Source organism: Triturus cristatus, chromosome 1_2 (genome assembly GCF_964204655.1).
Source record: "Triturus cristatus chromosome 1_2, aTriCri1.1, whole genome shotgun sequence".
In the NCBI taxonomy this organism is placed as follows: domain Eukaryota; kingdom Metazoa; phylum Chordata; class Amphibia; order Caudata; family Salamandridae; genus Triturus; species Triturus cristatus.
Window position 1 is genome coordinate 165,146,908 of NC_140580.1, and position 72,089 is coordinate 165,218,996.

The window sequence follows — 72,089 nt, forward strand, 5'->3', positions numbered from 1 at the left end:
GTGTACCATCAGCCTACGGGTGACAGTAATTTTACACGACTAACACCCAGGTGTAGCTACCAATAAGGCATCAAGTGAATTGGCAAAGGGGCCTAGAGGACAGAGAGGCCCATTGCATCGAACTAATGGCTGTCTTTTACTACCAAACAAGGTTATGGGGGTCCATTTTCCTTACTTGCTTTAGGCCCATGGCACCGTCCTGCGACACTGCTGAGCCCCCACACCACTGATCTGTAGCATCTCTTCAGCAAACAGAGGGGTATATTCTCAAGAACGTGTGATAACCATCGCAAAAGTTACTTAACGCAACCTAGAACATCGTAGTCAATCACGGGAATTTTACGCTGTGTTCACCAGGTATTCACAACACGACGGTACCATGCGATAGTAACTAGATAACACGTCAACTGATCGTGATAAATTTAACGCCATGCCGCAAAAATGCAACATGCGAACGCAAAAAAAGCTGCGATGAGGCCAATCGCGGTACAAAAATCAGCGAAAACCAACTACAGGCCTGCAATTCACACACGTCAGGCGGGAACAACCACCATAAAAGTAGAAAAAAACTGACAAACAAATGCCAGGCAACAGCCAAGCACAATGGATGTTGCCGGAGCAAGTACGAAGGAGAACCAGAACCCCACAAGCCCCCCAGAGGACCTGCCTGGGACTTCGGCTCAGGGAAGGGCAAGGAGAAGAAGAGTAGGAAGAAGCGCTTCAGTCCGCAGGAAAACAGGATCTTGATAATGGAGGTGGTCGAACACCATCAACTACTGTTCGTCACCTCCACTGTGTCATTGGCAACAAAAAATGGACTATGGCAGTCCATCGTGGGCAAGGTGAATGCAGTCGGAGTGCTGAAGAGGACAATGGAAGAGGTCAAGAGGCACTGGAATGGCGTCAAGCGAAAAACAAAGCTGAAACTCGTCAACAACCGGAAGGTAGAAATGCAGACTGGAGGTGGGAGTCCTGCGCCACAGGAGGAGCTGGACGACATGGAGGAAATGGTGTCCACAGTCATCAGTGGATAGACGGTGGCTGGAGTCGGGGGACCTGACACTTCTCAACAGGACTGGACACAACAGCACCAGGGTGAGTGACGACCAGGGACTGGGGGACAGGGGGAGATGTGCACAATGGCACACATGCACAAGTAAGCACAGCACATTAGCGGACAAACCATGCCCCAGACCCCAACTCCCACCAAGAGAACAATGTACCCAAGTATGCTACATGTCAGCCCTGTACAAGCACAGAAGTCAAAGGCACACCACATGAAATGGATAAGGGGCAGCAACACAGAGCAGGAGGGACCACCCCCCCAATGCAGCACACACACACATAAAATGCAGAGCACATCAACACTGACAACAAAGTGGCACAAACCCCAACACGTCCACATCAGAACACAGGACACAACTGGTGCAGACTGGATGTAGACACGGACCAATCACAAGTGGTATTGTAGGGAAATCTGAGTTTATATTGTACAAGTACAAACACACATCTGTGCTGTTGTCGAAATGTCCACTGTCCCGCAGCAAATGGGCAGCCCCTCCAAAACAGCCATGATGTACACAGTCATGTAGTCTGTATGCAAACATGTACAATGCGACAACACCCATGTAAACAAATTGTTAAACTGCATCTCCCCTTCACATTGCAGAGAGACAATCAACACCTCCTGCAGACCAGCCCAAACCTCTCTTCTCTGATTACGAAGAGGACCACCACAGCTTCGACTCCAACGCCCTCTAAGAGTTCATTAACAGTCTCCGCAGCCCACCTCCAGGAGCAGGGCAGCCCAGCTGCAATGGGGACACCCCACCTCCTGCACAGACCACACAGCAGGCAGCACCCATCACCACGACTGCCTCCCAGGACCCCCATGAAGAACACATGGCCTTCCAACGCCATGTATTGGGATGCCAGGAGCAGCTGGCTGAACAGGTGCTGGTGGGCTTCGACCGCATGGCAGACAAACTAGCTGCCATACGTGGGTGTCTAAGTCCCATCAGGGACCACTCACAGTCCCTAATGGACACCCACAGTCTGCTCCATGCCCTCCAACGAACCATGGCTGGCATCCCCAGAGTCCTGACTGTGCAACAAGAATGACTGTCTAGTCAGGGTAGCTCCAGCGAGCTCGCCCGGGAGTTGGGACTCATGCGGAGGCTCATGGAGAACATGGAGAGGGCCAATGTGGAAAGAGCGGCTGCCACGGCTACACACCAGTGAGAGGTAGCTGGGTTCCACAATGACCTCAAAACCATCCTCATGGCATTGCTGCCACAAGGCTTGGCACTGATGCATGCTGCTGCTACCACTTCATCCACATATCCGGCCCCTGAGGTGTCAGTGCCACACAGTGCGGCAGACATTCCACCTCCGGCCCCTGAGGTGTCACTGCCACACAGTGGTGGGGAAAGGCCAGTACCACCCTGTTAGAGTCGGGGATCTCTGGTTGGCGCAAGGTTGCCCTTGTGTCAAGCAGGAACCCTCTCCTCCACGTCAGGGTGCAGGATAACCCCTCGCGAATTACCCTTGCTCACCCTCTAGGTGCGTGGCGTGAGCAGCCAAGGCGATTCCTCAGGCGTTGTTGGTTAAGCACTTACAATCGTACACACAGTAAATACATCAATCCCCCCAGAAACGGACACCAGACTTGGATATATATAGAAATACGATTCTTTATGTAAAAATAAGGTATATATATCTCAGCAGACTTATTACAAGACCAATAACGTTTTCGCTATGCCACCAGGTTGTACAGCGGGCAAATGTTCGTTGTTCGTAGCTTCAAATGGATACTTCGTAGTTCTCTCGCAAATGTTACTTGTAGTTTCCAGTACTCACAGAGATCGGCTCCTGTGAACGGGGAAATAAGGCGTTGCGGGCCCCGAGCCCGATACTGGAACTTCTTTCGTGATGTGGAGAGTCTGCACAGGTCGGTGCGACTCTCAGCTTGGGAAGTGTTCTTGGGTCCTCAATCAGCAGGTGTGGGCACGTAGGCAGGCGCGGCCAGCGACCCTTTAGCACGGCGGTGCAGGAGGGTCTCCACAGAGGGGGCGGCGCGGCATGAGATGTCCGGGGATAGCGAAGCGGGGTCGCAGGGCACGGTCAGTGCAGCTGGATGACCCGGCGTAGATCACAGTCGTCGGACGGCTTCCGGCGGGAGGGGTGATAGCGCGGTCAGCGCGCTCCAGTAGCAGGCGGTGACAGGGATGCAGGCGGCCTGGCCCGGGGACAGAGAGCGGCTCGGGACGGAGCGGGGCTCTCACGGGTTTGAGGCAGGCGAGCTTCTGAGTGTCACGGCCCTAGGAGGGGCGATGAGGGGCGCAGTCTCTTTTCCAGCGGGATGCACACACGGCTCGAATTGGAGGATGAGCAAGAAGCACAGAGAACCCACTGGTCCTGGGGTTCAGTTCAGGGGGCAAGCTCAGATCAAGCCCTTGGAGAATGTTCAAGCACAAAGTAGCAAAGTCTTTTCAGTAAGTCTCTTCCTCTCCTTTCTCAGCAAGGCAAGCAGCAGGCCAGCTCCTCCGGCGTCTTCTTCTCCTTCTAGTCGGGCAGAGGTTCTTTGTGGTAAACAGGATTCTGATTTCTTAGGAGCCAGGCTCCTACTTTTATACCATGATTCTTTTGTTCTTTAGCGCCAGGGGGCCTAGGCCTGGCTCAGTCCAGTTCTGGAGCACTTTGTTATGGTGACTCTGCTCTTTCCTTTCAGCAGCAGGGCAGAGACATCAGCCGCCCCACAGGGGGCGGCGCCGGCTTTGTGGTGGCAGAGCACAGGGCTATTCAAGAGTCAAGGTGTACTCCTCCCACCCATCCAGGTGTCACCTCTCTACCCACCACCTGGCAGCCAACCTGTCTCTGGGGATCCCCCCACCCTGCTCCTTACTGTTGCCAGGCAGAACACACACACACAGCAGAGGCGGACTGAGATGGTCAGGTCAGTAAATACTAACTTTCTAAAAGTAGCATTTACAAACCCAGGATACTAAAATAAACTTGACTACAAGAAGTATTTTATCATCCTGAGTTCAGGCATACTAAACGTGACACTTCTACCATGCTCTCTGAGTCCACTGGGGTCACAGCGTTGGCGTGATCCCGGCAGCCCATTCTGGCCTATGGAGAGCAGGTAGCCTTCAATAGTGAAGAACGAAAATGGCTGTAATTCACTACTAAGACATGCCACACACATCAGGGCATGTCCTACCTTATGCCTACAATGCACCCTGCCCTTGGGCCTACCAGAGGGGTGGCTAATATGTAGGTAAGGGAAGGTTTAGGGACTGGCAAGTGGGGGCACTTGCGCAGTCAGCGCGACGGTCCCGGACCGCGCACAGGGTCTGCGGTGGCAGACCCTAGACACACTTTACAAGGCCGCTTCCGTGGGTGGCGCAACCAGCGCTGCAAGCCCACCAGCAGCATTGGCATTCACAAGCCCTGGCACCCCTGGTGCACTTTACTGGGGACTGACAGTGAATCCAATAAACCAATCATGAACATCAATTACAGGTACACTTTACTTAGGGAGCACTTGCACTGCGGCACGGATTAGCCGTGGCGCAGTGCCCTGAGCGGACAACACCAGCAAAACAGTCGAGGCACATCATCAAAAAGTGGAAGGGAAACTCACGCCAAGGTGCCAGGTCTAACACGTGTCCCCTCCAGCTGAAATGTGGGGAGAACTACCCTTGCCCAGGGGGTTCCTCGTCACTAAGGCGGAAATACCTGGACAGACCGTCAGCGTTGGCGTGATCTGTACCAGGACGGTGTTCCACCGTAAAGTCCATACCCTGTAGGGAGATGGACCACCTCAACAGCTTCGGGTTTTCACCCCTCATTTGCATCAACCATCTGAGGGGCCTGTGGTCCGTCTGAACCCGGAAGTGAGACCCAAACAAGTAGGGTCTTAGCTTCTTCAGCGCCCAGACCACAGCAAATGCTTCTCGCTCAATTGCACTCCACCTACTTTCCCGTGGAAGTAACCTCCTACTGATGAAGGCTACGGGTTGGTCCCAGCCCTCCTCAGTCATCTGTGAGAGAACAGCCCCTACACCATGCTCTGAAGCGTCTGTCTGTACTAGGAATTCCTTGGAGAAGTCAGGGGCCAAGAGCACGGGCGCCGTGCACATGGCAGTCTTCAGGGTGTCGAAAGCTTTCTGACAGGTGTCAGTCCAAATCACGTTCCTGGGCTGCTTCTTGGAAGTCAGCTCTGTCAAGGGGGCAACGATCGTTCCATAGCCCTTGACAAACCTCCTGTAGTACCCAGTGAGCCCCAGGAAGGCCCTCACTGCGGTCTGCGTCTTGGGGGGTTCCCAAGCCAGGATGGTCTCGATTTTGGGTTGCAAGGGTGCCACCTTGCCACTCCCCACTTGGTGTCCCAAGTACACCACGGAACCCTGCCCAATCTGGCACTTGCTTGCCTTGATCGTGAGGCCTGCTCGGCGCAGAGCCATCAACACTTCCCAGAGGTGGCGCAGGTGTTCGGGCCAGGTGGCACTGAACACTGCGATGTCATCCAGGTAGGCGGCACTGAACGCATCCAGCCCAACCAGTACCTGGTTGACCAACCTCTGAAAGGTGGCAGGGGCATTCTGCATCCCAAATGGCATGACTCGGAACTGGAAGTGCCCATCTGGTGTAGAGAATGCGGACCTCTCTTTGGCCCCATCGGTCAAGGCGATCTGCCAGTACCCAGACGTTAAATCAAACGTGCTGAGGAACCGGGCAGCCCCCAGCCGATCAATGAGCTCGTCAGCTCTGGGGATGGGGTGCGCGTCAGTCTTCGTTACTGAATTGAGTCCTCTGTAGTCCACACAGAACCGGAGTTCAGGTGTGGCTCCCGGCGCAGCAGCTTTGGGGACCAAGACCACGGGGCTGGACCAAGGACTGCTGGAGGATTCAACCACCCCTAGCGCAAGCATTTTGGAGACCTCCTCCTTAATGCAAGCTCTGACCCTGTCAGTTACCCTGTAAGCCTTGTGCTTCACAGGTAAGCTGTCTCCTGTGTCCACATCATGGACGCACCAATCTGTGACACCAGGAACCAGGGAGAACCTATCTGGAAACTGCCATAGCAAGTGGCGGCAATCTTCCTGTTGTTCGGGCGTCAGGGTGGGTGAGAGGTTAACTCCATCCACTGACCCATCTTTCTCGGAGGCTACTAAGAGGTCAGGAAGAGGCTCGGTCTCCTCTTCCATTCCATCATCAGTGGCCAGCAGCATGCCCACTTCGGTCCTCTCTAAGTGGGGCTTAAGGCGGTTAACATGTAGGACCCTCAAAGGGTTCCTGGGAGACTGCATGTCCACCAAGTAGGTGATAGGACTTTTGCGCTCCACAACCTCAAATGGACCTGTCCACTTATCCTGAAGTGCACAAGGCTCCACTGGGGCCAAGACCCACACCTTTTGTCCAGGTTGAAGCTCTACCAGAGTGGCATTCCGGTCGTACCACCGCTTCATCTCCTCCTGGCTGGCTTCCAGATTTGCCTCAGCAAGTTGCCTGAAACGCTGAGTCTGGTTTCGGAAGGCCAGCATGTAACTATATACATTCTGGGGAGGTTTCCTGGGAGATTGCTCCCAGCCTTCCTTTACCAAACTCAGAGGTCCTCTTACCGGGTGACCATACAGAAGCTCAAAGGGGCTGAACCCTAGAGACTTCTGCGGCACCTCTCGGTAAGCGAAGAGCAGGCATGGCAAGAGGACGTCCCACTTACGCCTCATTGGACCGTCCAGGCCCAAGATCATGCCTTTGAGGGTTCGGTTGAATCTCTCAACCAACCCATTTCCTTGGGGATGGTAAGGAGTGGTGAACTTGTAAGTTACCCCACACTCCTTCCACAGGGATTTCATATATGTGGATATGAAATTGGTCCCCCTGTCGCTCACCACCTCTAGAGGGAATCCCACTCGGGAGAAAATTCCCATCAGTGCCCGTCCCAACACGGGGGCCGTCACTGTCCTCAGAGGGATGGCTTCAGGGTACCGGGTGGCATGGTCCACCAAGACCAGGATGAACCTGTTGCCCAGGGCTGTCTTGGGGTCCAGGGGCCCCACAATATCGATACCCACTCGTTGGAATGGCGTACCGACCACAGGGAAAGGTTGCAGAGGAGCCTTGTGCTTCCCTCCGCTCTTACCACTTGCCTGGCAAGTCTGACAGGTTCTGCAGTAGGAATCTGAATTCTTATGCATTTGGGGCCAGTAAAAGTGGGTGACAAGCCTGTCATAGGTCTTGTCCATCCCCAAATGTCCTGCTAAAGGCACATCGTGAGCCAGCCCCAGTAGGAAGGTTCTGAACTTCTGGGGTACCACCAGCACACGGGCTGACCCAGGTTCAGCAGCCTTAGGCTCGGAATACAGGAGGTCACTCTCCCAGTACACGTAGTGTGTTTTGGCCTGAACACCGTTGGCCTGGTCTGCAGCCTGCTGCCGCATACCTACGAGAGAAGGGCATTCTTTCTGCTCCCTGCAGAATTCCTCCCTGGAGAGACCTCCTTCTTGCTGCCAATGGGTCAGCTCAGGCAGATCTCCCAGTTCGGCAATCTGTTCCCCGGTAGGCTCCAGAGCATCCCCCTCAGGGTCTACGTCCTCCTGGGCCGTGGGAACTTCGGGGGCCGGTTTCCCGCGCCTCCTGCGCCTTCTCCCTAAGGCCGGTTCCTGGACCTCTCCCTCAGGCTCCAGGACCCTCTCAACACCCCTACTGGCAGCCATGGACCGGGTGGTCACGCACGCCCAGTCGGGTAGACCCACCATCCTCAGATGCGTGGTCTTCTCCACCTTTTCCCAAGGGGAACTCTTCAGGTCGTTCCCTAGCAGACAGTCTACAGGCATGTCAGTTCTCACAGCGACTTGTAGAGTACCAGAGACCTCCCCCCACTCAAAGGGAACTTGAGCCATTGGACAACGACTCTCTACGTTGTCAGCATTGACAACCCTACAGTAGGCATTGGGTACAATTTGCTCTTGAGACACCAGGTGTTGCCTCACCGAGGTCACGCTGGCTCCTGTATCTCTAAGAGCCTCAACCTTCTTTCCATTGATGGTCACCACTTGCCCATATTTTTTAGTGTTAGAGGGCAGGTAGGTTACAGGGACCATCTCACTGTCTCCTAGCGAGACTAGGGTCATCTGCCCGGGACCCCCACCCTCCTGGACTGCTACCTCCTCCCCAAAGTTAACACTAGCTACTTGCCGGGGTGGAGCACCAGTGGGTGCGGTCTTACCAAACAGGTGACACTTAGGATCAGAGGCAATGTGACCCGGGTCACCACACCTATAACAATTGAAGGGCCCCTTTGGAACAGGTCTACCTGTCGGGGCCCCGTTCTGCTGCGGGGGTGGGGGAGGCTGAGAACCCTTCTGCTGGTTCCCTTGGGAATTACTTTGGGGGCCTTTTTGGAACCCCTTCTGTTTACCCTTGTCCCCCCCACTCTTCTGCTGGGGACCCTGCCCACCTTTGGCGGAGTCTCCCACTTGACCCTTGTGAACCCTGGTGCTGAGCCAGCGGTCCGCCTCCTCAGCAAGCTTCCTCGGGTTGGAGAGCTTGCTATCTATCAGGTGCTGGCGTAGCTCAGGAAAACATTGACTGGACAAGTGCTCCCATGCAATTAAATCAAGCAGCCCTTGATAATCATTCACTTTGCTACCCTTCACCCAACCATCCAGCGCTCTGCAGAAAAAGGTCACATACTCCACATACGTACTCTCAGGGATTTTCTTGGTCTCCCTGAACCTCTGTCTATATAGCTCAGGAGTTAACCCATACCGGGTCATTAAAGCTTCCTTCATATGGGGGTATGAGGTCTGGACTTCTAAGGGCAAATCTAACAGTGTGTCCCGCCCTTCCGCAAGGAACCTTCCCCACAACCCCGCTCCCCAGTCTTTCTCAGGGACCCGGTGTGAGGACATGGCCACCTCGTAGGCTCTAAACCACTGCCCTATGTCATCCTTTCTAAAATACTCCTTTACTACATCTTTGGGGATGTACACCTTGGACTCTACCTGCGCTGGTGGAGTGCTGCCACCAGAAGGAGCGGTGTCCAAACTTTTCGCCTTCAGCTCCAACTCCTTCAATCTGATATCATGATCCATTTGGCGTTGTTGTGCCTCCAGGGCCAACTTCTGCTTTTCCATTTCCATCTGTCCTGCCAACTTTGCCATCTCCATTGCATGCGCCCTGTCTGCTGCCCTGTCTGCCAGCTCCTCTGGCGACCGGACTCTGCTGGGCTCCTCAAGGTTGTCGGGTGGAACGATGTCCCCCGCATTCCGTGGGTCTCTTGACTCCTTCCAGGCTCTCAACGCCTTGGTGTACTGGGTCTTCCTCTTGAATCCAGCATGGGGGACTCGGAATTTTACACTGTAGCCTTTCAATTGCTCCATCGAGTAGCCTTCCAGTCTCTCCCAATCCACCTCATCTATTCCAGAAATCACAGAGAGCGCTCTTCCAGCAGAGAGTGAGCCAGGCATGGTTGCAGTAATGGCAGATGTCTCAACAAAGTTCAAAAAATGAAAACCTGTGGCTGCGTTACTTGGTCTGCTCTCACTATCTGGTGATTAATAATTCACTGTATGCAAATTACAAGTGCAAATCCGAAATCCCAGCCGCTGCCAACAATGTTAGAGTCGGGGATCTCTGGTTGGCGCAAGGTTGCCCTTGTGTCAAGCAGGAACCCTCTCCTCCACGTCAGGGCGCAGGATAACCCCTCGCGAATGACCCTTGCTCACCCTCTAGGTGCGTGGCGTGAGCAGCCAAGGCGATTCCTCAGGCGTTGTTGGTTAAGCACTTACAATCGTACACACAGTAAATACATCAATCCCCCCAGAAACGGACACCAGACTTGGATGTATATAGAAATACGATTCTTTATGTAAAAATAAGGTATATATATCTCAGCAGACTTATTACAAGACCAATAACGTTTTCGCTATGCCACCAGGTTGTACAGCGGGCAAATGTTCGTTGTTCGTAGCTTCAAATGGATACTTCGTAGTTCTCTCGCAAATGTTACTTGTAGTTTCCAGTACTCACAGAGATCGGCTCCTGTGAACGGGGAAATAAGGCGTTGCGGGCCCCGAGCCCGATACTGGAACTTCTTTCGTGATGTGGAGAGTCGGCACAGGTCGGTGCGACTCTCAGCTTGGGAAGTGTTCTTGGGTCCTCAATCAGCAGGTGTGGGCACGTAGGCAGGCGCGGCCAGCGACCCTTTAGCACGGCGGTGCAGGAGGGTCTCCACAGCGGGGGCGGCGCGGCCTGAGATGTCCGGGGATAGCGAAGCGGGGTCGCAGGGCACGGTCAGTGCAGCTGGATGACCCGGCGTAGATCACAGTCGTCGGACGGCTTCTGGCGGGAGGGGTGATAGCGCGGTCAGCGCGCTCCAGTAGCAGGCGGTGACAGGGATGCAGGCGGCCTGGCCCGGGGACAGAGAGCGGTTCGGGACGGAGCGGGGCTCTCACGGGTTTGAGGCAGGCGAGCTTCTGAGTGTCACGGCCCTAGGAGGGGCGATGAGGGGCGCAGTCTCTTTTCCAGCGGGATGCACACACGGCTCGAATTGGAGGATGAGCAAGAAGCACAGAGAACCCACTGGTCCTGGGGTTCAGTTCAGGGGGCAAGCTCAGATCAAGCCCTTGGAGAATGTTCAAGCACAAAGTAGCAAAGTCTTTTCAGTAAGTCTCTTCCTCTCCTTTCTCAGCAAGGCAAGCAGCAGGCCAGCTCCTCCGGCGTCTTCTTCTCCTTCTAGTCGGGCAGAGGTTCTTTGTGGTAAACAGGATTCTGATTTCTTAGGAGCCAGGCTCCTACTTTTATACCATGATTCTTTTGTTCTTTAGCGCCAGGGGGCCTAGGCCTGGCTCAGTCCAGTTCTGGAGCACTTTGTTATGGTGACTCTGCTCTTTCCTTTCAGCAGCAGGGCAGAGACATCAGCCGCCCCACAGGGGGCGGCGCCGGCTTTGTGGTGGCAGAGCACAGGGCTATTCAAGAGTCAAGGTGTACTCCTCCCACCCATCCAGGTGTCACCTCTCTACCCACCACCTGGCAGCCAACCTGTCTCTGGGGATCCCCCCACCCTGCTCCTTACTGTTGCCAGGCAGAACACACACACACAGCAGAGGCGGACTGAGATGGTCAGGTCAGTAAATACTAACTTTCTAAAAGTAGCATTTACAAACCCAGGATACTAAAATAAACTTGACTACAAGAAGTATTTTATCATCCTGAGTTCAGGCATACTAAACGTGACACTTCTACCATGCTCTCTGAGTCCACTGGGGTCACAGCGTTGGCGTGATCCCGGCAGCCCATTCTGGCCTATGGAGAGCAGGTAGCCTTCAATAGTGAAGAACGAAAATGGCTGTAATTCACTACTAAGACATGCCACACACATCAGGGCATGTCCTACCTTATGCCTACAATGCACCCTGCCCTTGGGCCTACCAGAGGGGTGGCTAATATGTAGGTAAGGGAAGGTTTAGGGACTGGCAAGTGGGGGCACTTGCGCAGTCAGCGCGACGGTCCCGGACCGCGCACAGGGTCTGCGGTGGCAGACCCTAGACACACTTTACAAGGCCGCTTCCGTGGGTGGCGCAACCAGCGCTGCAAGCCCACCAGCAGCATTGGCATTCACAAGCCCTGGCACCCCTGGTGCACTTTACTGGGGACTGACAGTGAATCCAATAAACCAATCATGAACATCAATTACAGGTACACTTTACTTAGGGAGCACTTGCACTGCGGCACGGATTAGCCGTGGCGCAGTGCCCTGAGCGGACAACACCAGCAAAACAGTCGAGGCACATCATCAAAAAGTGGAAGGGAAACTCACGCCAAGGTGCCAGGTCTAACACACCCACACGTGAGGCACATGAAACAGCAGAGGACGAAGTTGTGGATGAAACCGCCTTACTGGTAAGGAGAAAACTGTAGCATTCATCTCCGCCATATGGCTGGTTTCAGCTTACCTCAGCCCTCTGCATCATCACCTTCCACTGTCCCCCGATACACTCTGCGACACTCACCTTGGACCTCGCAATGGACTGCCATATTCTGTTTGTTCGCCAATGACACAGCTAACAGACTGCGAACTGAACTCTTCCACTTCCTTTGGACTTGTCATTCCCTGAATGACTCTGGCTGGCTCTCCCCGGGCCAACATTTGAAAGTGGGGTTTGCATGGCCCTGTACTGCTCCAGATGCAACACTCCACTGAATGTGCATTAAACATTCCGAATCACACAGATGTGTTGTCTCTATGGTCTTTCATGTGTGGTATTATGGATGAATGTAGGGTCAGTGCCTCATGTCGTTGGACTTGGGTCGCAGGGTGACACATTGCCAATTGACGTCCGGGTGGCGCCGACGCTACAACAGCGACACACGCATTTGTTACTTCTTTGTCCAGCCCAGTACGGAACCACGCCCAGAGCCCCGGGGTCATTGTTCAAACCATTACGCTGGACTGTCATACGCCAGGCCAGCCCACTATGCTTACGCTCCATGTGGGACAACAACGCCACATGTACCAGGACTCCCCTGTAGTGATCTTCTGCTCACAGGTCTAGTTGTCAGCATGCCACGGCCACTCCCTCATGGCTGGTTTACACCCACACCACACCCATCCAGTACACGCGCCACAGCACATGTGACCCTGCCAATAAATAGGGCCAGACGCGCGTGCACAATGCCATTTCCAACCTCTATCGGGATGTATCCATGTGGTGTGCATGTAGGCATGGGGGCCCAGGGGCATCACATTCTGCAGGCCCGGAGGTGACATGATGGCCTCCGCACCACGATACCCAATCATAGAAGGTCCTTGACTAGCGGGCACAGACTTAGTGGCACCGGATACACTGCAGCAGGCACACCGCCATGGGACGGAGGTAGGGGCACCTTAAGTGCTGAGCGGGTGTGCAGCCTGCGATGATGCCCCGTCCCGGCGGTCCAGACGGCTTAGGTTTTGTGTGCCCTGCTGGACCGCAGTGTGGGCCTGAGCCAGCAGGCAGCGTGGGCCTACCACCAAGTGGCATCGCCTCCTGGATCACCGAGTTAGTGGCACCTATGAGGCTGAGCAGGTGTACAGCCTGCAATGATGCCAGGTGCACTGGTATGTCCTCTGCCATGGAGCAATCAAGACCCAGCACCAAAATTGGCCTGGTGGCCTGGGGAGCGGGGCTGCATGATGTGGAGGGTGCCATGTTTGTGGGCCTCGGGTTTGTGGCTTGCAGCAGCATGTGGTGGGCCCTCATTTCTACACGCCGGTGGCGAAAGGTGAGTGTGAGGCCTGGGTGCGCAGGGGCAGGCATGCACCACTGGGTGGTGGGAGGGGCTGGGGTGCAGCTGCCTGGGTGCAGGGGTGGGCATGCATCGCTGGGCACCGGGAGGGGCGGGGATGCAGCTGCCTGGGTGTGGCGGGGCAGACAGGCGATGACGTCATGTGCAATTGTATGTACTTTGCCATTCAGGTATCTGGACTCTGTTTCAGATGACGGGTCTGTCTCAGATGTGGGACCTGGTGAACTGCACTACATACCGGCATGTGGTTGGAGACACACCGGTGGCAGCAGGTGGGCAGCGTGGCCTGGGTGTGCAGTGTCGGCACTCTCTCTCTCTGTCCCTCTCTTCTTTTCTCTATCTCTCTCTCCCCCTCTCTGTCCGTCTGTCTCTCTCTCCCACTCTCTGTCCGTCTATCTCTCGCTCCCCCTCTCTGTCTGTCTAGCTCTCTCAACCTGCCCTTATCTTCTTTTCTCTATCTCTCTCTCCCCCTCTCTGTCCGTCTGTCTCACTTTACCCCTTTCTATCCATCTATCTCTCTCTCCCTCTTTTTCGCTCTTTCTCCTTCACTCTCCCTCTATCCCTTGATGTGCGCAGGACACACCTTCTCATCATGATTTTTGTCTTGCAGGCTGTGACCTACGGAATGTCCTGAGGGGAGCTGCCATGTGTCTTCATTTCTGTTCTGTGTTTATTTTAATAAATTATCATTTGTTGCTTCGAAGGTGAATGTGTGATGCTCATTTTTGTGACGACACATGCATGTCACCAGATGTGATTGTGCGACATCATGCGAGTTATTTGGTAAATGATTCAGTGTAGTTGATGTGGCATGTCTTTGGCCGGGGGGGGTGCCGGAGAAGGGGGGTCCTGGGGGTGGTGGTGGTGGGTGTTGTTCCCTCTTGGGTGTCTGGCACACATGTTCAGTGGCTCCATGGCATCTGTTGTACTTCAGGTATGGCTCTGGGCTGGGCCCTCTTTTCTCGCGCAGGTTTTAGTCCGACTTTGCACCAGGTCGGAGCAGGTGTTAGTTTCCTGGTGCTAACGCGCCTTATCGCCTGTTTTGTGATCTTATTGCAGATCAGGCTGGTCGTTGAGGATGTTGCGAAGTGGTGTTGTTGCAGCTTTTTGCACGGGAACACCTACTCTGCATCTCATTAGCGATAGTTGCCAGTGTCATCTGTTGCAATGTTTTTTCGGCTGCTATCACCGGAAAACTGGTGATATGGGTTGTTAGCCCCAGCTTGTGAATGGGGTGGTAAATTTATCGTGATTTTGTCTGCGTTACAGTGCCGTTAACTCGGCGATAGCTCCTTGAGAATATGTCCCAAAGTATTCAAGGACTTTTCACTACTTTTTCGCTTTGAACAAACGCAAGTAAATAAAAAAAAAAAACCAAATATTTACAAAATTCATATGCACCGTCTATGACTGGAGGAATAACGAGCTGAATAACCCCTTGCGGGCCGTAGAACTCGTGGTCCTTGGATAGCTGCAAATATATTTATTCTGAGCCATCTTTCCAGCATGAAATAATAACTTACCCTGCTGCTCTTAGAGCAATGGCAATGGAAATGATACTTTGCTTGCACACAGAGACAGCTCTGCTTGGTTCACTAATCAGAGTTTACCTCTGATATGTGCTTAATGTAAGACCCTAGGGGCATTATAGCATTTGAACATTATGGATTTGGCTTTTAAAATCTCTTGGCTCATTCCATTCACTGGAAACCTGACGATACTTATAGGGCGTCCCACTAAATTATGGCACCTTTGAATTTACAGATAACTGAGAATGCAGAAAGACTTATTAAAAATGCAGACGGTGAGAACATCTTCAACTGATCTCAGCTGTAGTGGCAATTAGACGCTACTAAAATAAAAGTGAATTGCGTCTTTTAACCTACAAATTGCAGCGCATGGGTTGCACCCGCGCTCTCCAGTTAAAGACTTCCCAGCAATCTGAAGTGAAGAATATGCGATGTTACATCGCATGTGCTACAACGCATGCGATTACAACGCAGTGGTTACAATGACCATGTTGTTACAACTCAAACCATTGCATCGCAAGTCGTTTCTACTACTTGCTGTGGGAGGCGCGCAGTACTTAGGAATATTATAATTTACCACTCCAACTCCAGCTTGTGCAACAGTAGGGAAGATGTTGGGATTGTAAATTATACTATCACTTTGTTTAGCGCGCCCCCTACGGCAAGTCATAGAAATGACATGCAATGTAATGGCTTGCATTGTAACAACGCGGTCATTGTAACAACTGCGTTGTTATCACATGCGTTGTAGCGCATGCGATGTAAATGCTGTTTCCCTGAAGGGAACGGGTACAACTGGGATCTGCGAGCAGTAACATTCATGCTGCCAATGTACTTGTTTCCCTGAGCTTTTGGATGAAGAACAACGCTGCGCCAAACCGGTAAAATGTGAGAATGAACATTTTTAAGATGTCTTTCAGAATTGTAAAGGGCATTTGAAAATGTCAAGAGTATTGAATTGCTTGGCAGCATCTGATGGATGGCTCTGCTTACAATTGCTCTAGTATTTTGGCTTCACAATGTAGCGCTAATAAGCAATCAGTGCGCAGGCTGCACCAGTCACACTAGAAAAGAAATCATAGTCCAATAGTGAAGGAAACGTGCCATTTAATCAATCTCTGATATAGTGTCTCAATTTCACGGTTTAAGAAAACACTAATTATACGCATGTATCTTTTAGAGGCAAGTATATAAAAAACGAATATTTGAATTGAATATGTGCTTCCTTTTCTCTTCAATATTGGTTATGCAGTAACCTAACTGGCATGGAAGAAAAAACATTAAAAAGGTATAGGTTCCCAAGCCTAAATTCATGGGAGCAGGAAATGGACTGGTGCATGTCCGTGAAAAAACAGTGTATATTTCCAGGGGATGTCCGAAAAAGTGGTCTCAAATATGGAGTAAAGGGAATACATATCGTGGAAATATCTGTGCTCCCCCTCTTCTTCCTCCTTGATGAACCTGTACATAATGAACATTGTGAAGACTGAACTTACATTATTGTATATAACATGTGTAACCACCCATAACTTGTATATACAAAAGTCGATCACTCCAAGTACCTAAGACTGTGTATGTAAATCTTATTTTCTATTCTTAATAAAAAGATTTATAAAAAAAAAAAGTATAGGTTTTAGAATGCATTTACAAATGAACCGTTAACATGTTGTAATATCTGAAGAGCTTTGCACGTTTTAGCATTAATGTAAGGTGATATCAATAATGTCAGTCATTTTAAACATTCTGGAACCATTAACAGACAAATATGAAAATTAGACTCGGAATACAAGCAGAGATGTATGTATGTGGTATGACAACCACGTGCAGAGGACCACAGAGCAAGCAGGAGTTACTGGGCTCAACCGTGGTGGTTGAGGGTGTCCCGGGGCCGGCCTACTATGGGCTCTGAAAAACTGGGCCAAGTACGTCTCTAGCACATGATTTGCAGTGGTAGAGGGTGTCAAGCTGTCCAATTCTTCTCAGGGAGGCTGTAGATATAGGGTGAACATAGGATCACAACTTAAAATGCATCAAGTAACCCAGAATAAACGATTGTCCAGTCAAATACATGCTTTCATGTAAAAAGGAGTATTTATTTATGAATAAAAAAGTACAATTTGGCACACCACAAATAATATATAAAGTCATCATAAGGCAGGCATGCTAGCATCACCCAGGTCAATTTTCAAGTCCCACTTCCCAATTTAGGATTGTGGTTATTCTCCATTTACATGAGGCAACACCCACCTAGGTCCTGCTACTTAACTCACGTTTTAGAAGTTTCACAGAGACTTTGAAAAAGTCTAGGTGTCCCTGTGCCGCAGCACATCAGTCATAGCAAGCTCCCCCCAAGGCCCAGCGGTCCGGTATGTAGTCTTACCCACTCTCGCTGGAGTGGCAATTCACAGTGTCAGAGAGTGGGTCTGCAGTATGGCGGTGACCAAGCGTCGCAATGCTGTGGTCAAGGAAGCAGACGTCCATGGCGCTCCTCCTGTCATGCTGCCTTTTCTCATTCCGGTGGCAGGCCGTAGATAGATCCTACACTCGGTGGATGACTTGTGGTTCTTCCTCCAGAGGTGACAGCCTGCTTCTTCTTCACGGCTGCACACTGCTTCACAGTGATAGCCCTCTCACTTCACTACAGTCTCCTCATGGTATACTGGGGTGGCACACAGCACCACATGGTGCGGTGGCCCCTTTAGGTCACAGCACTACACAGGTCAATAGTCCTCTTCCCATTGCAGCGTTGCACCAGATTGATGGTCCTCAAGCTCCCCCCAAGGCCCAGCGGTCCGGTATGTAGTCTTACCCACTCTCGCTGGAGTGGCAATTCACAGTGTCAGAGAGTGGGTCTGCAGTATGGTGGTGACCAGGCGTCGCAATGCTGTGGTCAAGGAAGCAGACGTCCATGGCGCTCCTCCTGTCATGCTGCCTTTTCTCAATCCGGTGTCAGGCCGTAGATAGATCCTACACTCGGTGGATGACTTGTGGTTCTTCCTCCAGAGGTGACAGCCTGCTTCTTCTTCACGGCTGCACACTGCTTCACAGTGATAGCCCTCTCACTTCACTACAGTCTCCTCATGGTATACTGGGGTGGCACACAGCACCACATGGTGCGGTGGCCCCTTTAGGTCACAGCACTACACAGGTCAATAGTCCTCTTCCCATTGCAGCGTTGCACCAGATTGATGGTCCTCAATCTTTACCATGGCCCCCATCTGACATACAGGGATCGCAACACCACAATAGCATTACAGCCCTCTTCAGTTCATTGCACTGCACAGGGCGATGCCCCTCCTCTCGTCACAGCGCGGCACCAGGGCGATTAACATTACTCTTCAATGCAGCCCTCAGCTGGCATATGGAGGTCACCGACTTTGCATATGGGCGGGCGATCCTATTGGTGTGGCATTCCAATCTTTTCCGTGACCCACATCTAACATACTGTGTGTTGGACTTGGTCCTTTTTGAAGGCTTATCCCCAAACTTTTTGCTTCTTCCTCCTATTTTTTCCTGACCTTTTGCTGTTGGCTTTAGGACTCTGGGCACTTTACCACTGCTAATCAGTGCTATAGTACATCTGCTCTCCTTGTATATTGTGAACATGATTGGTTATCCATGATTAGCATATTTGATAAACTAGTAAGCCCCTAGTAAAGTGCACTGAGCGTGCCAGGGCCTGTAAATCAAATGCTACTAGTGGGCCTGCAGCACTGATTGTGCCACCCACATGAGTAGCCCTGAACAGGTATCTCAGACATACCACTGCAGTGTCTGTGTGCAGTTTGTTACCTGCCATGCCATCTTGGCAAGTGCACCCACTTTCCAGGCCTAACCTTCCCTTTTCTTACATGTATGATACCCCTATATTAGGCTCAAGCTACCCCCATGATCAGGGTGGAGTGTATGTGAAAGGTATAGCATATACTGGTGTGTGTGACATGTCGTGATAGGGAAATATTGCCAATCTGTCCCACAGGATAGAATGGGAAATACTTTGTAACATCTTCCAAGTATAACTTCCCATTGGGACAAGATAGAGAAATAAAGATTAGCCTCCCTGAATTCAGAATTGAATTACACATCTTTTAGTGAAGGTGGTTTTTAAATTGTGTGTTAGAAAATACCACTTTTAGAAAGTGGGCATTTCCTTGTTTAACCGCTCTGTGTGCCTCTGCCTGTTTGTTTATTGACTATCTGGTTTTGGAGTGACAGGGGCTGGGGATGTGTACACAGCTACTGGGGGTGTTGAGGTGTGCCTGTCCCGTCCTGGATGAATCAGAGCTGAGCTGAATCGGGATTGGCTGATTTAAGACAAGTGGAAGGAAATTTCCTTGCACCAGAATAGGGCCTGTCTGCCTTGCACAATGCTGTCTCCACCCCCTGTGGCCATAATGCACCAGTGAGGACAGAACCGGTTTGGAGTGGGCTCAGAGACAAGAGAACAAAGACAAAGTGGGGTATAGGACCTTAAACCCCAGAATTTTATATATATGTCTGTCTGCTCATGCCAAGCTACCTGGGGGGTGAGCAGGGGTTATCTAAAGTGTGCATCCCCCTTACCCGGACTAGAAGCAAGGGACCCTATTTGGACAAAGGTCTCTGCAACTAGAGACCCCCATTTCTGGTAGTCAGCGGTGAGGATTTGAACTTGTATTTGTACTTGACCACAGTGATTGGTGTACATCACTGGACTAGTGCAGACCATTACGCAACCACATACTATTTTTTCCCTATTTCCCTTTGGAATTTGGTGGTTGGAACTCTAGTTAGTTGTTGCACCTGTGGGGCATTGTCAAAATGGAAATCAACCTTTGGCACCTGTACCCCTACACGATGAGGGAACTAAAAGTATTTTTCAAGGAGAGGGGGCTACCTGTAAAGAGGAGATCCAAAAGGCAGGATCTTAAGGCAACCCTGTATAGCTATGAAGTATCACGGTGGGAAGCAACGCTGTCAGATGACTCTGAGGAGGAATATGAGGGGGATGATCACCAGCCCGAATATCCAGGTGGCAGTTGCCCTGAGGAGGGAACATTGTGGGGATGATTGGCTCATGAGGAAAGGAATCAGATCCGTGCTTGTGACAGGAGGCTGAGACAGCTGGACCAGGAGTGCGAAGAGATAGAGCGTGCCTCAGCTGAAAAGTGTGTTTTGAGTACAAATATTTTACACATTGCCTTTGGGATAAGTCTGTTTGCTCGTGCCAAGCTACCCAGGTGGTGAGCAGAGGTTATCTAAAGTGTGTATCCCCCTAGAAGCAAGGGCCCCTACCTCTGCCAACTAGAGACCCCTATTTCTAACACTTTGGTAGTCACAGTACAAGTGGGTAGCCAACCCAATCGACAAGTGCCTTCTCCTCACAGCTCCCACTGGTCTCGGGTCAGGTAGAGGCTAATGCTCCAGGATGAGTGTTCTTGATTCTCCTGGATGATGTCCCCTCACCAAGCAGGGAGATTGTCATACCCTGACTAGGCCTGGGCAATGAACTCTGCTCCGTTTATGGAGTTTTCAGTTTTCTGCACTCTGCGTTCCGCAGAACTCACAAAGTGCAGAAAACTCTGCTCTGCGAGGCGGAGTGGAGTACTTTCACAGCTCACGCTCGCCAACAGTAAGCACGAGTTGCCACTTGGGTAGAAATTCTACCCGAGCGGCAGGAAGAGCAGCATGAACTGCAGTTTGCACCGCACTCTGCCGCTTGTGGAACTCCATGGTGAGCTCAGCCCAGGCCTAATCCTGAGCCCCCCGTCATGGTCAGAACAGGCAGATGTCATGCTGAGCTTCTCCAATGTGATGAACAGCTTCAGTTTGCTAAAGTCGGGAGGCTCAAGCACCCAATTATATAATTCATGTCCCGAAATAAATGCAATATAGTGTTTGAGTCTTTGAAGTTCATGCTGTGAGGGTTGCCCACTTTGAAGTTCCCACTGCTCTGTCTTATCCTTTCTCCAGGAAGCATTATGTTACAGCAGGAGTGTCTCCAAACTTGATAGCCCCAAATACAAGCCATTTAAGTGACTAGAGGATCACAAATGGATGGCAGCCTCACTGATATATGTTTACCAAAATGTTATGAGGGCCTCCAGCCCTGCTCTTTATGATTCTCCTATCAGCCCCATGTCCTTCCTGAGATGTATCTGGGCCCCTTTGACCAATGACCTATTTCAGAATCAAAGAGGCCTTTTGAAGTATACTGAAGAGCTTTAACTTCCTTCCACTAGTGTCTATCCCACCGACTCTCAGTAATACAGCCATCCACAAATCTGTCTGGCAGGGATCACCCACCTCCACATGCTTCCCCATCAATTCCTGGATCTTCCAAAATGGAACTCAGAGGCATCCATGTATTGTGCCCTTCACATGCACACATATATCCCTGTGCGCTCATGGAACAAATGCATTCAGGCTTCCATGTACTACACCACTTCACAGGCACACATACATTCCAGGGCACTCAAACAGATACTCACTGTCTTCCATGTATAGCAGCACTCGCATGCACTCATCCATCCCAGTGCACTTACCCAGGCAAGCGATCTCTTCCATGTATGGCACCACTCTTAAGAACCCATACATCCCAGCACACATAGGAAGACATGCTCTGTCTTCCATGTATCACCACCCGCAGGTCCCCATACATCCAAGCACACACACGCAGACACTGGCACAGTGTGCAGCGCTACATTCTTCCTAATATAAGCCATGGGTAAGTTAAGCACACAACAGCACAGCATGAGTTCGGCCAGTAGGCCCTACTACTGTGGCACAGGTAAAAAGCCTATTCACTCTTCTGCCACCACATTGCTAATGCTATTTAACTCCTGGTGAAGACAGTAGCATCCCGCCACATGGGTATAGCACTTTAGGTACTCCCCCAGGTCTAAGCAAGACCACAGTCCATGAAACAGGCCTAGGTAATGCTCTCCCATGACCAAAAATACTACCAAGGATCCAGATATCTCTGCAGCTATAGCCACTCATGACAGCGGTACACTTCCATTACCATGTGAGTGACTTTTCAGTCCCAACATGTGGCATAGCACAAACTGAGCCAAGAGGCAGCAATGCCTTTGCAGAGTCAAAGGCAAACATACAGTCAACAAGAAATAAGAAAGGTAGCTGGATTCTGGGAGCAGAAGGGTACTGTTATTGCATTGTTATGTAGTGTTCTTTCAAAAGGTGTGTCTTCAACACTTTTCTAAATTGGAGCAGCATTGATGTAGTTTGATGGATCTGGGGATGTTGCTCCAAGATCCTGAGTGAATAGATATAAAAGGCTTGTTACCTTGTTTTATCTTTTCCACACTTCTAATGATATCCTGGATGTGGGTCTGCCCAAAGCAGAACCAAAGATGGTAAGCTTGTCTGCAAGATAAGCGGGTGCTGGACATGCTAACTTTGTAAATGATGGGCTGGTAAGGGGAGCCCATGGAATTCCATCAAGATTGGAGTGATGTGATCATAGTTCTTCAGGCTCCGGATGAGATGTGCTGTGGCCTTCACGGTGGTCAATATGGATTCTGGGGGACCATGAAACAGGACATTACTGCCATTCACATGGAGTCAATTTGTGTAAGAAATGGTTTATTAGAAGAGTGAGCTTGTATCAGGACACCTTTGTATTTGGCAATTTGTTTCTTGAGGGTGAAGTTGATGTCCAGGGTGAATCCAAGTAACCTGGCAACTGGTGAAAGTTGGGATTCGAGGCTATTAAGGTCTGTTTCATTGACCCAAGTTTGCACTATTTCTTGCCCTTGGTACCTGATAAAAAAGAGGAATTCTATCTGGGTGGGATTGAGCTTATGGTAAGCGCTTGACATGTCTGGGTGAACTGCAGGCAGTGTTTCAAAATCAAGTTCAAAGAAACAGAAATGATTAAAAAGCATTGGGGGAAAATGGCTATAAAATTGAAATCCAACATCCTCTTTTTATCCATAGCATAAATGTGAGTCCATGTTTTACTGAGTCAGGTATTTAATCAAAATCAAGGTTTAATAGTAAATCGTTTACATAAGAATTGTCACAGACGCATGATTAGGTTACTGTACTACACAATTAATCCTGCTGGTATGCAGTGCCAATTAAATACAGGGCACAAAATATCTTAGCACAAATAACTTTTGAGCCAGTCTTCTGTTTTGGCACCCAGGTCCCCAAGAGTGCAATATTGTTTTTTTGCCCAGTTGGCACCAATGAACATCCCAGAACAATGTCTTACACTGGCAAATAAAAACCAGCTGGAGGTTGGTGTTATGTGCCCAGGTAAGTGAGAAGTGATCACAATTGTAGGTCATTCCTCCTCTGCACTAGTGCTAAATGTGAAACTTCGTCTCACAATTTTACCACTAGCACTTGGGAGCAGTTGACCTCATATGGTCCTTTTTTTAAGCTTCTGCTTCATATTGATTAAGCTATTAGACATTAATCAGAATCTCCCTAAGACGCATTTGGTTTACCATATAACAGCATGACCAGGCTCCATAATTAAACACTGCAACAGTACTCCAAAAACCTACAGGTAGCTAAATCATAGTTAGAATTGTGGAATTAAAATTTGTTCCGAGGGTCCACTAGTCGATTTTTCACTGGAGCTAAACCGTTTTCAAAATTTGAAGGAGTCTGCTCTTTATAAATTGTTTTACACAAAATATATCCTGCTAATTGTTTTCATTTGTTTCTCACATGCTAGGGGCTGAATATGTACGCAAAGTTTGTGATTTACCCTGGAAGGGACTAAGAATATTGCCAAAATATGGCAAAATGTTGGATTTTGTTTTCTTAAATAGAAACAAAAGCCCTGTGCGAAAGTAAGGGCCCAATTTAGAGTTTGACGGACAGGATCATTTAGAGAAGGGCGGACCTTAAGTTTTCCTTTCTGGAGTACTGGATGGGCATGCTTGAAAACTTAGGCTGCGTCCCCCTGGGCACTACCTTTAAGTATGATGGTTTATTTCATTAAACCAGGTTCTTGGTGGTTCAATTTTGTGCAAAACAAATGGTGATCACAATTGTTTGAAGATTTCAAAATGTTCCAATGTTCTTTTATTCCATAATGCATATATTCAATTTCATATATGTCAGTTAAGCATATTACATGACTGTCCCATATGGTGTTTCAATGCATTTCGGGTTATGAACCCTTTATCAGTGTAATGAAAGGTCTCAGATCTCCCCTGGACCAAGGTATGTACCGTCACTTTCCCAGGGAGAGAATATCAGTTCCAAACTTATGGAATATAACATATACACAGCACTTCCTAAGGTGGGCAAACTTTCAACACTCCCCCAAAGGCAAGGCAAGTAAACAATATCACTTCTCTAGAGCGAAATATACTTTGCACATCACTTGCCAGGAGAAGAACAACTTCCTATAACACAATTACCTGCTAGAAGGGAATTCACCCATCCTTCTACAACAGAATACTTGGCCAAGAAGAGTCCACACCTCCTGCTACAAGGTAAAGACGAATTGGTATATCTGGGATGTATTTATTAGTAAATAGCACCACACGGTAAGCCAAATGCACCTATCATAGCAGACTCTACCATATCAATAGTATGATTGAAACACAATCAAGGCAAACATATATGTAGAAATATATATGTATGGATATAAGAATCAGAAAATAAGAAGGAAAGGAAAGAATCAGTAAAGAATCAAGAGACAGTTAGTATCAGAGACACCTCACCTACTGCTTCATCATTTCACCCCACTTTGCTCAAGGGGAGTCCATTGCTTGAACCGGATGAAAGCTCAGAGGTGACACCACTCTTCCATGACAACACGACTGCTCCACGGCGTGAACTTCCACCAGGCCAGTGTAGGCTCCCCTTTTTAATACAAATTCAAACCCAACGAAGCTTCTAGCAAGCCTCGCCCCCTCGTTCTCATGAGAGCCCGTACCAGCCTGCTCCAAGGCGACTGCATCGGTTGATCAGACCTTTGCTATGGCTCCGAGACAGACCATGTACATTCCTCTGATAAGAACCAGTTCTCTCTAGTCAGTAAAGAGTGAAAAACAGGAGAAGAGCAAAACATGCCCTCCCCACCTTTGCAGCTTCGTGCAGGCACAGAAAATAGCTTCAGTCATGAAAATGGAGTTAGTTAAGCCATGCACACAAAGGCCCAAAGCAAGATGGAATCAGAAAAGCAAGGATGACATGAAACCATGTCAAAGGCACACTGCCATAAAGCAAGGTAAAGTCAGAAATCAGAATGACATGAAGCCATGTCAAAGGCAATAGTTCAACACATAATTCACATGAACCAAATAACACTATAGACTTTATTCCTCAGTATACAACATTGAGCACATGTGTGCACCACCACCCACAAGACTGCACTTCAACATCCCGTACCTTCTATTCTTGGAAAGACTATTCTACTAAAAGACAGCAAGATTACAGGACAGAAGAGAAGCAGGCATATGCAAACCCATCCTACATTAAGGCTAGGGTAACATAACAGACTTAAAATCAGTTAAAATGGTGGTGGTTGAGGGTCATCATAGGGTGTCGGACCACAAAAGTGGCTCATTCACTACAATCAGGAAACGGGCTGCAGGATTAATCAAAGTAAATAGCACTGAGGGGACTACAGTCATAAATAATGTACAGATTATATTTTCATTCAGAAGTCTACAAAAATGAATGGTAAGCAATTTCATGCTATCATTAAATGTGAGTAAACTATAAAAAAAACTATGAAAAACAGTGAATAAATAACGTGTGCAAATGAGTTATAGTTGACAGTTAACACGGGCGAATGTGGTAGACTGTGATTTTCTGGTTTGCTAGCGGTGATGTTAAAGGGGTGATGTACCGAGCGAATAGCCCGAGTGTCCGTGAAAGACTACAAGGTCTTCTAGCGGCGATAAGTTCGTGAAATACTGCCGAGATTAGATATTCTAGCGGCGATTTTAAAACAAAGTAAAAGATAACGTGTTCATTAAAGTTGGTCTGATTAGTATCCATGATTGACAGTGCTCAAGTGCAACTCATGTTCTACCGGTAATGATGAACATAGCGCATCTGTTTAAAAAGCCGGTACACGATCAAAAGTGCTCGTGTATTTCGAGGTGTGTGTAAACACACGCATGCAAGGCTAAGTTGCCCGATAAACTTACGAGGTCAGTCAATGTAGTGCGGATTACCAGACTCCGTTGGCGTGTCAAAGTGTAAAACACCAAGTTTGTGAGGGTTGGTTAAGAGGCGCTGTGTTTGGTGGTAGACATAAGCGTAGGACTCGATCTATAATGACATGTGGCGGCCATCGAGGTGTAGGGTGAAGTTACATGTTAGACATAGGAGTGAGACTAGATCTTCATAATGTGTGGCGGCCTTTGGGAAGTAAATATTGTGTAAAGGAGCTGGGTAATAAAGAAAGTTAATATGGGATATAACCGATAGCCAAATGGGTGCAGTACATCTTTTTGTGGTGAAACTAAACATGGAGTAAGAAAACGAATAATGACACTGAAATCTAGAATGGTTTTACAAGCAACAAACAAGAGTTCAATCAGTTATAGGTAACATGAGAATTCCATCCATTCGTTCATACCGAACGGTTTCGAAGTTTCAAGTTGTCTTATCCATTTATTTTCTCTTTGGAGAAGATACTTATTGTTATCTCGACCTTCTTCTTTTTGGATAATTTCTAAGATTTTAAATTTCAGTTGACTGATGTTATGGTTGTTTTCAATGAAGTGGTTGGCCACTACGGATTTCAGATTCTTCGTTCATATGTTGGATAGATGTTCATTTATTCTTGTTTTAATTTTGCGTTCAGTTTTACCAACATATGCTTGTCCACATGGACATTTAAGGAGGTAAATGACATTCATTATGTCACATGTAGCTGTGACTTGCAATTTGATTGGCTGTCCTTTGCGTGGATGTATAACGGTTGGACCTGGAATGATGTTATTGCAGTTATTTCAATTGTAACACGGAACTGTACCTTTGTGAGTGATATGATTAAGTTTCTGTAGCGGTTTCAGTCTCTCTCGTAGGTTTTTATTTCTACTGTAGGCAAATAGTGGAAGTTCCTTGAACAGATTGTTAAAATCATGTTCTTGTGTTGGGATGGGCCAGTGTTGTATTATGGTGCGTCGGTAAGCTTTGCTCAAGGCAGAGAATTTCAAGACAATCACCATTCTGTCGCTTTGTTTGTGAACCCTTTTTGATAATAGTTCTTTATGACTCGTTTGATGACACCTTTCTTTAGCATGTTCAAGAGTAGGTGTGGGGTAACCTCTTGCCTGAAATCTGAGTGCCATCTCTTCAATGTGGTTTTTTGCTGTTTCTGGGTTGGATATAATTCTTTTAACTTGAAGCATTTGTGAATATGGTAGGTGCCTTTTTAGTGTGTCTTGGTGAAATCTCTGGGAATGTAGCATATTATTATGATCTGTAGGCTTTCTGTATATGTCTGTCTCAAATTTGTTTGCGTTTTTTGTAATCTTTACATCCAAAAATGTAATGTTGTGTTCTTGTATGTCAGATGTAAATTGATTTCTCTCATTGATGGTGTTGAGCTGCTCTATAGCTTCCAACAGAACAGGTTTTGGACCATTCCACACTACAAAGATGTCATCTATATATCTCAAGAAAAGTTTGTTAAATGTATTCCATGGAGGTTTCGTGAGTATGTTTTCTTCCTCAAATCTTTCCATGAAAAGGTTAGCGTACGCCGGTGCGGCGCAATTGCCCATAGAGGCACCGGACAGTTGATGAAAACCAATGGTCTTTCCATTTAAAAGAGCTGTTGAAGAGAGTGAAGTGTAATAATTCCATCAAAAGTATTTGCATGTCTGGTTCCAGGTTGGTTTGTAATAGGGTGTGTTCTATAGCTTCAATACCCAAATGGTGCGGTATGAAAGTATATAGAGATTTGATATCCATGGTACAAGAACACAGCATCACATTTTTGGATGTAAAGATTACAAAAACTGCAAACAAATTTGAGACAGACATATACAGAAAGCCTACAGATCGTAATAATATGCTACATTACCAGAGCTTTCACCAAGACACACTAAAAAGGCAACTACCATTTTCACAAATGCTTTGAGTTAAAAGAATTGTATTCAACCCAGAAACAGCAAAAAACCGCATTGAAGAGATGGCACTCAGATTTAAGGCATGAGGTTACCCCACACCTACTCATGCTAAAGAAAGGTGTCCTCAAACGAGTCATAAAGAACTATTATCAAAAAGGGTTCACAAATCAAATCTTAGAAATTATCCACAAAGAAAAAGGTCAAGATAACAATAAATATATTCTCCAAAGAGAAAATAAATGGATAAGACAACTTGAAACTTTGAAACCGTTCGGTATGAACCAACAGATGGAATTCTCATGTTACCGATAACTGATTGAACTCTTGTTTGTTGCTTGTATAATCATTCTAGATGTCAGTGTCATTATTCGTTTTCTTACTCCATGTTTAGTTTCACCACAAAAAGATGTACTGCACCCATTTGGCTATCGGTTATATCCCATATTAACTTTCTTTATTACCCAGTTCCTTTACACAATATTTACTTCCCAAAGGCCGCCACACATTATGAAGAGCTAGTCTCACTCCTATGTCTAACATGTAACTTCACCCTACACCAAGATGGCCTCCACATGTCGTTATAGATAGAGTCCTACGCTTGTGTCTACCACCAAACACACCGCCTCTTAACCAACCCTCACGAATTTGGCATTTTACACTTTTCGACACGTCAACGAAGTCTGCTAATCCGCGCTACGTTGACTGACCTCGTAAGTTTATCGGGCAACTTAGCCTTGCATGTGTGTGTTTACACACACCTCAAAATACACGAGCACTTTTGATCGCGTACCAGCTTTTTAAACGGATGCGCTATGTTCATCATTACCGGTAGAACATGAGTTGCACTCGAGCACTGTCAATCATGGATACTAATCAAACCCACTTTAATGAACACGTTATCTTTTACTATGTTTTAACATCGCCGCTTGAATATCTAATCTCGGCAGTCTTTCACGAACTTATCGCCGCTAGAAGACCTTGTAGTCTTTCACGGACACTCGGGCTATTCACTCGGTACATAACCCCTTTAACATCACCGCTAGCAAACCAGAAAATCAAAGTCTCACATGTACGCCCGTGTTAATATGATAGCATGAAATCGCTTACCATTCATTTTTGTAGACTTTTGAATGAAAATATATTCTGTACATTATTTATGGGTGTAGTCCCCTCAATGCTGTTTACTTTGATTAATCCTGCCGCCCGTTTCCTGGTGAAGGGTTCATAATCCGAAATGCATTGAAACACCATATGGGACAGTCATGTAATATGCTTAACGGACATATATGAAATTGAATATATGCATTATGGAATAAAAGAACATTGGAAAATTTTGAAATCTTCAAACAATTGTGATTACCATTTGTCTTGCACAAAATCGAACTACCAAGAGCCTGGTTTAATTAAATAAACCATTATACTTAAAGATAGTGCCCAGGGGGACGCATCCTAGGAATGGATACGCAGTTGTGATGAATCTTAAAACGTGCTAGTTCAGAGCTCGTTACCCCAGGAGCACACTGCAAACGCTAACACTTTTAACCTTGACTAAAACAGGTTGTGCGCTCAAGATCATTACATGCTTGAAATCTGCCTGAATCCTAATATTTAACAGAAAAGGACTTGAGGGGGTGCCGAGGAGGAGGAAGACATGTGGGAGGCTGGTGTTCTGCCCCCTCAGGAAATACACACATTGGGAAATCCTTGTTTGATATGGGTGCTCTCAGGATGGGATAAGATGAAGTGAAAACAGGAGTCACATGGTTGGCAACAAGCTCAACCTTAGCCCACTGTGATTTTTCCTCTGAGGAACCCGATCTCCCCGTGCCCCTAGATACATTGACAACATATTTGCCACTAGCCACAATAGTCACTAGACTATAAGAATGGACAGATGTTGGGATCTTTACTTCTCTATTATATATGGGTTCACAGAGTGGGGGGATATTGGAGTAACCTCACGGAAGATCCACAGGATCCGTACTCTCCCTTCAATGTCCTTTCCAATTCCCTAATCCAGAGGCAAGCTCCATCTTAGGGAAGCAGCGGTGACCAAGTATCAGAAAGGCTAGAGAGGTCAGTGTGAGAAATAGCATATAATACCCAGATAGGATTCTGTTTATACTACTCTAACTTTCCCATATGGATATGATTACCCTGCCTTTGTGCTCCAGGGATGATGCTGTAGTGATCTGGATGCCATCCTCTACCTGTATGTGGTTCTGCGATGGGGTCTGAATATGCATGTTGCAGAAAGGGTAATAGAACTGAGAAAAGAGACAGAAAAAAAAGAGAGCAAGAGAGAGAGAGGTAAAAAGAGAGAGAGAGAGAGACATTCATCACTGTTGTTGTGAGTCTTCATCTCCTTGTGTGTATGACTCAGATGTAGATGATCTCTAAAATGGCAAATAATGTCTATGGTTAGATGACAACAATATAAATGTAGACACAATTGCTTGTAAGTAGATGTTTGGTCACTACATATGTTATGTAACGGTAGCATAGAGATAACAATATTCTAACCCAACACCAGCCTTCTGGATGGAAGAACTTGAAGAATGAGCTGTGGCCTCCGATCATTGTTTGCTTGACTGTTCAAATCACATTCAATGTACTGACTTACCTGCAGATTGCTAAGCCACCAAGCACAAATGTGAATACACTTTACAAGTCCTATCCCATTCCAATGTCTAAACCAAACTGGAATATATAACTAGATCAAAGTAACAAAGCTCAAACATTGAGTTATTGCATTACTTAATAAGGTTTGATTAAACAAACATCAATACATCTTTACAGATGTCAATATGTTACTCTTGATCAGAAACATCCTTAATCGGAGCAGTGTTGAATCAAAGATGAGCTGGCCCAAAGTAATGGTCTAAAATCACATTGATTGGAGGCCTGAGGTGTTTTAGATCAAAATCATAAATAACAATAAGTACAAAATGAGTCTGCACAGTCCCTTTTACAAAGACGTTCCTGATTTTTCTTTATTGTATGTTTGTCCAGTCTCAGTTGAAAGACAGGAAACCTGAATTGATGCTCAGGAAGAGATGGTAGGCACCCTTGTGAACTTGCAACAAATATAGGAACTGGAATACAAACAGAGGCTTAGTCTTAGGTCTGGCTTAAACATCTAGTCACACCCAAGATGGCTACCATTCTCATCAGGACAGAACCTCCTGTGAGAATAGTGTCAGTTCCTGCAAGGCCTGCAGCGCAGAGTGCCAGCGTCAGGGGACAGAAGCAGGCACCCTTGAGTAGCTCCCTGAACAGTTGCCTCAGGGAACGGCTTCTGAATGGAAAAGTAAGTGGGCTGGTGGTGAGTGACAGGTCTAGGGGCAGAACTGAAGGTCAATCTAAGATAGGCAAAAAGCAGGGCCCTGGGATTTGAATGAGTCTGACATACTTGGAGACTGTGCCAAAAACATGGAAGGATTACCACTCTATTAAGTAACAATGCCCTGGGTACTCTACATCTCTCGGAGACCAAGTTGATAGAATAATTGAGTAGGCCATCCGAGGTCATCTAACCTGATTTTTTTATCATTTAAAAGGACTACACACCTAAACGCAAAGATTGAGATGAGCAAATTATTGCTAGAGAATATCTATCTCCCTCCAGGACCACATGCTGCCTTTATTGATTTTTATTGGTTTTTCAAGAGAACTAGCTGATCTGTGAAATAAAGTTATTGAACAAAGGGGCAACGATCTTCGGACTAAAGATCCCTTTCTAGGCCTCCCAATTAATTTTTTTGGGCACCTGGTATCAGTGAACGTGGTTTCCTGGGTAAAAGTACAACCAATATCCTGGGACAAATACTGGGCCTTGTATCTAGAGAAAGCCTGGAACCTAGAAATGAAAACATTAGTTTTGGTGGATATTTTGTTATCAAGTCCTGAAAACCCATTAGGAAAGCTAAATCTGAAGGCCCCCAAGAAATAACTAATATAATTCAGCAGGCCAAATAATTTTAAAGAATAGCTCAGCTCTGTACCAAGTAGAGATATCCATAAGGTAATACATTTTACTCCAACTTGGTCAGTTCCATCAAGTATAAACCAGCTCTAACATCACTCTGAGATGGAAAAAAAAGTTTGCTTGTCAATTTTGAGTTGTGGTAGCTGGAAGGAGATTGCTTACATTACACGTGTACCACATTCTAACTTTTAACCTAACTCTCTTACTGCCCCCAAGAACAAAGCAAAAACCAAAGGAAATGATGGACGGAGTGTTGAACATTGCAAGCACTCACCCCCAGTCAACTGATCTGGGTTTAATCCATCACCGTTCTTTAGCCCACTCTGCCACCCTAGTTCAGACATGGCCATATGCAAATCAGTCTGACCCTGTGCCTCATGGGAACAGTCCAGCCCGAACTGCCAAGCCATGTCTTCCCTGGACCGGAAACAAGCTTCCTAGGACCGGTTTCTGGCATTTCAGCCGTCTTCAGCCAGGCTTGCTTGAATCCAGTGGCAAAGTGAGCAAGGGACTCACGTCTGAGCATACCCTGCCAACTTATGGCGAACTTCATATCAAGAATATGGGTGGGGAATGCAAACAAGGGGGGAGTGACAAGTCCACTTCAAAACCCCTAATGAAAAAGTAGGACTTCAGATTTCCCAGTGCATAGACCAAAGAAACTAATATGATTGTGACAACACCTATTAACCCACTCAATTAAATCACATGCTTATACAAGGGCTACAGCCTTCCTATATTGAATGTGTTTGCTGGTAGATGGGAATAAGATGAACTGCTCTTGATTGGCAAGTAAGGGACCTTGGCAGTGAATAGTTCTCCAAACATTAGAGCATGGGAGGATTGCAAGCATCTCAGGAAAAGAGCGTGAGGCTGCCAAGGTCTATGTCAACATCTACATGTAAATCAAGCACAAACATCTGCCAAAAGTCAAAGGAGGTGCCAGTTTTAAAAGTACAGCATTATTCTTCAGATTCATTCCTGAATCCGAGATGTCTCATTCTGAATTACTGTTGTTGCTTGAAACCCATGACTGAAAAGTGTGAAACTGATGACCTCACTGAAATGGTCAAGGCACTAAAGTTAATGATTAAAAACATGAGCTTTCAGGTTTTGGTAAAGCCCACATCGAAGACCATGGGATCATTGATGTTACTTACTCATCCATTATCATCTGCATACAACAAGGATCTTATGGCCCTACCCATCACAAAACGTAGTTGAGAGGCTGAATCAGACCTCACATGATGATAAATAATTACAAACAACCAGCTTTCGGCCCAAAGAGGGATCTTAATCAATCAAAACCTCATTTATTTATACAAGCAAATAGTATACACAAAAGGTGCTTGTTGGACTTGGCCCTTTTTGCAGGGTCATCCCTGAACTTTTTGTCTTCCTCCTAGTCTTTTTTCTGACCTGGTGTTGGTGGTTTTAGGACTCTGGGCACTTTAGCACTGCTGTCCAGTGTAAAGTGTGTGTGCTCTCTGTGATAAACATGGTAAGATTGGTCTACACCTGTTTGGCCTATTTAATTTACCTATCAATCCCTTGTAAAGTGGTCTCTCAGATACCCAGGGCCAGTAAATTAAATGCTACTGGTGGGCTTGCAGCGCTATTTGCGCCACCCACCAAAGTAGCCTTTCAAACCTGTCTCAGGCTTCTGCCATTGCAGGGCCTGTGCGCGCAGTTACTGCCGCTGTGACGTGGCACATAAAGTGTGTGCCACGTTTGTGACTCCCCTTTTTCTACATATCAGTCACCCCTAAGGTAGGCCCTAGCTAGCCCTATGGGCAGGGTGTACTGTAGGTAAAAGGTAGGACATGTACCTTAATTGTGTGACATGTCCTGGTAGTGACACACAGCCATTTTGGTTTCTCACTACTGTGAGGCTGCCCTCTCATAGGAATGCATTGGGGATTTCCTGATAAGTGTTTCAGTGGTAATGTCTGATATGAGAGGAGCAGCGTGGTCAAATTTGGTATGTTTGGAGTAGTAATAATAAATGCTGCGTGATGGTGTGCGCAGATTTATTATCACTATTTTAGAAATACCACTTCTAGAAGTTGGCATTTCTGTGTGCCATGTGTCTTTGTGCCTGCCTGATGTGTATTGCATGCCTGGCTCTGGAATGAGGGTGGCTGATGAGTTGTGTGGCACCAGAGGGGCAGGGTGAGTCGGCACTAGGCTGAATAGGCAGATCTGCATTTGGAGTAGTGGGAGGAGTAGTCCCTGACTCTGAATAGGTCTGTGCCTGCCTTGTTAAATTCCAGCTCTGCCCCCCTGTGGTGTGTCTAGGCCTGAGCTTAACCTGACAAAGGAGGGTGTGTGCACTGTATAGAAAGTGCTTCCGAACCCCCCCAACCACTTGGGACTGGATGCCCAAGCACTGTGCCAGGGCAGAACAAAGACAAAGCATGATATAAATATTGGGGCTGTGACCCCATCTCTGTGACCTACTTGGAGCTACGTTGCTTCATGGCTGCTGGGCAAGGAGGAACTACTGTGGGACCCAGCTGCTGGCTCCTGAGGGTCCCTATGTGCTGGCCTGCCTGTGCCCGGCTCTGCCCCTCTAAACTTAGGACATAACCCCTCGTGAGCATTCTTTTGGCTTTTTCACTTTTTACTTTGAGAGCGCTGGAATGCCTCCTGGTCAAAGGAGCTAGCCCTCGCTGCAGTGGAGTGCGTGGGACGCTTCAGGATTCCTTTTTAGTGCATCCCAGTATGTGAGCCTCTGGCGGGGCTCGTAGTGCCATACTGCAGCAATGTGGAACAGAAGCCAGGAAGAGCTTGCCTGGTTGTAGGCGGGGACAGGAAGAGGAAGCTGATGGCCGGAAGTCAGGCCAGATCTGGGCCTGGGTGGAGGCGGGGGCTCCCGCGGCAGAGAAGGGAGCTCTGCCTGTAGGGAACGTGATCACGGCAGCAAGATTGAAGTTGGAGCCTCGCAGGCTCACAGAAGGAGGACTGGAGCCTCACGGGCTCCTCGCCGCAAAACCGCTGACTGCCTCCCACAACTCAGGATTCCCAAAAGAGAAGCCCCAGTGAGTGGGGCCTGGAGGAGAGCATTGTTGGTGCCTGGTAGTGGCACCAGAAGAACCCCGGTGAGGGGGGCTCACAAGGTACGGTGGTGCTGGTGCTTATTATTTACAGCTGCACCACCGGAGTGCGGGCAGCTGCAACGGTGGGGGCATTCATTTTTGGCTCCTAAGAGAAGCCCCAGTAAGGGGGCTGAGAAGGCACTGTGGTGCCGATTTTCCCTACGAGCAGAGCCCCGGTGAGAGGGGCTCCCAAGGCACTCTGTTGGTGCCTACTTGTTTCACAGCTGCACCGCCAGACTGCGGCAGCTGCAATGATGAGGGGGCATTGTTTTGTTGGGCCTGCACCCTGCTGCAGTGGCAGCTTAGCGCCCTGACTATTTTGGCCACAGTGCATGGCGGGGAAGTCCCAGATGGGCCCCCGAGGAAGGCCAGTAAGCCTGTGAGCACCTGAGGTGCTGGTAGGGCGCAAGGCCCTAATGTGATGCATAATGTGTTTATGCCCAGTTTTTATGCATAATGTGTTTATGCCTAATGTGATGATAGTGAGTACAGTATTTTACCAGTAGTTGCTGGTTGTTTTATGTTTACTACTTGTGCTTTCCAATGGTTCTGACAGTGGCCCGATTGGCCCTGTCATGTATATAAGTCCCCTGTAAAGTATTGCCTAGTGCCAGGTGGCACAGTGTACATTTGTGATTATGTTCTAATGTGTTTATGATAATACAAAGGTTATTTTTACATAACCTTGTGTGGAGTTTCCTTTCTGGTGTGCCTAGTGTGTTGCTGCTGTGTGTGTGTGTTGTGCAAATGCTTTACTCATTGACCACGGGATAAGCCTGACTGCTCGTGCCAAGCTACCAAGGGGGTGAGCAGAGGTTATCTTCGGCGTGTAACTCCATTGCCCTGACTAGAGTGGTGGTTTTTGCCTGGCTTAGGTGCAAGCCCTAGCCAACCAGAAATCCCATTTCTAAGATGGAAAGAAGAACTAATACTGTGCAGTGCACATGAGTTATGACAAAGGTGTTATTGAACAGTAAAATGACAAATCGAAACTATGAAACATTTAAATGTTTTAGGCATTTAAAGTAAGATAATAGTATATTTCATAATTTGTCCTCAATGCATATTAGTCTATATTTCCACCTTAAGCAAACATTTTTGCAAAGCTGTGCCTTCATTAGGATTGAATAAAAAGATGCTCCCTAAAAGTCCCAGTCATGTATGCAGTCGGAGATGCCCATAGGTGACACAAGGGTGTCAATCCACTGTCTCGCTCTGCCACTATTGCTTGGCATGTTAAAGATTTTAAGTCAATACAAACAATCTCATGGATCATTTGTTTAAATGTAAAAGCTGTAATACTAGCTTGCCAGCAGACAAGGCCTCCGCTAGCTGTATTGAGCATGTGTCAGGCAGGGGTGTTACAGCCCGGACTAACGCAGACACAATACATATGTGACATGCTGCACTAGCCTCGGGTAGTGCATGTCAGCTAATGGAGCTTCAAGGCTTGCCAATCACACAGTCATGTCCTATCAGAAACTGGAATAGAGAAAAAAGGTCTACTTCTATAAGTTTGACAATATTCTGATTACTGATGGGAGGAAGCTTCTGGATCTGCTGTAGACGGACACGGGAACCTAAATCATGGGCCTGCCCCAGGTACTTTTTAGGTCTCGCCTGACCCAGCGCTTGCGCTGGTCTGGCGAGACTTTAAGTAAGGGCTTCAAAAAATGCTACCGCTGGCTACAGCTTGCAGTGCATGTGCGCGGGTGCGCGCTTGAGCAGAGGCGCCCTATGGCGTGATTACTGCCCCCGCGATCACTTTCGCTTTGGCCCCGCAGCTAATGCTTGTTTTCTTTGTACTTCCAATTTGGCGTTTTTACATTCCTAGTAATCTCTGTGTCCTTCCCAGATTCCAAGAGGAAAGGCGGCCTGCCCCCTGCCACAGCGGGCCAGTAGGAACAAAACTTTAAATGAAATGCTTAATCTCCTCCATAGAAGGCAATTCTATCCGGGCAGGCTACAGAGCCAGTGAAAAAACTTACCATCGCCAGATGTATTATTCTATCACTCCAACAGAGGAATATCACTTAAATGGGGAATAACCTAGTAAACATTGACTTCAAAGCAAGAATGCAAGGCATTGGTTGCAGGTGAGTACTAGCCTTTCCCTGCCTGCAACGGGTTAAATGACCCCTTTTACTACAGACCTCGTGGGCCACCCCACCTGCCCTTCCCTGGTGCTAGTATCTCACCTTATCCCACCTCTGACCTTCTTTGCCTCCTTTGCGTTTGACGTCCCTCCCGCTGAACCGCCCCGGCGGTAGACAACCGCCGGGGACGGGTACAGCTTTCTACACGCCAGGTGCCCGTCCGGTTTTAGAGCTCACTCATTTATTCATTTTAGGAAAGAAAAATCAACATGTAGGAACACAGCAAAATGGGCCGCATATTAACTGCTTTTCGAAAAATTACCTACACCAAGGATCCTTTCAGAAGAGCAGACAGAAATAAGTAAATGAGTGTCGACATTATTTCGATCCGTGGAATGCGGTGCTGGAAAATCTCACCTCAACCTTTTGCCTTAAACAATAAAAATAAAGGGGCAGATTTACAAGCCCCGTGCGTGACATTTGCGCTGCAGTTGAGTCACTTTTTTGACGCAGCAGCGGCGCAAACAATGCGGCCTATTTACAACGTGATGCATCTAGGGAGATGCGTCACGTTGTAAAGCCCTGCGTCACATTATACCTGCGTCAGGTATAATGTACGCAGGGTGGGTGTTCCCACACAGGAAGGCGTAAGTAGTGACTTACTGTAGTGGGAATAGGCCTCAACACGCATTGCTGGAGTTGCTCTGTGCTTGCGACACGACTCCAGCAATGCGTGACTTTTCCGCCAACAGATGAATTTCTGACGCATCTGTCAATCCTTGCGCCATAGTGCGCCGTATTGTAAATATGGCACATCTATGTTGGCGCAAGGGTTTCTAAGGGTGGCGCAGGGAAAGTGACGCATCTGCACAGATGCGTCACTTTCTTGTAAATCTGCCCCAAAGTATCTACGCCACACAATGTGCTTTTATTAAGAGCACCGTCATTGAGATAGCTGCTTCCATACTTAAAAGCAACCCAAGCCACATCTGTTAAAAGAACTCGACTCTCACTTAATAAGGTTATGAAAATGTTTGTTTCATGTGGTAGAGCACGATTTTCTGTTCCATACTGAAATATATTTCACAGAAATGTAACTTACATCTTAGAGACCTGCACCTCCCAAAAAATTAGCAAAACAATGTTACAACTTACAGTAATGCACGTTAGGAATTATCAATTATTATTATTCCTCTTCTGTTTCCAAGCTGGATCTGAATCTGTATTGGACCTTTGGTAGAACGTTATTATCCTCAGCCCAATGCTGGAGCCTGTGTTAGATAACCCAGGTGACTAGTTTGACCACCTAGGCTAGCAAAGAGATCGGTTAGCAGGATAGTGGCTCATGCTTGTTGCATTTTTAAACAAGCATTGGCATAGCCAATAGGTCTCACCTTTTGGACCTTATAAGTGTTCAGCCATGCAACAGTTAATGTTGTTGCTCCAAGGATATTGTGCTGGATAACTAAATACTTATAAGGTCCCAAAAGCGAGACCTATTGGCTATGCCAATGCTTCTTTGTGTTTAGCAGCCTGAGTGTGTGTTTGTCTGTTTGCTGGGGAATGCATGTGTATGTCTGTGTTACCTTCTTTTCGTGAGTGTCTGCATCTCTGTGTGTATGTACGTTTGCCTGGTCGCGTGTTTAAGCTCTATGTGTGTGTGTGATCTGAAAGCCTGTGATGAGAGAATGCACACAGCTGATGATTATTCACATGATCTCACCTTCATCAGACTTTGGTCCAGGACATGCAGGGAATGACAGCCACAAGCTATCGACTGCACTTACAGACCAGGTCAGTTAATGGTTAACATCTGTACGGGCTCTGCCCACTCTTCTTGTATATCTGACATGGATTTGGGTAATTTCGATATCACTATAGGTTAGTATAGTTATAGAGAAACTTTTTTAATTAACTTTTGTGGTTTATATTTCATATACTTGTGCTGTCATGTTTTGCTGTGTGAAACTGAAGTTATAATTATTGTGCCACATTAAACAATTTTAGTCTCATCCACGCTCTTGTTATTGTTGCATGCAGAAAACATACTTTAAAAACTCATTATTGAACTAAGAGAAACAAATTACAAATAGTAAAATTTGCAATTTCCTGTCTCCCAGATATTTAATCATTTTCACGCGGAACATAGAGCAATCAGCAGGCTTAACTGTGCCTAAGAACTCATAAGAAAAACCACGAAGTCAACAGAAATTGCTTCTAGTCATTAATAACGCGGAGGAGCAGGCTTTCACCTTCCTAATTGGTCTCAGTTAAGGCTGGGGATTCTGACTGACAGCATAACGTTTCACACATCTTATGATTTATTGACTGGTACCAGCTCCTCGGTACTGAGGTTGCGCAGTAATTAACTTGACAAAGCAGAGCTCAAATGTGGTCTCCTGATGTTTAAATGAACAAGGTGATATTAAGAGACAAGGAAAACAAGTACTGGAATGCATCTGAAGAGTTCAAAACACCGACACACAAAACTGACAACCCCACAGCCTGAGTGTAGTATATCCTTCTTGTTGTTTATATGATTTCTCCTGTCTCTTTAAACACATGCATTCCTCCCAAAGAATCCCCATTGCATTCCATATTCCTATGTGTTCTGTCCCTCCACGACAGTTGCTGTTGGTGTCTCTCTCTTGCCAGCATCTCTGCCGTGGGCTCCCTTGCTGTATGACTTAGAAATAAATCCTCTGCTTGGAACATACCTACGGAGACTACAGTGTTTTCCTTTGTCACCCCACACTACACTGAGATGCAGAGAAGGACACACCTTAGATTGGTTTGATTTGGACTATACCCATCGGCCATACATTCGCAGCAGTTCCTTTAGTATTTGGGGTGTCTGAACATTTGTTCCCCTTTCAGTATAAAATAAATACATTTCTATTGTGTGGGTCCATAACAGAATAACAGAGCATTTTATAGCTTTAGTTATTCTTACATTTGACTTTACGAATGCCACCCCAATGTAATGTCAAAGCCTAGCGAAGGTAATAATCATATGGGTTTTATGAGAGAAGTGTTGTTTCGGTTTTGAGATTGGTTGAGCTGTCCCCACCATGTTTTAGGAGTGGATTGATCCATATTCCCAGCGTTTTTCATCGAGAAATGCGATCGATTTTATTTGCTTTAGTGTTTGTAGACAATATGTTAGGTCTTCACAGTAAAAATTCGGAATGTAGACATTTGTTTCCCTATGTAATTTGCACAGGGCCGGACTGGGAACCAAAACCGGCCCTGGCAAAGTGCTCGGCGGGCCCCCCGGGGGGTTGGGGGTGTCGCTGAGCTCTTTGCCAGGGCCGGTTTTCGGCCGATTTTGTTACAGGGCCGATGTTGCGGCCCTTTAACAAAAACGGCCCCGAGGGGCTCAAAATTGGCCCCCACCCGTGCGGCGCACCGGGGGATTGCCTGGTGCCCGCTACGGCCAGTCCAGCCCTGAATTTGCATTCTTGTTAATATTCAAAGATGTATTCTTAACGATAAGGGCAGGAGTAAATCCTTTCTCAGGTCAGGAAAGGGCAGAGCACACCCACAATTATTATAGTTCGAGGGAAGCGAATTCGTCTGTGGATGCAAAATGTTTTTGTCATGGGAAATAAAGATGAAAAAGTAGCAAGTGAAAATGCTTACCTCTTTCATTTCTGTATGCATAAATGTTTATGCATCTGATACATCCTTGAAGCTGTAAAAGGAGAATCCTGAAATTGTTTGTGAAATCCACAGTCAGAAATGTAGTTCAAATGTAGCACTGCATAAGAATTTGTAAAATTTTTCATGAACAGGGCAGATCAAAAGTATAACATTGCTTATATTTTGTAATGGCTAATGACACTGAATGCAAGAAACATAGTAAATAAAGTACATAATACTTTTTTTACGATACGCTTTTTCAGAGGGTGCGAAGACAAACATCAGAGAAGAATTTAAGAAGCAGTAGAATAAAATTAACTGCACCACAAAGATAATAGATATGTTTGCACCTGGCAACGTGAAAACTTCCTAGATGCCACCTGGGATACCTCCAGCCAGCTAACAATGACCGACAGAACTTGCATTCCGGAATTAGTGATTTTGCCTTAGCTATTAAAGGTATAAGCTTAAAAATCCAGAATGCAAAATGCTCATGTTCACAAAGTCACGCCTGGCTAATGACATTAGGCGAGGTCTGTGTACCAGTGATGAGTTCCAATTACACTTCACCAGTGGCCCTACTCTACATCACCCTGTGCCTCATAAATTGCACAGCTCTGCGTCCATGAATTCAACAATAACAACCACCCCCCCCCCCCCATGGCACAGCACTCACATCATACATAATGTGCTGTGCTACCCTGAAGTACATCAACCAGCGCCTGTATAGGGCATACAATCCACTGTTTCCATGACACACATCATTGAGTGCACTTCTTAAGATCAGTCAGTCAGTCAATTGGTCTTTATTTCGGTTTTAAAATCATTAAAGTCATCATACATCAATGAATAAGTCTAACAATTCATAACATAAAACCATTTGTTACAACCATATAATAAAACATGTAGCAAGATAAATCGCAGGGGTAAAAGAACTTAACATTAACCCTGGGCGTAGTGGGCTACGTGGGGCTACATGGAGCATCGCGTAGTGTGGCCGAATCTACGCACACTTGCGTGCTCCGCGTAGCCCCAATACGCGCCGCCCTCCTCCCGCCCGCCTCATTTTAAAATAAGTTAAAGTATTTTAAAAGTAAATAAAATGCCTTACCTGCGGTGCGGCATCCCGGGGCTCCCTCTTCCTGCTTGACGGCAACTTCTTCTCACAAATGCGCATGCGCGGATGCCCGCGCATGCGCATTTCTCGCGAGAAATGCCTATGCACGGGAGTCCGCGCATGGGCATTTGTGAGAAGAGGTTGCCGTCAAGCAGGAAGAGGGAGCCCCGGGACGCCGCACCACAGGAAAGGCATTTTATTTACTTTTAAATTCTTTAAATTATTTTAAAATGAGGGCGGGCGGGCGTCGAATGGCGGGCAGCTCTGCTTCGCCACGGCGTGTGCGTAGCGCTGCCTGCTACGCCTACTTCGTAAACCGCGAAGCAGGCAGCGCTACGTACACTCCGTGGGCGGAGCGGAGCACTACGCCCGGGCTTACTTAACATTAAAAATAATTAAGACAAGATAATATCAGTTTACATAAAACCACTATTATACCAAGTAAGGGAGCTTTCACAATTTAGAGAACAACACTAGCTCTATAGATAGGGAGGAAATTCATATACATGAACAAAAATAAAATTAAATGATTATGAACTCGGGGGTGCTAGAGCTACTAATAACAATTATCACAGCTATGGTGCCCTCGTCATTTTTGCTCGAATGACCCACATCCATCCCAGATATTTAGCAACGGTAATCGCTATGGACTCACATGTATCTGACTTTAAGATCCTTAGTGCCTCTACGCCCGAACTCGCGCCAAAAATTGAACAGATTGGTTTAAGCCATCTGTTCCTGGGGGGCTTGTAAGCAGGGCAAACAAACAGAACATGTGCAATTGTTTCCTTCTGTGATGGACATGCGATACATTTGTCTTCATTCAGAGGGTGCCATTTATATGTGAAGTTTTTGATTGGGAGGGAGCCCACTCTAAACTGGTGGTACAATTTCCTATTGTTAGGTACCGTAATAAAATCCCAGTAACATTCATACTTGTACTCTTGTTTATGCTCCAGAAATTCCCTCATCAGGGTATGCCTCGTTATAGATGAGAATCGCTTCATCATGATCATATTCCAATAAGCTACCTTGAACTCTTTCTTTGAGGGAAAACGGTTTCCTGCGTGATTCTCCCATATGCTACTCATCCTCATGTCACTCAGGGTGTCTTTTATCCTTCTTAACCAGGAGTTCTTGCAAGAGCTATCAGCCCCCCTGCTTTCCAGAAGTGCTTGGGCGTACAGGGACTGATCAGGAGTACCCCAAAGACTTCAACAATATGCCATAGGTCTAAAATGAGGTATATCCTCGATTTTGTTGCAGCCCAAATCTAGATAAAGAGGCAATAGTGGTGTTGAGTGTGGGAGTCCTAATAAGGCTCTCACAAATTTATTTTGGGCTGCAATCAGGGGTGCTAGGTCCTCAAAGCCCCACAGCTCCGCCCCATACAATACCGAGGTGCTGATTTTAGTTTTATATATCTTTATAACAGGGGCCACTGGCTTGGTATGGGAAAGTCTCTGTTCCTTCATAAGGACTCCTGTCAATTGGACATGTTTAAGTGACAGCATGTCAATCTGCGGTTTCCAATTTAATTTCTTTCCTAATGTAATTCCCAAGTACGTAAAAACGTCAGTCTGCTCTAGTTGGACTTTGTTCATAAAGACACTCCCTTTGATGACTTTACGATTGTGGAGGACCATAAACTTGGTCTTCTCCACGTTTACCACAAGGTCATGATCGTGGCAGAACACCTCAAACCTATTAAGGGCTAACTGCATCTCCTTCTGGGTCTTGGAGATTATCAGGGTGTCGTCCGCAAATATTAACAGGGGTATCTCCATGCCTGCTAGGGAGGGGGCATCTGTGGGGTAGTTAGAGTAATAGTGCACGACCTTGTTAATGAAAAGAGAAAACAAGGTAGGTGCGACAACACACCCCTGGTGAACTCCCTTGGAAATGGGGAACTTGTCCGTAAAGTCCCAATGTATACCCCAGCGAACCTGAGCAAAATTGGAATCATGTGAGGTAATTAAAATGGCCAGGGGGGCATAGCAAGTCTTGCGCCGGCAGCCACGTAACACCAGGGCGCCAGCCGGCGCATAAAGCCTTTGCCGGCCTCCCGCGGTGCGGACACCTTTCAGCATATCTGTTATTCACCATTGCTGCTAAATTGCCAATGATACGCGGAACTCCAAATTCTTTTTTATTGACTTTGGTGCGCTTCCTATTTTTTTAAAACTTACCCCACTTAGTCCCTGTTGTTAATTCGCCACCGCCGGAGTATTCCATCCGCAATAGACTCGCGGACTGCCCCGGACTGCAACTCCCAGGGGGGCATAGTGAGTCTTGTGCCGGTAGCCACGTAACACCAGGGTGCCAGCCGGCGTATAAAGCCTTTGCCGGCCTCCCACGGCGCAGGACACACGTGGGCTCGCCCGGGCAAAGCCTGGGCCTAGGGCGGGCACGTCCTAGCCCGCCATCGCCCAAAGGAGACCCGGCTGGGCCAGGGCTGTTGGTCACGCTGAAACTTGAGAACACAAGGTATTTTGGGAGAGAGACCATTATCAGTACAAGCTACTCAACAGTATTCTAAATATTACCATTGGTCTTCATATACTTTGAACGCATGGGGGAGCTTAGACCATCAATTGCATTTTATTGTATGTGCTCAATGTGTCCTTCTATTTTTTAAGAACACGATCACTACCCCTCCTCGGTTAGCGGGGGGGAAAAAGAGACCAGTCGGGGTTGGGGGTTGGGTGATATTACCTCTTCGTACCTGTACTGATTGTCTAGATTCAAAAAGGAAGTAACTATGGGGAAAAGAAAACTGTTAAGCGCTCAGGACGCTAAAAATCCCGTTGGTGATGTACAGCAAACCTTGTTGAGCTACCTTAAAGGAGCAATGGGGGTGTTAGATAAACAAATATCCTCAGTAGAAGAGTCGATAGAAGTAGGCACGACTTCCTCGAACAAGGAACCAGGACGGGTCACAGTGGTAACAGAGGTCACAGGGCAGATATTTAAGGATTGCTCCTTTCAGAATGGATGCGTTTTAAACATATCAGATGAAATAACGCCTAGCGACTCTGATTCCCTCTCACAACCTCCACAGAAAAAGAAAAAGAATCAGATTAGATCAGAAAATAGGAATAATGAGACCGAAGGTGGGACAGATAATATAAAAATACCCAAGAGTCAGGGTGCTGCCAGCTTAAAGCAAGCAAAGCAGGGGGAAAAAAGAATGTCAACAAGAAAGGGCTCTTAGAAATCCAAAGAAGATACCCCCAAAAAAATCGAACCAACCACAAATGAACTGAATAACTTAACAGCCTTGGTGGAAAAATTAGATCTGTATATACGAGCTTCATTAGATAAAATGGGAGAAAGAATATCCTCAATAGAAGCCACCTTGACTAATCATCTATTGAAAGAAAGCAGTGAACATATACCCACTGATCCCAGAAAGCGGAGTAACGATAACTGGGAAAGAAGTGAGAATATGGAGTCGGCAGAAGTCCATCCCCATGTTTCATATGGAAAAGAAGCCGTAACTTCTAGTACGGGCAATTTGCCGAAGAAAACTCAAACAGCTAAGTCAGTCTCACAAAAATTGAATATGATCAACCAATCTGCCAATATTCCAGAGAAAAGAGATATAAAGGGCAGTATCACTGATAAAGCATTAGAGAAAAGGCTGAATCACCCCACCAATATTCAAGAGACCGCGTCATTTTCAGAAATATCACATCCTAAATTATATAATGACTATTCTAGCAGTTACCAACATCTAGATCTTCCACCGGCGGCAACACCATACATAGTTATTCTAGCAAACGTGCCAAAGTTGGGGATCTCAGAAAACAAAACTTGGAAGACACTTAGAAATAAATCATTACACTGGTTAAGTTTGAAGGTCGGGCTCACTGAGCAACTCTTTATTGAGTTTAAGATGGCCAGGAGGGTTCAGTGGGTTGGCAAATGTAGAAAAACTTTACCAGGGGACTGCGTGGTTCTGACATTTAAAACACCTTTGTTGGTGGAGAATATACATCGGCGGGCTCGAAAAAATTCAGTCTTAACATGAGGGATTAGTATAGTTCCATTGGGTTTTTTCTATCCTCCACCATTCAGTACACAGAGGGGTGGCATTATCGGAAATCTGGCGGCAGGGCAAGAATGTTCCTATAATGTTTTGGTTGAGAACAGGTTTGCCGTGCTCCTGGTTTGGATGAGACAGACTGACTGTCCCAGCTACAGGTAACCCAAATAAAGTACGTAGCAGTATGTACCCCCACAGGAATACCCTTTATAGATCCTGTTCTGAAACCTAATTCACATGAATCACACCTAGAAAATTCCTATCAATCTGAACTCCAGACTAAGAGCATTGAAAATAACTTGGTCAGTGGCGGGTCCACAGTAGATTCTACTCCAGTTCTAGAACAAAGAACGAGTACGGCCGAGAGCCAAGCAATATCCCAATTCGGGTCCATCACAAGTGATTCCAAACAGAACGTTATCATTGAAGAATTAATCGTGGAAATCTTATTTTGGAACATAGCTGGTCTGCGGTCGAAACTGACCAATCATATATGGCATGACTTTGTGGGAAAGTTTAACGTCCTCTGTTTGCAAGAGACATGGGCTACCACCGAAATCCATATTGAGGGGTACAAGACATACTATACCCCTGCTATCCCGTCCACTTTTGGGAGGGCAAAGGGAGGTCTCATAGTATATATCTCCAATTTGTTGAAGATAAAGGAAATACATTTTGTAAAGTCAGAGCCTAATTTTCAAATAATAACTCTAACTATAAACAAGCAAAATATGTATGTACTGGTCAACTTTTAAAACAGCGTACAGAAGGGCCGTTTGGTGGATATTTTAAAACAGCTTAGAAATGTTCTGCTAGATATTCAAAATAACTGTACTCAAAATGTACTATTTGTGTGGGGGGAGATTTTAATTTATCCCCATGTGAAAAAAAATGATACTCAAATATGTGTTTTAATTGACGAGAACAACATTAATTTTCCACATTTTCCCCATACAACCAATGGTGATTGTCTAAATGAGATGCTATTTGTACTGGAAATGGGTTTTGCAAATGAATTCTCCTCTCTGCCAATCCCATTTACCCAGACCTTTAACGGTAGAGGAGCAAGTACAACAATAGATTTTATTTTAATATCTAATAGGTATGCCTCCCGTTTACTGAATTTTCGTACACATAAGAATGCTATTAGCGATCATTTTCCAATCAGTGTGTCATTGTTCTGTCCGTTCAAGACTAGTAGAAATAAGAGCAAGACTATGTATGGGTTTGAAAATTTGGAAATTGACAAAACAAACGGGTATTCCTTAAAATGGAACAAAGTTGAACCACAGGAGTTCACTACAATAGTGGTTAAAAAATCCTTAACCTCAATCATGAAATGTTTAGATCCCTTAACTCCACATCACGAAGTTTTAAGAAGCGATGAGGAGATAACAAATGAAATCAAGGATACTTTGAGAGTCCAACTAAAACATAGGAATGACAAGCGCAAGGGTTGGTTTAATAATAACTGTACAAAAGCATATGCTGTCCTAAAATTAGCACTACACAAAAAGGATAGAGATAGATTGGAAGTCAGACAACTTAGAAAGGCATACAATCAGGCTGTGAAATTAAGAAAAAGTGAATTAAAAAAAGAAATTTGGGAGGAGTTACATAAAAGTTGCACTAATAAAGATAGCACCACATTCTGGCGGGTGGTTAAATCCCCATTCTTATTAACAGCTGAAAAAATACAGTCAATAGAAATCGCGATAGACGAAAAGCAATGGGTGGGACATTTTTCCGAGATCTTTGGTCGAGATACCGAGTAGATTGACATGACAGAAGCCAAGGCTAGCATCAGTCCCAGTGCGAATATGATAGATTCTCATATAGCCCTAGATGTCAATTTAACAGAAGTCGAGCTTGCCCTTAAGGCCAGCAAAGGGGGAAAGGCACCGGGACCCGATGGGGTCCCAGTCGATCTTTTTAAATTTAACACAGATCTATGGACCCCGATACTAACGAGGGTGTTGGAAGCTTCCTGTGCAGTTGGACTTATTGAATCATGGTCGGAGTCTATTTTGGTCCCGATATTCAAGAAGAGAGACCGACAAAATCCGACCTGCTACCGTCCCATTTCACTGTTAGACTGCTTGGGTAAAGTGGCAGGCCGGATAGTCCTAAACCGCCTCCAACAGTGGGAAGAGGACAATAACGTATTGTCGGATCTCCAATTTGGATTTAGGGAAGGATTGGGTACTATTGAACAAAGCCTCAATCTAATCCTCCTAATGGGAAAATACGTAAATGCAAAAGGGGGAAAATTGTACATGGCTTTTGTCGATTTAACAGCAGATTTCGACTGCGTAAGCCACGTTAAACTATGGAGGACCCTGGAAGCAATGGGAGTGGAGACCCCCATAATCAACTTCCTAAGAGAACTCTATGGAAATGCGACTGCCAGGGTGCGGTTTGGTAAAAATGGGGGGTGCACGGAGTCGTTAAAAGTGGTACGTCCTGGCACCCTTCCTTTTTACTCTTTATACAAATGGTCTGGAATTAGCTATGTTGGAAGGGTGTCAGGACGTACCACTTTTACAAAAACGACCAATACCTGCCCTATTGTACGCGGACGATGCCGTGATTATGGCACGGACCCCAAGAGGGTTACAACGCGCCCTGAATATTTACCATAAATATATGGCAAATTTAGAATTGAAAATAAATATCAGGAAAACTTTTATAATGAGCTGTGGGACAGGTAGTACCAAACAGGAGGACATCTTTATTGAAAACAAAACCGTGGAGTTCACTAAAACGTATCCGTATTTAGGCATCCTAATTGAAAATAAAGGCTCATGGCGCCAAACCATAAAAGCCAGGAAATTATTATTTATGAGAACAACAACAGCTCTGGTCAATTTCACGCAGAGGCTTGGTAAGAGACCGCCGATGGAGATGCTCCAAATATACCAAGCCAAATGCGTTAGCACAGCGATATACGGGGCAGGAGTCTGGGGATATGGAGTAGTGGACGAACTTCAGAAAGTTGAGAATGCCTTTTTTAGGTATTCATTGGCAGTCCCACAAGGCACCTCTATGTTCTTGTGCCACATGGAACTGGGAGTACCTTACATTACAGATACCATAAAGGTTCAACCGGTTCTATTATGGCACCGAATTTGGTGTTGCCCCAAAACATCATTTAACCGGGAGGTGCTGAAAGATCTCTTAGGCCTAGAGAATGCTCTTAAGATCGGGTGGCTCAGGTATGTTAAAAACTTACTGTCTGAGATGGGGCTATTAAATTACTATAAAAATCCTGTTATGTTAGCTCAAATCTCCAGGAAAACGTTCAAAAAACAATGTATGAGCCACATGGAGGAACTCAGATTTGCGGTAGAGGCATCCAGGCGAACAGTCCAAAACAATTTAATGATGCGAACTAGCCTTAATATTCAACCTTATCTAATTTTCACCTTAAGTGGGCACGATAGATTTGTGGTAACACGTTTTAGGCTAAATGTTTTCCACCGTTTGGTTAGCTTCCCAAAAATGAATGACTGGCCTAAAGACTTACCTAATTGCCCCTGCGACCAGATATCACCCCAAACGTCGATGCATGTGGTTCTGTTCTGTAAATATTATAAAAAACTAAGAGAAAAATGGATCAAACCTATCTTACTGATCTGTGGCTTGAGGCAATGTCATCCAGCCTACCTTGCTTTGCAATGTTTAGATGCAGAAGGTTTTGCGAGAAATATTGCATATTTTTTTTAAACAAGCATTAGGCATAGAAAATATCTTTAAAAAACGAAAAAAGAAATGCTTTCACAAATGAAAAAACAAATGTGTATAATGGGTGAATGTGCTTTTATCTTTTATCTGTTTATTGATATCCTGGAGGATATCAATAAACAGATAAAAGATAAAAGCACATTCACCCATTATACACATTTGTTTTTTCATGGCTGGCTTATGGTGCTAAAAAATGAAATTACTGAATTTGTTAACTGATTTGTATTTTTATTATATAATGAGATTTCGGAATAATTGTTCTTAACTACTGTTTTTATACTGTACTTTTATGGTTTTATCTTTTATGAAAACCGAATAAAGATACATTTGATTTGATTTGAAAATGGCCAGTATTTCAGGTGGCATCCCCATATCCATAAAGGCTGCTTATAGTGTGCCCCCTCCTATGATGACCACCCACCAGTAAATAATCACAAACCTAAAACCCTGGTCTATAGTGCCAGTGTGTGGCCGAAACCCAGCCTGCAATGGTGACATAATATCTGTTTCATCCATCCACGTCTGGATTCTACGTAATACCAACCTGGCAATAACTTTTTGAATACAGTCAATGAGACTTATTGGCCTGTAATTGCCAGGTTTTGATCGATCCCCCTTTTTAGGTCTCGCCTACGCAGCGCGCATGAGCTGCTGAGGCAAAAAGACCTTTAGCAAGCGCTTTGGCTTTTCAGCCTGAAACGTGCACACGTTCCATTGCCTTCAATGTACAGGGTTATATATAATTATTACACTGTCTACATTGATAGATGTGTGTTTGTATGGATTCATGGATGACAGAAATTAGGTGTCTGTAGGCATGTTTGTCTTTGTGCATGGGTGCACGTTCTTATTGTGCATGTGAGCCAGCATGTTGTGGTCAAATATGTGCAGGTGTTATATAAGAGAAAAATGCTTTTTCCTTTTTAGGTTTTGCCTACAGACCGCATGGTGCCTGCCACACGGTGCAGGAATGTTTGCAAAACCCCATTCTACAATGGCAGTTTGTGCTGCGGGCCTATTCTGCCTGCCACACAAGCTTCTTTTGGGGAATGGATGTTTCCTACCACCCTATGGGTGGTCGCATCCAAATCAGGCAGTCTGAACCGCCGTCCTATGGTCGGGCGGTTCTCAATTCACAGCGGGACATCGGAATAAGCCCCTATATATTTAAGGAATATCTTTTTCCTAAGAACAACTGGTTAGCATCACAGATCCAGGCACCAATCAGCAAGCACTGGTAATACCAATAGGCCTGTCTTACAAACAAAAGTACCTTTATGTCATTTATGGGTTGAGAAACTCAATAAGTCATCACTCATCTTGCACTCATGCATCCATTTATCATTTACTGATGCATTCTTGTATTAACTCTCACACAACCACAATAAAAAATACATTCTTAAAATTGTATGCAAGATGGTTTAAAAGAAAACAAGTAGAAACCAGAAAAGATGTTGTTATCTAAACGGGGATACGCTTGTAATAATGAAACTAAATATATCACTGGGTGTCCATAGTTTACATAATTTATTTAAAGTTCCAGCACAACCACCATGCTTTGATTTACTGTGTTAGTCATCTTCGAATGGTAAAACAATGATACACTATGGACAAAAACATTCCATAATGATCATCTTGTTTATAGAGATCGCCATGTAGCATGTTGCGCACTGCAGATGAAATAAAGTGCAAGCAAGCAACCCATTAGTGCTGCTAGAGAGCTGTAGTATCCTTTTAAGAAAAGTTAAAATAAAAAGACGGGAAGCAAAGAAAATGAAGGGAAAGCTTTTAAAGATGAAAATTGAAAACTAAAGGAGTGGCTAAGTCTGAAGCACATTCATTTTCAGGTGGATGTGCATTACCATCATTCACAGGGCAACAGAGCCAATAACTGAAGTGCACTGAACCATTATCCCAGTCAGTACAATGTCATTATATATATATATATATATATATATATATATATATTCACTTAAAAAACCATAGGTTTCACACATGTTATAGTTAGCTGGGCATTTTCCTCGTGAAAAACCAATGAAATTCCCCCTTTATAGTTAGTGCAGGCAACTATAACTCACGCGACCGTAATCCGCTGCTGATGACGTCAGATATTACATCACTGATGACATATGTGTCTTTCTGAAAATAAATAAATAAATATATGTATAGCTAAAAAAAAAAAGGAAGAAGACATGGGTATATAAATGTGTAAATACAGTGATGTAATATCTGACGTCATCAGCAGCGGATTACGGTCGCGTGAGTTATAGTTGCCTGCACTAACTATAACGGGGGAATTTCATTGGTTTTTCACGAGGAAAATGCCCAGCTAACTATAACATGTGTGAAACCTATGGTTTTTTTAAGTGAATATATATATATATAATCTCATGGTCTTTGATGTGGAAGAGGCCACTGCTTTTATAGGCTCGTGCAAGCTATATCTTAAGTCTATGTGCGTCCTGTGTTGCCAAACATTGAATTTAACTTTGGGTAACTTAAAGTGTGGTACACGTATTGGAGATCTGCAAAGATTGCCTCTTTGTCGCTACTTTGGGTAAAGAAGGAAGCAGGTTACGAGCATAATAAACTGTATGTAGTAAGATAGGAACTGGGTTACCTAGAAAGGAACTGTGGCTCAACTTGAAGATGAGAAGCGGACCTGGTGGCTTCTTCTAGTGAGGAAGGAAGTGGGACTTTGCTCGATGGAGGCCTCATTTCCAGAACTAAGTTGGTTGAATATGTTTACTACATAATGTGGTGCAGCCTATTATGAAGAACTTACACAGTGCAATACCCAGGAACATGATATACTATACGAGAGATTCCTGGGGCAAGCATAAGAGACGTTTCCCGCTATTTGGTGAAAATTCAAGAATCTCAGCTGTTCATTGGAAAGATTTTAATATTTATGCATTTTGTACATTCCAACACTTGGAGGAACATTTGTTTAACGAGGCATATTGTTATAAGGATCTTTTTGTTCATTTTTAGTGCATTACTATATTTATTTTACAGTCTTGTGTCGGTTTGCGTTAGGTGGGTAAATGTGTGCTTTTTAAAATTCTTATCTTGCCATAAAGCATTTAATAAAGTCTTGTTTACCTTTCCTTAATCACTCAACTCCTGCTTTGATTGGCTATAAATCTGTGGTGGCGTGTATGCTTTGTTGGGCATGTTTCTGCGTCTTGTAAAATGCTGACACTTTTATGTATGTGTGATGTCTTTGCCATGACCCCTGGGTTCCAATTCATTGTAATATGTGTTGTTTGATTGAAGTTTTTCTGTCTGTCTAACTCTTTTCCAGTGGAAGCACATTTCTGTTCGTAAGCTTCATGATAATTCTCTGTCTTATACTTTTAATGCACATTCAGAGTTAAGAACCTTTACTCCAATTTCTGTGGTGGCTTTTGATAAGAGTATATGTGTAAATGATGCTCATGTTTGTAAGGGTGTATGTCATTTTTCCGACAACTTTGAGGTGTACCGCAGTCTTTGAAACGAATACAGTGGCCAGTACCAGTGGTGTGAGGCCTCAGCACTGGCAGCCAGCAGCATTCTCTTAAAATGTTTAGGCCCTGACACTTGTTTATTTTTACAAATTCAACACTGCCCACTATAGTAGGTAGTGCTGGAGGTGTGCTTAACAGTCAGAGGTGGCCCTTTTGCCCCGCACGAGACATTAGTTTAGGAAATTGGTGAGCGAGAGAAAATGATTTAAGTAGGCAAGAGCACGCACTTCATAAGTTATATGTAGGCACCAAAACACGTGTGAGGAAACCAGGATCTGCGTGTGATGCCAAGGTACAACCCTGAGGTGCATGGCTGTTTTTTATGGATGTTCTTTAAACAAGCATTTGCAATGCAATAGGTGTCGCATTTACGAGGCTTTGAGCTATTGACATTAAATTCTCGCAAATGCGAGAAATATTGCATTGCAAATGCTTGTTTGGGTTGTTTCCAAACACCCCATGCCGCGCTTGCACGGTAATAGACACTACACCCATTTCTTTAGGTGAGCCGCGTCTAAAGAAAGGGGCGCAGCCTGTTTAATCTGTGTGGTTTGCACTCGGTCATGATTCCACGCAAAATTATGCAGCTTTCCTTCCCGCGCGGACTGTTAGGTAGCAGTGCCCGGTCTAGTGCTGTCTGCTCCTGTTTCAAAGAGGGTGTTTGAGCATTGTACAACCACTTCCTCCGGGTGTGTATATACACATGCATAATTGGGTGAGAGAGACACAGCACAGACCAGTGGGGAGGAGGGGGGCTGGGGGTAGTGTGGGAGGGAAAAGGAGGGAAGGGAAGAGCGAGAGAGAAAGAGAGGGGGAGAGAGCCCTTTAGTGACACAGGTGTGCATCACAAACGTTCCTGGGCTTTCCGCCTTACAAAACTAAAACCTCATTATACAGACTTCATCACCTAACTTCCTACCACCTCTAAATGTCCTGCCCCCAGGTAACCTAAACCAACAAGCATTTTACTCATAAAATACTTCCCTTCTTGCAATTGTCCTCTTTAAAACTTCCCCTGCCGCTTATCAGTGTATCTACTAAAGGTAACTTCCTATGATGTAACCTTTAACTTCCTGCCTTGCTCCAGTGTGAGCTTGGTCACACCTTCCCTTTTATCCTGGTTTGCGATGACAACAACAGTGACATCATCTAAATTCCTTGCATAAGTTCTCAGACAGCCGCCAACTGCGCTGCACCTGTCTCAAAGGGACAACAATATAACCATTTCTTTTCCCTTGCACACATCTCCAACAAAGCCACCTGCCCCTACTGCAAAAATGCCTTGCTCACAAAGCCTCTGTGAAAAAGTGCCTTTTTTGACCTGGTTAGACCCCCACTTTTTTGGCTGGAAAATCAAGTGGTTTTGATTGAAAGTGCACAGGGTCCCTGCCATGCAGGCCACCTGTGCAAGAGCGCTTTCCCTGAAAACTATACCACGATTGACAACTTCAGCACCCCAGTAAATAGCTAGGAAATGGTACCATGGTACCTAGGGCATTGGGACTTAAGAGGGTCCCCTAGGGATCCCTCACCATGGCAATGCGAACTGCCACTGCAGCCTGCATGCCTTGGTGCAGAGAAAAGCGTCAGTCGTACATGGCACACTGCCTGTTTGCCATGTCAAGCAGCACTGCTAAGGTATAGGTAAGTCACCCCTCCAGCAGGCCTTACAAGCAATAAGGCAGGGTGCACCATACCTCAGGTGTGGGCATATCTGGGTTAGTAGATATGCCCCTACAATATTTAAGTCTATTCTTAATATCGTGAGTGCCAGTGAAGCCATAGAGAGTACATGGGCTGGAAACTTGACAACTTGAGTTTCCCAGCACCATGATGGCTTTACTAAACCCAGGAGTGTTTGGTACCAAACAACTCCTCTCAATAAACCCACACTCCTGCCAGTGTGGGATTTATTGAAACATGTACCCAGAGGTAATCTCAGAGGTGCCCCCTGAAAACCTACGAACCCTGGTGTGGTCTCTGACTGGCTTTAGATAGCCTGCCACCACCAGACATGTTTCTGGACCCCTTGGTCAAGAGCCCCTGCTATCTGAGGCCAGAAACAAAGCCCATCCTGGGCAGAGGTGTCACACCTCTTCCCCCAGGATGAGCACAGTGCTTGAGAGGTAAGCTTCAAAGGCCTTGCTGCCGAGAACGGTAGGAAAAACCTAAGTGTGAACAGGAGGTGTGCTCCCCTGCTCTGGCTCCACCCCTTAGGTGCTGGAGGCGAACTGAAGCACATTTTCCAGTGCCTACCATCTTGAAGATGGTGGGACTTATTCAGTCAGGACTAGGGCTATGCCCCCCCAACAGGAGGGTGTTATAATAGTAGGTGTAGACACCCCAAGTGAGAGACCCATTGGTCCTTACCTGTCACTCCCCTGTAATACCCCTAAATCTAGTATTTAGGTCGCACCCTAGACCCTGAAATCGGATTCCTGATGACCTAAGAAGAGCAGGACACTACAGCGTCAACAGCAGTGAAGACTACAGACACCAACTAACTTGGCCCCAGCCTTAACAGCCCTCGACGATCCTGTGCCAAATGACGACCCGTCCTACAGCCCAGCAGCCTCCAAAGCCTTGGGGGGACAGCTTGCCTTTGACAAAGACCAAGATCTCCCATGGACGGCGGACCTGTCTAGAAGGAACCAACTTAAAAAAACAAAGACCTTTGCCCTGAGAAACAGCGAAACCACTACTGGACTCACCTCTGCATCTGATGCCCACACCCCAAATCCAAGTGGCCCACTGGTCCTGTGAAGGTTCCCCAGCGCTTCTGAGCAAGAGTTCACCATGGGATGACCCCTGGCGGACTCCGCCTCAACGTCTGCATCCTCAACTCGAAGACTCCTCCTGACCGCAACCTGCCTGTAAGACTTTTCTGATGCCTAAGAACACCCCTGCACCCGAAGCCCATGGGCCTTGGAGAGCGCGAACAGTGGTGTCTCCCTTTCCCGTAGCATCTCTACTTGCTTGGGCAGCTGTGGGTTTTCTTTGTCTGCCTCCTGGCCTGCAGCCTTTATTCAAATCTGATCTCCCCTATTAGTTTGCATTGGTCATGTGAGGCTGTGTTGGCACTCTGCACCCGGCCGCCCCTGTGCCACTGAGGGTGCAAGTTTGGTGCTGCCTTGTGGCCCCTTGTGCTTACCTTAACCCCTGGACACTGGGTTACCAAACCTTGTTACTCACCTGTGAGCGGCATCTCTTTGATTACCCCCTTTCGCCATTGGATAACATTGGCACCAGATTCTGAAGTTGAACCATGCACCCAGCCGCCCTTGTGCCGCTGGAAGTGCAGATTTGCTACTTATCTGAACTTTTCCTGGTGCTGATTCTTCTTTCTGAAAACAAAAACTGTAAGTCATATATTTATCTGCAAAACCGCATTCTTGTTTTCCTCCCATAGGTTAACATTGCTGAACTGGAAAATTGCAGGGTCCACTTTTTAAAGTGAAAAGTATTTCTTATGAAAAACTTACTTACTTTTTTACATATTTCTTGGCCTTAAAATAAATCTTGAAAGAAGCGTATTTTTTTAATAAAATTGGGGTGGATTTCCTTTTTGAGTTGCGTCATTTATTAATCACTATGTGCGCAACAAATGTCTTACACTCCTCTGTGTTAGACGTAAGGCTGCTCGAGCACACTACCACAAATGGAGCACTTTGGGTTTACATTGAGGCCTGTACTCTTCTGGGGAAATCTCGGGACTCTTTGCATGATATAACCACTTAGTGGTATATCATATGAAGAGCCAGCTTCTTACAGCATTGACTTAAAAGAAAATTGAGATAGGAGGAGGAGACAAAAATTGGCAAATCCTTCTACTAATGGGCTGCCACTGTGTCACCTATACCTAAAATGATGGGTGGCCGCCCAAAATTGTTGTTTAAATACCCTTGGACCACAACCTCTACCAGCTGGTGCACAGTCTTTAAATTGTACCATTCCGCCAATAATCCAGAGGGACACACCTACCCTCAGTCGGCTATCCCCCAATCCCCTATTGGGTGAGAGAGAGACAGTACAGACCACGGGGGGTCTGTATATGCATGCATGTATGTATATATATATATATATATATATATATATATATATATATTCACTGAAAAAACCATAGGTTTCACACATGTTGTAGTTAGCTGGACATTTTACTGATAAAAAACCAATGAAATTCCCCCTTTATAGTTAGTGCAGGCAACTATAACTCACGCGACCGCAATCCTCTGCTGATGCTAATGCTGTATTTAGACACTTATTTACCCATGTCTTCTTCCATAAATTTTTAGCTATACATATATTACAAATATTTTTTTTTCATAAAGACACATATGTCATCAGCAGAGGATTGCGGTCGCGTGAGTTATAGTTGCCTGCACTAACTATAACGGGGGAATTTCATTGGTTTTTTTATCAGTAAAATGTCCAGCTAACTATAACATGTGTGAAACCTATGGTTTTTTCAGTGAATTTGCAAGGTTTTTTAAATGCTAATTCCTAACTATAACGTGTGTGAAACCTATGGTTTTTTCAGTGAATTTGTACGGTTTTTTAAATGCTAAGTTACTTTACGCCATTCGTGGCGTGCGCGCCCACTTAACGCAGTTCGTTCCGTGCGCGCACGGTGCGCTTCGCGCACCGCGCTCCCACTTTACGCAGTTAGTGCCGTGCCCACGTTACGCTAGATGGGCCATGTACGCACGATGCGCTTCGCGCACCGTGCGCACATGGAGGACATATGATGCGCTTCGTTGTGAAAGGTAATATTTTAATTTTTCACATATGCTATAAGCCACGCACAAATGGTGACCTGTGGGCACCGTTTGCACATGGGGTGGGGAGAGTGTGGACGGTAAGCGTAATCGCCGAAATTATCGAAAAAATTAAAATTCCGTTTTTGGCCTTCGGGGATCTTTGGGGACTCCCTCAACATGGCTAGGTGCTTAGGAGCTGTCTAAACATGTTTTTGCCCTTTGTTTTTTTACCCCCTCTCAGAGTGCGAGAGAGAAAATGGCGGCCGCCACTTCCTGGTTTCGACCGATTCGAATGTTTACTAAGATCTAACAGCCAATCAGATTTGCGCTCGCGCACGTCACCGTACGCGTACGGTAAGCTTACCGTAAGCGCACGGTAAGCGCCCCGTAAGCTGGCTCAGATATATATATTGATTTAAAGGCTATTTTCTCAGGAACTACTGAACAGATTTACACCAGACCTACAAAAGGCACTTCCTTGACCTGAGGACTACCTCTCTGCCGTTCGGGCTGTAGCTGTGTCTAAAGGTCCTATGGAAAAATGCATGGGAAAAACGCGTTTTGGACCCCCCTTTTATCTCAGCCCCCGCTTGACGAATCCCCCCGAGACTTTCAGGGTAGGAGCGGAGCGTAGCGCCCCACCTATTTTGAAAATTTCGCGAGGATTCGTCGACCGGCGCCAAAGTTATTCCAAATAGAATGTTGCGGTTTTCCTATGGAAACAGGGTCCTAACTATAACTACCTACTGGCGACCGCCAGTAGGTAATATATATATGTATATATATATGTATATATATATATATATATACATATATACGTTACGCCCACGTTACGCTTAATGGGCCATGTACGCACTATGCGCTTCGCGCACCGTCCGCACAAGGAGGACACATGATACGCTTTGTTGTTAAGGGTTTTGGCATAATCTGTTCGATAATCAGTAGATTATATATATATATATTCTACGCCATTCGAGGCGTGCGCGCCCACTTAACGCAGTGCGTTCCGTGCACGGTTTTTATCAACTTTAATAAGCCCTGTACATTTGGTGGCCTTCGGCCACCAAAAGCACAGGGGGTGGGGTCAATGTGGATAGTGTTTTTTTTATTTCGATTTTATAATTTCATGTTGCCAAAATATAGTTTTTTTACTGATGTAATAAACCCTGTACATTTGGTGACCTACGGCCACCAAAAGCACAGGGGGTGGGGTAAGTGTGGATAGTGTTTTTTTTATTTCTATTTTTTACCGTACGCTTACGGTAAGCGTACGGTAAGCGTACTCGGCGAAATTGCCGAAAAAAAAATAAAACCGTTTTTGCTCTTGGGGGATGTTTGGGGACTCCCTCAACATGACTATGTGGGAGGGAGTTGTCAAAACAGCCCCGTAACATGTTTTTGGGCATCATGTTTGATAAATAACACTCAGTGCGAGAGACAAAATGGCGGACGCCGCTTCCTGGTTTCGGCCGATTCGAATGTTTACTAAGATCTAAGAGCCAATCAGAATCGCGCTCGCGCACGCCACCGTACGCGTACGGTAAGCGTACGGTAAGCGTACCGTAAGCGGGCTCAGATATATATATTGATTTAAAGGCTATTTTCTCAGAATCTACTGAACAGATTTACACCAAACCTCCAAAAGGCACTTCCTTGACATAGGGACTACCTCTCTGCCAAATTTCTAGTAATTCCGTTCAGCCGTTCGGGCTGTAGCTCGTTCTAAAGGTCCTATGGAAAAATGCATGGGAAAAACGCGTTTTGGGACCCCCCTTTTATCTCAGCCCCCGCTTGACGAATCCCCCCGAGACTTTCAGGGTAGGAGCGGAGCGTAGCGCCCCACCTATTTTGAGAAATTCGCGAGGATTCATCGACCGGCGCCAAAGTTATTCAAAATAGAATGTTGCGGATTTCCTATGGAAAAGGGGTCCTAACTATAACTACCTACTGGCGACCGCCAGTAGGTAATATTTATATATATTATTATCTACTGGCGGTTGCCAGTAGATAGTTATAGTTAGGACCGTTTTTCCATAGGAAATCTCAAAATTCTATTTTGAATAACTTTGGCGCCGGTCGACGAATCTTCGCGAAATTTTCAAAACTAATGGGGCGCTCCGCTCAGCTCCTACCCTGAAAGTCTCGGGGGGATTCGTCAAGCGGGGACCTATAGTCGAAGGTACAGCCCGAACGGCTGAACAGAATTACTTGAAATTTGGCAAAGAGGTAGTCCTCAGGTCAGGGAAGTGCCTTTTGCATATATGGAGTCAATCTGTTCAGTAGTTCCTGAGAAAATTGAGTTAAAAGCACATAAATATCTATAGCCGCGCACCGTGTGCGCACCGTGCGCGCACCCTAACGTGCGCGAGCGTAATTCTGATTGGTGGTTAAATGTCAGCCAACGTTCGAATCGGTCGAAATCAGGAAGTGTCGGCCGCCATTTTGTTTGTTTTGAGTGCGAGAGTGAAAAAGGAAGGTGGCGAACGTGAAAAGGGGCAGGGTAGAGAGTTCCTGACCCCCTAGCCTTTGTCAGGGGGTCCCTGAAGGACCCCGAAGGCAGAAAAAAACATTAAAAATTTTTTCAAAAAATCGCGGGGTGCGCGCATGGTGCAAAACCCTAAAAAAAAAAAAACTTTTTAATACGTAGTTTATTGTAAAATAAATATATAAAAAATATAATAATTCATACATAACTTAGCATTTAAAAAAACGTACAAATTCACTGAAAAAACTATAGGTTTCACACACGTTATAGTTAGGAATTAGCATTTAAAAAACATTGCAAATTCACTTAAAAACCCATAGGTTTCACACATGTTATAGTTAGGTGGACATTTCACTCGTAAAAAACCAATGAAATTCCCCCGTTATAGTTAGTTCAGATAACTATAACTCGCGCGACCGCCACTCTATCACAAGGATGATGTCATCAGTGATGTCATGAGTGATGCCACTGACCAAGTCATGAGTGATGTAATATGTGACGTCATGAGCAGTGGATTGCGGGCATGCGAGTTATAGTTATCTGAACTAACCATAACGGGGGAATTTCATTGTTTTTTTACGAGTGAAATGTCCACCTAACTATAACATGTGTGAAACCTATGGGTTTTTTAAGTGAATATATATATATATATATATATATATATATATATATATATAGATATATATAGATATATTACCTACTGACGGTTGCCAGTAGGTAGGTATGGTTAGGACCTAGTTACTATAGGGAAATGGCAACATTCTATTCCCAATAACTTTGGCGCCGATTGACGAATCTTCGTGAAATTTTCAAAACTAATTCTTTGTTGAGATCAGCTCCTATGTTTAAAGTTTGTGGGTGATTCGTCAAGGGGGGCCGAAAAAAAAGGGGGGTCCCGAAACGTGTTTTCTCCATGTTAATTTCCTTAGGAAACTTTAGACAAGGCTACAGGTCAAACGGGTGAACGGAATTACCCCACATTTGGCAGGGAGAAGGGTCTTGGTCTAGAAAGCACGCTTTTGTGTAAATTTGTTCAGTAGTTTTTGAGAAATATCAAAATTTACAGATATCGATATTTGGGAATTCTGCCATCTGATTGGCTGAGGCGTTACAAGCACGAGCTTGTTGCTGATCGGCTGCGAGCAGTGCGAGCGGTTGCAACTAGGAAGTGTTGGCCGCCATTTTGTGATTCCGTTGAAGCGAGTAAGGTGAAAAAAGGGGGACAAAAGGGGGAAAGGAGTGGGAAATAGGAGGGTAGGAACACTGTAACCTCTGTGGGGTGTTTAGGGTGTGCTATAGTATTTACACCTACCGATGTGTTAGTGGTGGGCTACGGAAATTAAGTGAGGTATTGGGTAGAGTCTGATGCGGGTAAGGTGAGCTGGTGCGGTACTCGGGGATTAAAGCGTGAGCCCAAATTGTGTGTCTTATGCTGTGAAGTCATGTGCCGTGGCCGCTGCACTACAGTTGTGGAAGTAGTGTCCGAATGTGTTTATAACTACTAGGACGAAATACTGACCAGTACTGGTATGAAAGTCCTGGGGTACGGAATATATTTGAGGTATTGTCTAGAGTCTCATGTTGCTAAGCTGAGCTGCGGCCGGAGTTAACACGAGAACATGGGCTTCTATTGGAATTCTCTACGGCATATTATCAAGCCCATTATCGCCGTTTTAGCTTCAGTTTCCTGCCGCTAAAGCAGCGATAATTTTAACGCCGTTCCTTGATAATATGGCCCTCAGTATGTAATGTTAGAATGTAGGGCTGTCATGAGGGGAACCTTGCGGAGTTTGTACACAGTGCTGGATTAGACGGTTGCTTTGCTGTCTGCTCCTGTTGGTGGGTGTTTCAGGTGTCTTGTTTTCTTGTAATAAATCTACTTATTGGATTCACTGCTGTCTGCCTCTTCACTACATAAATTTGGCGACGAGTGGGAGAAGGCCAAAAGAAGGCACCACTCAGCAATATTTCAAAATTGCTTGCATTGTGCTGAAGACCCGTTTTGTTTGTGTAGCTGTTTCTACTAATGCCTGGGTCGTCGGCTCATTGAACCATGTCATCCGACTTCTGGTAGGATTTATATTTTTAGATTTTGCGCTTCCTCTGCTTCTTCACTACATTCTGGTCGCTGTACTACACGTGTGTAAGTAGTGTTAGTATGCGTTTATACTAACAAATGCATCATGGTAGTAGGGAGGACGACCTCTCAGGCGCAGCTCATACAATGTCCCGGGGTGAGCATTCGCTGGACATTTGTGTTTGCTATTAGAGGGTGGTGCATGGCTTCCACCCTGTGATAGCAGATACTTGTTCGGCTACAGGAAAACCTTGTATCGCTGTAATAGAGGGGATGTGGATGGTAAAAATGGAGAGAAAAGAACAACAACAAAAAAGCGGGTTCTCACCCGTTCTTTTAAACGAGGCCCCTGGTGGGTGGGTAATGTTCCGTGGCCAATCCAATTATTATATTGCGTGGTCTCTATAGGACTGGGGATCTTAATGTCACATGGAAATTAGGCGCGGAAGGGCACAGAGACGTTTTGCAGCCTAGGGGAGCAGCACCTTCCCGGGTATTGTTTACTAATTGTTCGGGGGGTTAGAGGCCAACTGAAGTCCAGGGATCGCCACACTCCGGGTCTTTATTTAAATATGCAGGGTGGGCCCCTGCAGTCCCTGAAGCCTCGGTGGTCCTAGGCAGTGCCTTATTTGTTCTGTAATCACAGGGGCAGTACTTATGGTGTTATAAAGTGATACACTCATAGAACTCTTGCGGTTGAACAATTACCCAGGCTTCATTTGTCTAATAGTCAGTTAGAATATGTTTGGTAGGTGCACTCTAATATTAAATAATGTTGTCCTTAAAATCTCTTATAAACCAATGATTTTCACAATAAACAATAGACAAGTGTCGTCAGAAAAAGAAGACCTATACACTCAGTTATTTATTTGAAAAAATAAGCAACCTTTATTAAAACAGAAATAAATAGAAATGTAACTTTAATAGAACAGTATAATAAACAAAAACGTGGGTTGGACTCCAGTGGAAGCAGCGTAGGAATCTTGCAAGACAAAAATGAAACATAAGTATGTGTGCTATGTGGAAGAGGTAAAGAAAGGTAGTCTGAATGAAAGGACCATAGTGAGAATGGAAGGGAGGGGGAGTGGGTGGAAGGGAGAAGGGGAGGGAGAGTCAAAAGAAGAGAGGGAGGAGGAGACAGAGCGTTGGCCTATTGCACCCAGCCCTTAGTGTTTACCCTCCGTCACCCGTTTGTCTAGGACGCTGGGGTCTGCGAGAAAGAGTGTGGTTCAGCAAGTCCTTAAAATTAAATACATATTAAATACATGAGGCCAGAGATTATGGGCCATATTATGAAGGAAGGGCGATAACATTGTCGTTGCTTTAGCGGCAGGAAACTGCCACTAAAGCGGCGATAAGGGGTTGATAATATGCCCTTGTGAATTCCCTTAGAAGCCCAGGTTCTGGTGTGAACCTGGGCTTCTATGGGAATTTACAAGGGCATATTATCAACCCCTTATTGTCGCTTTAGCGGCAGTTTCCTGTCGCTAAAGTGGTGATAATGCTATCGCCGTTGTTTGATGATATAGTCCTACATTATTAGCTGCGGGAAAATCGTTTGCATGCACCTGTGCACCCAGGGTGCTGCACCCCAACCCCTTCCCCCGCACTGTGCTCAATTGTAGGTCTTGAACACCTAGGCTTCACTGCTCACCTGCCACCACTGGTGTGTCCCACGACGTGTTGGTGCAAGCTCCTAGTCCAGGGTATGTTTGTCCGATAGACCAGGTCTCCGGTCGGGGACAGTGTCTTGATACCACGATGGAAGGTGTCAGAATGCCAGGGCATCATTGCGGGGTCAGGTCCCGCTCCGCCCTTCTTGTGGCAATGAATGGAATGTCTGAAAAGGGAGAAATAATTTTAATGGTGGAAACGTCTGGAGGTAAATGAAGGTTTATTTCAAGCTGGATAGAAAATAGGAGTTGAGAGCATCCTTCGTTTTTGAAGTACGATCTACCAACTGTTAGTGGTAATCGTGGTTCAAAGAGGAGTTGGAGTGCACGAGAATACACAAGGTTAAATAATAATATGTTATGCCAACGTTCACATACAAAGGAACAGAGCGTATGCTAGAAGCATAATGTGCACGTGTAATGCAGTGGCGGGAGCCTGTGTGCATGTAAACTTAGTAAGGAGCTCACTACAGTGTCCTAAAAGCCAACACCACGTGTCTGTAGGGCAGCGCTGCCCGGTGGCTCAGGCCTACAGTACGGTCCAGCAGGTCCTTAAAATTAGACCGATGTGACTGAATGAGGTCAGAGATCACATCATTATGCACGGCAACATCGCTTTTTTGCACGTGCGCACTCAGGGTGATGCACCCCACCCCTCCCGCAGAACCGCCCTCAACAGGTGTCTGTAGGGCAGCGCTGCCAGTAGGTTCAGGCCTACCTTATGGTATAGCTGGTCTTTCAAATGAGACAGAGATGTGACTAAATGAGGTCAAAGATCACATCATAACACATGGCAATATCGCTTATTCACACGTGCGCAGTCTGGCTGATGCATCCCATCCCTCCCGCAGCACCGCACTGAAGAGGTGTCTGTAGGGCAGCGCTGCCCGCTGGCTCAGGCCAACAGTACAGTCCAGCAGGTCTTTAAAATGAGACAGAGAATGAGGTCAAAGATCACATCATAACACATGGCAAAATCGTTTTTTTCGGACCTGCACAGCTAGGCTGAAGCACCCCCCCCTCTCGCCGCAGCGAGCTCAATTGGTGGCCCTGTGCACCCAGGCCGCTCTGCTTACCCGCTGTCATTGTTGTGTGAGCAAACACTATAGGCAGCGGTGCTCACAATTCAGATGGAGTGTTGATTGCAGGAGAGTGTACACCTCATGGATGCCTTTCGTAGACGACGGGCAGTAGGGCTCACAATTTAGAGCCTGTGTTGATTGGCTGGATGGAGTACACCTCATGGATCCATTTATTTGTTTTATTGTGCATTGTGATATGCGATGTGGATGTGGCAAATCATTTGAGGTAGTGTGGAAGAACAGGGACGTGTGGCGTCGTGGTTATCCTATTTATACGTACGCAGGGGGCTGGGCTTGCGTACGCCAGGCCAGCGTAGGGGTGTGAATAATTATTCCGGGGACTTGGGTGTTGTTCAGTTCCTGCCTTGCCAGGAAGTGTACTTATGTGTGTTTCTTTTGTAGTTTTGACCTCGCAGAGTGTGCAATTTAGATTAGTGTAGCATGTGTCGGGAGGGCGGAATCTATTGTTAATGAGATGGTATGTGATCTAGGATGTGCAGTCTGCCCATGGCTGATGATGCTCCTTAGAGTCAGCAATACCCAGGCCGAAAGGCAGCTCAATAATGTGCAGACACACACAGGGGCATCGTGTAACACATATTTGTTTTTTGATGGAATGTTTGAGATGCATGGCAATCACAAGTGGAAGGCTAATGTACAGAGCATGAATATTGATCAAGATGATCGTTGCATGTTGTGTGTAGTATAAGATATGTGTATACAGGAAAACACTTTTCAAAAAAGCTTTCTGAGCAGAAGAGGTGTCTCTCATCAAACGCTGTGGAGAGAATGAGTAAAATGGGTGGGGTCACTCAACTGTTACAATGGGAAATGTTATGAACCAATCAAATGCTTTTTTTTTAAGGTCACATGGCAATCGCGCGTAGAGCGTTGACAAAATATATTTATTATAATATAAGTTTATTACAGTTAGAAATATATAAATGTTTAAAATAATTTTGATTTTCGCGTGCTCTCATATACTGTTTAAAGTTATTTAGAGATACTTTTGAGACAAACAAAAAGGGAATGGCGTACCCGGCGCGATACTATACGTCTGTGACGAAACACAGGGCCTGGCAGCATGTACTCGTTGAATACGCAACACGCAGCAGGAGCGGCCCCATGCGTACATGACGTAACGCGTGGCTTGGTACTGATTACCCATCGGACACCAAAGTAGTTCCTGGGGTGACTTCATGCGTATATGATGTTTCGCGGGAAGCGGTGCCACGAACACGTCGGATACGAAATGCGCATCATTTGCGAGTTTAGCAACATGGCTGATAGGATTTGTGTGGTGATGGAGCTTGGTACGCAACCAGTATGGGAGTGCAGTTTTCTCCCCCCCCAAAAAATATATGCATATTTTTTGGGGAAGATATAAAACATTACATGATTTTTAAAGTTAAAAACAAGAAGTATAATTGAGTTCCAAAATATTTAAAAATATAATAGAAAAAATATAGCTTTTATAAATATTAAAATATGAAATTAATATTTAAAAAACCTTTGAAATTCACTGAAAAAAACATAGGTTTTACAGACGTTATAGTTAGGAATTAGCATTTAAAAAACCTTTGAAATTCACTAAAAAAAACATAGGTTTCAGGGACGTTATAGTTAGTTGAACATTTGACTCATATAAAACCAGAGAAATTCGCCTGTTATAGTTAGTTGAGCTAACTATAGCTCGCGCGCCCGCAATGCACTGCTGATGATGTCAAATATTACATCACTCATGACATGGTCAGTGACATCACTGATGACATCACTGATGACATCATCCACGTGACAATCTGATGCACATACTGATGCTCTAATATAAACTTTGATACACCCATTCTAAAATGCTGACTACTATTTTTGAAACCATGCACACAACAATGCCAGATACTACATACCACCCACTATTACCTAGGTCTACACTCACATCCACTCACTTATACATGCAGTTACTCATCAATACAGTACTATAATATTCACTCATACACCTATACATACAGTCACAGTCTGCCACTCATCCATAGAGTTACTCACACACCTAGTCAGTCATGCAAAGAATCAATCACATACCCATTTACTCATGTATACAGTTATACACACCAACTGTGTTATTTATACACACACCACATCACTTATTTATGCAGATACTAACACATACTTACCGTCTCATACAATCACTGATACAAGCACACCCTTTATACACCCACTCCTTCAAATAACTTACTCTCATGTGTAGTCATTTATATACTCCAACACTCACATATACTGCCTTAAAACATATGTAGTTACTCACACATATACCAGTGAGACATTCATTCACTCACCAACACACCCATACACACACTAACCCACCCATACAGCCCTTCCCAGACGTACTTTTGAATCCATACAACCATGAATCATCCACTCAGACATGTATGAACAGAGTCACCCCCCCACCCACACAGACACTCAGGCACTCATACAGATACTCAGACAACAAATCAATAACCCACATAGACACTCATGTAGTTACTCACCAACCCATGCAGCCCCTTATACACCAACTTAGACACTAATACAGACTTTCACACAGTTTAGTCACTAACCCATACATTCAGTAAAACATGTTCAATCACTCAGTTATACAGTCAGGCACGCACCTACTAAATAATCCATTCAGGGACTTATAAATTCACTCTTTCTTCAATACACCTTGGTATAGATATATATGAAAAATATGTAAACTTTACAGAAACACACATTCACTTGATGATGTCATCAGTGATGTCATTTGAGATGTCATCAGTGATGTCACTGACCATGTCATGAGTGATGCAATACGTGACGTTATCACCAGTGCATTGCGGGCGCGTGAGTTATAGTTAGCTCAACTAACTATAACGGGCGAATTTCTCTGGTTTTATATGAGTCAAATGCCCAACTAACTATAGCGTCCCTGAAACCTATGTTTTTTTCAGTGAATATATATATATATAGATGTATGTATTTAAACTTTTTTTATATATATATGTATATATATATATATATATGTATATATATATATATATATATTGATATATGTATTATATAACTATTGTTTCATTACAAGATCTTGGCTGACAGCTAAGCCTGGCACACCTTCTGAAAAGATTCTAGCTGGAATTATTACAGTGAAAATCCCAACTAACAAAGTCTAATAAGGATTACCACAGTGAAAATCTTCTATACCCATAATTCATTTGGGTGGGTCACCAAAACCGTTGCCTCCTATAGTAATCTCTGAGATTCCATGTAACAAAATACTAGACCCTGGCAAAATGTGAATTCCTGAAATTTTACCATTACGCCATGTTCCAGATTTACACACAGCTAATGGTATAATTATAGTGTGAGACTCCAGGAACAAAGCGAACAATCAGAACAGAAGCATTTTGTTTTGTACATTTTTGTTTTTCGAACTTTTTATTTGAGAGAAATGTGAGGACATACTTTGCACAAAAAGATTGTGTTAATTGGTGGAAAGCAAAACATGCAAATTTCACACATCCCTATAAAATACATGGTTATAGGCTTTCATACAGTGTAATAACAATACAATCTTAAAGTCTATCCCCATTCAATGCTTTTCACAATAAGTAAAGCTGATCTATTTGCTTTGTCATAGTATTTTATTATACACTGATCACTCCAAAGAAACTTTTCCCAGTGTATAAATAGGGCTTGTAGCTTTTACATTGGCTTGACACTGTAACCTACGTAGTCCTTTTGTAGTGTTCATAAACCGGCAACCAGCATTCATACATTTATAAGCTACAAATATGTATAGAGTTACAGTTGGCAAAACAACATACAACCGCTCTCAAAAGGGCCTAACAAAAGTCATCACACTGAAAATATTCTACCCCAAGGGCTTGTCAGAGTGGGTGATGGATACCAAAACACCTGCCTACCATGGAAATTTGTGAGATTACATGTAAGCAAATACAAGTCCACATTTTTTAGTGTAGTGTGATAGCAATCCACTGTTAGAGGCCTATGGGATTTAACAAATGTTGTTCACGATAAATAGACCAGACCTACTGCCCTTGTCATAACGTTTCCTAATAGATAGGCCAGACCTATGGCTTCCCTACGCACCAATCAGGCTTATAGATGTTATCATGGGCTAGTCACCATAACCAACTCAGGCCAACTCTACAGAGTATAAGCTTTTTCACAAGTCAACCATCAGGTCATAAAATTACAAATGCCCACATCAAACAGATGGCAAAATACTATCTCTCCTAAGAGGACTTACCAAGCATTCTCACATTGCAAATCCTCTATCTGGCAGTTTAAAAGAGGGGGTAAAGAACACTAAATCCCTTGCCTTCTAGTAATATGTGAGATTCCATGTGATAAAATACCTATCTGTCGGCTTCAATACAGAGTAATAACAAATCCATCTTTAAATGCTACGATGAATACATTAGGTCTACTTCCATTTTGTACATATCATTATAAACAGATCAGGCTTCTAGCCATGATCATTGGCTTGCCACCATAATGAACTTAGTCCTGCTATTTTGAGTATAATCTTTGCCACAAGTCAAAAAATGCAATATGATTGCCCTTTAGTTGAAGCACACAACTATAGTCCATTCAGATCCTCTATTCAGGAAAAGCAACATGTGCGTAGAGCTCAAGCCTTTCTTCCAGTAGTACTCTGAAAGCTCTTTTTGTTGATAACATAAGATCACCATCATCTGTGCTGGTAGCACAAACCTAAAACTGGCTTAGTGAATCCCTGGACATCTAATACTGCTCTCAAACACACAATTGCACTGTGAAGCCTAACATTAATATTGGAAAGGGAAGGGGATCTGTGCCACTGTGTAGGCAAATTCTTCTTTTGAAATGGTTAACCCACACTTTTTGCCTGATGCCTGATGTGATTTTGAACTGCAAGTGCACTGGGTCCCTGCTAATCAGGTTCCCAGTGCCAGATCTCTTTCCCAAACACTGTATCACAATAGGAACATCTTCAGTTACCCCTGTAAGTCCCTGGTAAATGGTACCCAGGGCATGGGTACTGAAGAGGGTCCTCCGGGGCTGCAGCACTGGTTGTACTACCCCAGGGACCCCTCACCAAAACTATGCATACTGCCATTGCATGCTGCGTGTCTTGATGCGGAGAAAGAGTTGATATGGCACACAGCCCTGTGTGCCATGCCCCCCATACACTGCATAAGATATAGGTAAGTCATCCCTACTTCAAGCCTCTAGCCCTAAGACAGGGTGCACTATATCCTATGTGTGGGCATATCGGCAAGAGCAGATATGCCCCTACAATGTTCAGTCCATTCTGAGATGTTGTAAGTGCACAGAGAAGCCACAAAGAGTACATGGGTTGGATACTTGTCAGAACGTGTTTCCTATTTCCAGAATGGCTTCTCTGATTCTAAGAAGCTTGGTACCAAATGTCTTGTACTAATAAAACCTCACTGATGCCAGTGATGGATCTATTTATAAATTCACACAGGAGACCCTTTTAGAGGGTCCCCTGAAAACCTACCAATCGCTGGTGTGGTCTCTGACTTGTTTTTGCAGGTCTGCCACCACCAGACATGTTTCTGACCTCAAGGAGTGAGAAAAAGCTCTCTCAGAGAACAGAGACAACGTCTGCTTTGGGCAGAGGTTTGTCACACCTCCTCCAGGACAGGATGGCCTTTTTGGACATTAAGTTTCAAAGGCGATGCCTTTAAAATTCAACCCAGGAACCTTCAGATAGTGGGGGTGTCCAAGCCCCCATTCCTGCTCCACTTTTGGTGGGAGGAAAAGCAGGAAAATTAGTTAGATTAGGTGGAGGTTACCCACTTAGCCTACACCACCGCTGGGGTGGGACAGGCGAGGTGCATCCCGCTCCTGAAATTCCACCATCTTGGGATGGTGGAGAAACAACCTTTCAGGGCTAGGGTAGTGCCACCTCTCCCACAGGAAATGGTCACTACAGGGTGCAGACACCCTAAAGGTATGTAGCCAATTGGCTACTACCTGTCTCCCTTTGTAATGCCCCTAAATTCAGAATTTAGGTGGATCCCTGAGACCTGAACCTCAGATTCGATGGACAAAAGAAGACCTGGAAAAAGAAGACCGATCGCACAAGAACTGGAGCCCTGCTGCAGAAATAGCCAAACCCTGCCTGCTGCCTCAAGGACACGACAATTGCTGCCTTTTGTGTCGTCCTGAACGTGGAAGGACTCCAAGAACCCCGGAGTAACTCCAGCCTTCAAGAAATCACTGAGAAGCTCCTTTGGAGTGAAGGTATTTTTTTATGCCCAAATTAGGCCCATGTAGCAACGCTGCACATTTTCTGACATTGTCCTTTTTCCTGCATAGTACCCATTATTGCTGTGACCTTTTGCACATAATTGTGTGTGTGACAATATGCAATTATTTTCTCTGAAACTACTTTGTTTACACATTAGGCTTCGCGCAACATTATCACTATGCCTCGAGTACAAAGCCTTTACGCACAATGTACAAATGTCGTTCTGTCTTCATCCATGGGGCAACAGGGCTATCTACATATCCACAACAATGCTAATATGCATATAAATTGTGACAATGCTTTTTTATTATAAATAAAGAAGCATTTCCAGGGGTAAGCAGAGGAGTAACTTCAGCTGACACCGCGGGTCCCTGCATGCTGAGGCTTCGCAGAATAGCTGCCTGCTATTCAGACAAAATATAAAAGAATAAAAAATAGCCCCATACCAAAATATTGAGTCTTAATTATTGAGATATGAAAATATCGTCCGCAAGAATATGGATGTGAAGAATATCGACTTTAAGGTAAGTAATAGCAACTTTTAAAATGTTGAAGTCATTAATATCGTATGCAAAAATAT